We start from the raw sequence: 62,070 nt of genomic DNA, 5'->3' as shown, positions 1-62,070 counted from the left end.
ATGAAAGAGTCCACCACCTATTGTAAAATTTATTATACATGCCCTAAAAAAAATTTATAGATAAAAAAACTAAATTCCAATATAGCAGAAAAAAATTAGTTTTAAATTACAAATATAGTTGCAAAAAAATGCTTCTAAATTTTTTTCTTATTTTTTTCTCTTTTTTTCAGTCACACTTTTTCTATTTCTCTTATATTTACACCATAGAATAAAAAAATAAAAATTAGAAACTCAAATAATAATAATCAAAAAAGTCAAAAATTAATTCATGCGTGAAAAGGGTATATATACCCCTAAACTTAGCTAAGAAAAAATTCACATGTATGGGTATATATTTTTTTATTATTTTTTTACTTTCTCAAAAAAAAATATACCCCATACATGATTTTTTTTAAAAATTAAAAATATAAAAAGTTAAATTTTTCACTTCCTTAAGATGAAAAGGGTATATGCGAGCTATTTTTGTATGGCAGAGGGCATATGTGAGCAACTTTTGTAACTGTGAGAGTATATGTGAGTCATTTGTGTAACGGTAGGGGTATGTGTATATAAGCCACTTTCATAACGGGGATATATCAGCTCTAAATGACAAAATTGAAGAGTATATCAGGCCATTTTTCCTATATTAAATATTAAAAAAATCTCCTTCTCTTTCTAGTTAAAAAGTCATGTCACATTAAAACTCTATTTTTTTCAATAATAAACTTATTTAACTCATAAAATAAGATTTATTATTGAAAAAAAAATAGAGCTCTAGAGTCTGTTTGGATTGGCTTTTCAATTTTGACTTATAAATCATAAGTTAGAAAATTTAACTTATGGTTTTTGACTAATTTTTGTCATTTTAACTTAAAACTATGAATTTATATTCATTTTTTAAATTTATCTCAACACTACAAAACTGTTTAAAAGTTATTTTAGCGTAAAAACACTTAAATTTTAGTCAATTCAAACAGGCTAGCATGGCATATCAACTAGGAGAGGAGGGTTTTGTGGTGTTTAGTATATTATAAGTAAAAATAGTGATAGTTGAGTGATATTTAGCTATTATAAAAAGAAACAAAAATAATTTTAATAGGCAATTGTCGAAACTTGAATAACCATTCAAGGAATTAACTCGAGCAAAACCTGTTTTTAAAATTTTCCATGTTTCTTTAGTCAAAAAATTTAGAAAACATTTTCTCAAGTTGCTTAATAGAGTTGATTGGCTGCCCCAAGAATGAAAATATAACTTGTATATTGTTAGTAGGGGTTAACGTTTGATTTTTTAGTTTGATTTTATCAAATTTTTATTCGATTTTCAATTTTCAATTTTGAAAAATTATGCGTCGAACACTGAATCAAACTAATTCGGTTCGGTTCAATTTTTCCAACTTCAATTCGATATTTTTAAAACGATTTTTTTGTTGCAAATGAGAAACAAAAGGAGCACCAAATTAACAAAGTATAAGATCAAATTCTTATACTTTTAGACCAAACTATTTATCTTTCAACAACAAGAAAGAAGAAGAACAACAACATATTCAGTAAAATACCACTAAGTGGAGTTTGAGGAGAGTATAGTATACGCAGGTCTTATTACTATCTTGTGGAGATAAAAAGGAAATTTCTGAAAAATCCTCAGCTCAAGTGCATCAAATCCAAAACTATTTATTTTTAAAAAAAAATTAAAAAAAATCATGAAAACATTAATTTTCTAGCCTACCAAACACACCCTCATGTCTAATATTTTAGTATAATACATGATCACGTAAATCTGTACATGACATCCACAGTGTAAATGATAGATTTTATTGTACACTTGTGAGATGGAAAAAAATAAAAAGAGAAAAATAGAGAATTGTTGAAATTATGAGTAAAAATTTTACCCGAGAGAAAGGTGTTAGATCCAATTTTGATTCTTTGTTTGAAAATGATGAATTAATATATGACTAAAGAGTAAAGAGCGCAACAAAAATGGGCCAAAAGAATTTGGGCCAAAGTTTAATATAAATAAAAAAATTAAGAATCACATAGTTCAAGGAGCTAATTACTATTTATTTTTATCTTTTTTAATATGAAAACATTATCAGGGAAAATACGTTTTAATAGATAATCACTGACTTTAGCGATACTTTTTATTTATTACCATCTATAGCAATATGATATATTTTTCATGTATTAAAAGTAAATTATGCATGCAATATAAATGTATTATAAATGTTTTAAAATATATTATACTTGTTTAGTAAGAAATTGACACAATGTATTATAAGTGTATTAAAGTGTGATAAATATATTATCCATGAATAAAACTTGTATTATTTTATAAATTATTTTCGCTAATATGTATTAAAACTGTATAATAAGTGTTTAGTGAAAAAAATATTATTTCTATAAATGATAAATGTATTTTTAATATAATATATTTATGTAAGTTTTCCTTTTAATATTACATGAATTCCTTCAAAAATAGTCCATCCGGATACATCCTATGATATCCGAATACATTAATTCGGATACATTAATTAACAAATCAATTGAGCTAAAAAAGGAATTATGTATCCGGATACATCCTGTGGCATCTGGATACATTGATTCAAATACATCAATTAACAAATCAGCTGAGCCAAAAAAGGAAAAGAGAGTAGCAATTATCCAGATACATTAATTTAGAAAAATAGTCCATCTGGATATATCATGTGGTATTCGGATACATTAATTCAGATACATTAATTAACAAATCAGTTAAGCTAAACAACGAAAAGAGAGTAGCAATTATGTATACGAAAAAATGAGTTTTGGATGTAAAAAAAGGGATTTTTGAAATATTTTGAAATAGTAGGGAATATTTGAAGATATGGTAAATAAAATAGTATATATAGGTAAGTTTTCCTTAATATAATTTAGATTTTAAAATATTTCTTAAAAATCTAGCTTAGGGGAGCAGGTTGCTGATGGTCAGAGTTGGTAAAAGAATGAAACCTTTAAGAGACCATGCATAGTTAACAAACCTCTCATTCTTATTATTTTTTCAATATGAAAACGAAAAAAAAAATAGGCTATGCAACAAGCCCCAGCAATATCGATCCTCCCTAGTTCAATCAGAATCGAGGACTGTGGAGAGGTTCTAATCGGCCTAGCCTAACCAACCGCAAGCAGGAAATAGATGCAGTGGAGACTCAAGTAGTACAACTTCCCCAGCAAGAGACCATGCATGGTTAACAAGCCCTAGCAATATCGATCCTCCCTAGTTCAATCAGAATCGAGGACTGTGGAGAGGTTTTAATCGGCCTAGCCTAACCAACCGCAAGTAGGAAATAGATGCAGCGGAGACTCAAGTAGTACGACTTCCTCAGAAGCACAGTATCTTCGGAGATGCCGCTCCACTATTGAGCACATTTTTCTTTTCCCTCCTTTTTTCTTCAAACCATTGTGATCAGGGGTGGGCCGTCCCTTTCGATTTGCGCACCAGGAATAGGCTCCACACCAGAACTCTCTGATGGAGGAGTCGGGGTTGGCGGTTGACTGAAACACCCCTTATCCGACAGAGATGAATAAAATTGATTCATAGCACGAGTGAGATCATCATCCATGAAAAGATACCCAAGTTCTGAGGCTATTTTTGAAAAAAATAAAAGGAATCATGACAATATTTCTGATATGAAAGACAAGGATTTGTACTCTTTTGGATATCTTCTTTGGGGGCTATGGTTAAAAAAATTAATTGTTCGGTGCATCGACGAATCATGATCCTTAAATCGAAAAACTAAAATTTTGAAAGAAAAAAAACAAATCAAAGAATCGAATTAATTTAATTTGATCCAATTTTTTAATATTTATGTCCATTGCAAATTGTTAGTTAGAAGGAGAAAAAACTAAAAGAGAAAGAAGAAAATTCAAAAAAAATAAAAGTAATTAGAAAAGATTTCCTTATTAACAAGGTGTGAAAGAACAGAGCGGGTGCTTAAAAATAAGGGGAGATATAAGGGGAAGCATTAAAGAAAGTTGAAGTTGGGAATGCACAAGGAAAAGAGCTTAAAATTCTTGAAGTAGTTTTCTTAAAGTACATAGGGAGAGTAGCCATTATTTGACCAAAAATTTCCTACTTGTTCCTTAGCCGGTATTATAATCCATAAAGTCCTTTTGATCCTAAGATTTTAATGTTTTTGTTAATAGAATATGACACGAAGGAAAACATATGAATATCTAGTATACATGAAAATTTATTTTTGAGAGTGAGTGGTATTGTTCTACATACACGTCTTGAAAATTGCCATATATTTGTAAATGTGTGAAGGGGCATCTCTCTTGAAAAGCGAGCGCACGTAGGTAGTTAAGAAGACTTTGTGATCTTTCCAACTTCTCTACTTAATAGTTTGACTGTATTTATCATATACATTGTGTTGGTGAGTCAATTTTAGAAATTGTGTCGCCTTAAAAAATATCTTGTTTGTAAAGTTAAGAGCACTTTTGTATTGAGATTTGCTTTGATATTTAAAAGTCTTTTGTGAGCTAGATAGGAGCAGAACTATCTTGTTTGCATAAGGTGGAGTGGGTGATATATGTGAGTGTCGTGTAAAAGTATGAGGTGGTGATGTAAGGTGAATTTACACTTGTGTGTTCTCCTACATTTATATTGTTACGAGGATGATCTGATTACTTTCACTCATTTATATGATTTAGAGCTTATGGAATGTGTTTTGTGTCTTGTAGGTAAAAAGACCATAAAATCAATCAAGTATAGAGGAAAAAATAGTCGAAGCTTGCAAAGACAAGCTCAAGATGAACTAGAGGTTCACGAGGCAAAGTAGAAAGTAATCCATCCCTCTTTGATGTTTAGCTCATATTGAGAACAAGGGCAATGCGAGCAAAAATGCCTCGTGATGCACACAGTTTTCCTCGCGCGGCAAGGTAGGCCAGACCTGGGAGATTTTCTACTTTGTCCTAGTTCGACATGGTGGACCCTTCTAGGTGTTTTGAGAATTATAAATATCCATACTTAGTCTTTTTATGGGAGGACAAACACATTGGGAGAACAAAGAACGAATCTTCTAAGATTAAATCTTTAACTCTCGTCTAAATGTAATTTCTTATTGTTTTATGAATTCTATCTTGTGTAATCAAATCATGAGTGACTAAAGGTTCTCTCTCTGGGTTTATGGCCATTGTATGAACATTTTATTCTTAATTATTGATTGGTTAGAAGAATCCACCATTCATGTGTCATTCTCTTAATTTTATGTTAATTACTCTATTGATTGGCACCAATAAATGTTAATGAATAATTTCTAGTGGAACTCAAGAAAAGAAAATCAGAAATGGAATGTGTGTTCAGGGGAGTAAGATTTTTCTGCAGATGGATTAATGGCTAAGACCGAGACTAACCTAGTTTTCCCTGCTTGACTCAAGTACAGAAAGAAGTATAAATACATACGGATTGATTTATCATATATCTGCTCAAAGTACGTATGAGGCTAATCTAGATAGAAGGTAAAAGACTCGAGAGATTGTGACCATATTATCAATCCTGTGACTCAGCAATTCAGTAGGTATCTTAAATATGCTTAATAACGGTAATTCGACAAACACAAAAGTCATAGCCACATGATCTAATCTCTTTGTGAACAACTCCTGAAATTGACATCATCTTGTCTTTACTTTACTTATTTAGTCAAAGTGTTAATATAAATAACAACCGAACAAAATCTCTCGAAACAAAGTTAACATTTTGTACATATAACACATTAATTTAGTACGCTATACAAGACTTACTTAACGACTCCCATTAAAATTTGTTACATAAGTTATTGTTTTTTTCCAGAAAAGTTACATAACCCACAAAATATGTGTGCTATATGTAGAAAATATTAACTTTGTTTTGACACTTTATTTTTATCAACTTTATTTTATTTTTCTTCATTATTTAGGTTCCAAACTCATTATTCTTTTACTTTCTTAATCTCATGTATTGATTCTGAGTTGATTATAATTGCCTGTGATGGAAACTGAATCATGTGCTGAAATATTATATTAACATGGACATTGTGGAGGTGAAGGATAAATTACAATAGGGGGGTCACTCATGATATTTTTAAAATAAAATTATCTGGTACAAGATATTACATTCGGGACATTCTATTATAATATCGCTCAATACATAATGTGTATATATACTTCACAAATTCCTTTGGATCCCCAAAACCTGATGATATTAGTCAAGAACATCTAATTGATATAATTTAGAGAAACTTACTTAAATAACTATATTTTTAGGGTTATTGAATTTGAATAGCTATGAGTTATCTATTTATTAAAATAACTGCATTTTGTATCATTAAATCGATGTGTTCTTGTATAATTTTTTAATTTTTTTAATTTATACATTAATACAAACTTAATTAAAAAGGCAGTAAATAAAGAAAAGTAGTTATTGTAACTAATAGGCCCTAATTTCATTTTCTTAAACAGAAAGTATTCGTATATATATATATTTTTTAAAATTTATATATTAATACAAAAGTAATTTGAATGTAGTAAAATAAGGCAAAGCTGTTACACATACCTTAAATTCGTGCCCTTAAACCTGTCAACTTCCCATTATTAATCAACAACTACTATTTACCATAAATTATAGGAATGAAAAGAGATTAACGACAAAAAATTCTTGTATTAATACTTAGATACTTATATATTTTAATTTCATACATTTATATATTTACATTTGAATACTTTTATAACAAATTAATGAATAGAATTGTACAATGTTTTCTGCATAGAGGGATAACTAAACTGTTAGTTAAATCAGCATAAAAGCACCCTATTGGTTATATGATGAGGAAGATATCATAAAGCTCTCAGAGAGCATCAAGCCACAGAGATAATCAGTCCCATGATCCCAACGTACTAAGGTGTATTACTCCTTTGAGGTGGGGAAACTATACAACTTTGTTATAATTGTGAGAGTTTCTATTGTTTATCATAATGATGCACGAGCTTTTCTTTATCGGAGAATTATCTAGCACGGTATTACTTTATTCATTCAATTTTGATATTGCAAAAATGGTTCAAACAGCAGTAAATACTTGGAAGTATTTGTGTATGCTTGATAATTAACCAGTTCACGAGCTTTAAATTGAGAGCAGAACTATTGGGACTTCGTATTCAATTTTTTTAATAAGTAAAGTAAATTACCTGCTCAGAGTTATAAAGAGACTGAAAAAACTTAGGTAAGGCATTAATGTTCGAAAATAATTCAGAACCACAAACCAAAAAGACAATGTATTATCCACACCAAAAAAATTGGTGAACAAAAAACATGAGAGTCTACTAGTTGATCATGACAATTGCACTATTGCCAGTTCAGGTGCATTGCTTCCTGTCGATTTTTTATGGAGCCTCGATTTCACTAACGGCTCCGTCTTCGATCAGTGTTAGGTTCGATTGTGTCGAATGAAAAATCATCTGCGTCACCGATGCAATTTACACCGGTGATGATGGAAAACTTCTTAAGACTGAATCAAAGTGTGGTATGATTTATACGAATCAACAGTGCATCTAGGAAATTATTTTCCAATTCACATACTATGAAACACCTAAATATTTTTGCTTGAATCCAACACTCGTGCATACGAGTATATAGACCAAAACATGTATCCTTGAATCTATTAAGTTGCATCAGACTAAGCTTAGCTTCCCCTTCAAATCATTCACTATATTATAATTTGCATATGCTTGCATATGTGGTGCTTCAACCGAACGCTTTAACACGTAAAATTTGATTTCCTGCATGTAGTAAATGTATAGAGTGAATGTATTATGTTTACATTTAGCATATGGATACAAACTATTGCATATAATAAACTAAATTATAAACATACATTGAATACAAATGGATTGAATAATTTGATACTAGACTATACTCTATTGATGTATAAAACTCAGTCACTCTAAAGTATTAATGTATCAACAATTTAATAGAAGTGAGCAACCCAAACAATATGACGAAAATACAAGTAAAGTTGTATAAGTATTCTAATGTATATTTATATAAGTATTTCATTGTAGTTTCTATTATATAATCTATACTATATTAAAAGCACCAAGGTCCTTAATAGTGTTGTTTGAGTTTTTTGCCCTTCATTAAAAAAATTTAGTTTTAGACAAAATCGTCTTTTTACCTTTTGACAAAATCATCTTTTCACCCTTTTTCTCAAATTACTATTTAATTATTTTTATAATATTAATTCCTAAAATATTTTTGGAGTCCTTTTTAGTTTATGTATCAAATATGTCCTAACAAATTTGTGGAAAAAAAGGAAGACTCACGTTGGAGTTTTTTTTTTAATCACATAAAAGTATTTTAAGAGTTGTCGGTGTCCTTTTAGGTGAAGAAGTTCAATTTTTTCCTTTATAGCAGGAACTCTATATTACATAGGACTTTAAATATATTAATAATATTTTCTTGGTTTCTTCTTATTATTATATGTGTTGGAATTTAGTCGTGCTTTCAATGCTTTATTTGATTGTTGACATTCTTATTATGTACCTACAACAATTCATTATTAGTTTATATATTTATTATCAATTAACGTTAAATACACATGCAAAGTACGTATACTTAACTAGTTCTTATATAAATACAAGTATAAAGTTGTAAAAGTATTCTAATAAAAACACAAGAATAAAGTTGCAGAAGTATTCTAATGTATAGATATAGATGTATAATTATTCTACTGTAGTTTCTATTGTACTTTTTCTTAATAAGTGAAACTTACAAAAATGAATTGTTGTTCATTAATATTCTACATATGAATTGTTACAAGTATTCTACTGTATAAAACGGTGAAAAGCATACAAACTCAGCAACAAGCTAAAGACATGACACATTGTGATTTTCTAAAAAAACGTATTCAAATTATATTCATATGACACTACAAAAATTAAAGTAAAGCATAACCTCAATCTCTTCATCCTCCTATGATTTTCCATTACTATCTGACTTAACATCGTTGATTTTTCTTCTTTTTTCAAGATTGTTTTTCATGATTAAAGGCTTTGAACCTTTTTTCCTTTTCGTGGGTGTTGCCGATTTAGTTCCATTAACTAGATTCAGAGTTATAGACTGTTAAATCACCATTTAAGGTGCTCAAACACACTCTTCCAGAGATGAAGAGTGAGCTGAGATGAAGAGAGAACGAAGAGATAGAAAACGTAGAGAGAGAGAGAGAAAGAGATAGAGAGAAATAGAAGAGTAAAGTAAGAGAGAGGAATTAGAAAATATCAGTATGTGTTATTTGCTTATACTGTACATCCATACATTTATACTTGTACATTGAAGAGTATTGAATACAACTACTTACTAACTTCCTCTAACTGCTTCTTAACAGATTACTAACTACTTTTAGTTAGTCTAACTAACTCCCAACAACCATTAGCTTGTCAATTAATCATTTAGTCAACACTCCCCCTCAAGCTTATGGTTTAAACAAATTCATGACTCCTAAGCCACTTAGGAGTGTTTGATGTTGTACTTTGCCCAAGCTCTTTGTGAGCAGATCAGCCAGTTGATCTTCAGTGTGAGTGAACTCAGTTTTCAGAACTCCTTGACAAATCTCTTCTCTTACGAAGTGACAGTCTATGTCTATGTGTTTGGTCCTTTCATGGAAAATTGGGTTTGCTGCAATTTGTATTGCAGATTTGCTGTCACACATCATTCTAATAGGAAGATCAACTTGGATACCAAGTTCTCTGAACAAGCCAATCAGCCAGGTTACCTCAGCTGCACAATTTGCCATACTCCTGAACTCAGCCTAGCTGAGCTTCTGGAGACTGTCTCTTGTTTCTTGGATTTTCAGGAGATAAGAGCCTCACCAAATTTAATTAAGTAACCTGTGACAGATCTCCTAGTCTCTAGACATGCACCCCAATCTGAGTCACAATAAGCAAGAAGTTGATTTGAAGAGACTGCTGGCATGAAGAGTCCAAGGCCTGGGGCATCTTTGATGTATCTTACCACTCTGAGTACTGCAGCCATGTGTGATTCCTTGGGGTAATGCATATATTGACTCAACTTCTGTACTGAGAATGCTAGGTCAGTTCTGGTCATTGTAAGGTAGAGAAGTCTTCCAACTAGCCTTTGGTATCTGCCAAGATCCTTCAACACAGGATCTGTGTGTTCTTCTTTGGGAGGAATACATTCATCAAACTTTACAGATGTAAGTTTCAGATTTTGTTCAAGTGGTGTACCTGCAGGTTTAGCTCCCCCTAGACCAGCTTCAGCTATTAATTCCAAGGCATACTTTCTTTGAGATAAGTGTATACCTTGACTGGATCTGGCAACTTCAATTCCTAGGAAGAACTTGAGTTCTCCTAGATCCTTCATCTTGAATTGTTTCTGCAGGTCTTTCCTTGTGCTGTCTATAAGGTTTGTCTGCTCCCAGTGATCAGAAAATCATCTACATACACTAATATAATAGCTATGTCACCTTCATCCTGCTTAGTGAACAAGGAGTAGTCATAGTGACTCTGAGTAAATCCCAGCTGCACTAGTGCTTCTGTTAACTTTAGGTTCCATTGTCTGGGAGCTTATTTGAGGCCATAGAGTGACTTGTGGAGTTTGCAGACTTTACCCTTCTCCTCCTGTCTAGCAAACCCAGCAGGAATAGTCATGTAGACCTCCTCTAAGAGATCACCATTGAGGAAAGCATTATGGACATCCATTTGATGAATAGACCAGCTTTTAGCAGCAGCTAGAGCAATAACTGACCTGACAATGACCATATTTGCAACAGGGCTAAAATTTTCACTGTAATCCAAACCTTCTTGTTGGCTGTACCCTTTTGCAACTAGTCTGGCCTTAAATCTTTCAACCTCACCTGAAGCCTTGTACTTGACCTTGTATACCCACTTGCAGCCAATAGGTTTCTTGCTAGAAGGCAGGTCCACCACAGACCAGGTATGATTATCCTGCAAGGCAGAAATTTCAAGCTGCATAGCCTGAATCCACTTGGGATCTAGAGAAGCTTCAGAGTAGGATGAGGGTTCAGAAATGGCAGAGTAAGCAGCAAGAGTGTGGACATAGGCTGGAGACAGATGAGCATAGGACAAGTGTGCAGAGATGGGGTATGAGGAGGAGGTGCTATAAGTGGCAGTGACAAAGTCCTGAAGCCACAAAGGAGGCTTAGTTTGTCTAGATGACTTCCTAGTGGGAAGAACAGAGATTGGAGGAGAAAGGTCTATAGAGGGTGAAGGCACATCAGGACAGACATTAGAGGGGATTGATGGCAAGTGAGGGGAGAGAGGAGGTGATGTAGAAGGGGGTTCAACAGTGTGTGTGGGAGTAGTGAGAACAGGAAAAAGGGGATTTGAGGAGGTTTGTAAATCTTTGAAAGGAAAGACATCTTCCTTGAACACTACATTTCTATTGACAAACAGTGATTTGGAGTGCAGGTCATATAGAAGGTAGCCCTTTTGGGACATAGAGTACCCCATCATGACTGCAGGAATGGCTCTAGGTGCAAATTTGTCTGAAACTTTTGGACAAGCAGCATAGCACAGACATCCAAAGGTTCTGATGTGAGTGAGTGAAGGAGGCTGTGAATGCAGCAATTCAAAGGGAGATTTGTAATGAAATAGTTTGGAGGGAAGTATGTTGAGAAGATAGACAGCAGTTGTAACACACTCACCCCAAAATTTTAAGGGAATGCTGGCTTGAAACCTGAGAGCCCTGGCCATGTCCAAGATAGTTCTGTGTTTCCTTTCAGCAACACCATTTTATTGGGGTGTATATGTACATGTACTCTGATGAAGGATCCCAAGGGTGGACAGTAGAGATTGGAATTCATGACTGAAGAACTCACTGCCATTATCAGATCTAAAGGTCTTAACAGTGGTAGAAAAGAGATTGTGAACCTGTGAGAAAAACTTTCTCAGCACCACTATAGTGTCAGCTTTGGAGGTAATAAGAAACACCGAAGTATATATTGAAAAATCATCTACTATAGTAATAAAATATTTCATTCCAGCATGAGTTGGTACTCTATAGGGACCCCATATATCACAATGAACAAGTTCAAACACAGACTTAGACATATTAGAACTAGTTGGGAATAAGAGTTTAGTTTGTTTAGCTAAAGGACAAACAGTGCAAGATAAATCCACAGTTATTTGTACAAGGTCAAGACCTGGGGACTTCTTTATTATATCTATATGTGCATGACCTAATCTTCTATGCCACAAAGACATGGACTCAATTTGACTTGATTGATGTGCTGAAGGAATAGGAACAGCTGTGACTGAATTGGTGAAATCTTCCTTGAGGATGTAGAAACCTTTCTCTTCTCTACCAATCCCCCTGACCAGTCCATTGGAGAGATCCTGAAAGATACAAAAATCAGGAAAGAATGCAGCCATACAATGAAGTTCCTTAGTAAGTTGTGATACAGATAATAAGTTACACTTGAAGTCTGGAACAAATAGCACATTGCTGATACTTTGGTTTCCAAACACTTTTGTTCTCTCAGTGTGTGAGATGGATGTTACATTTCCAGTAGGAAGTTGTACTTCTCTCTTATCAGAGTTAGGCACAGGTTGAATTGTGTCCAGTGCATCAAGACTAGCAGTCATGTGATTTGTTGCTCCTGTATCAACTATCCATTCCATAGGTACATATTTGGATACTAAGGCAGACAAGATACTACCTGCAGAGGGTGCTTTGACTGAGTGCTCCCCTGCATTTTCAGTTCCTTTTGCTAGCATCTGCATGATTTGCTGGTACTGGCTTTGTGTGAAGAGGCCTGTTGGAGCTGGGAGATTTGAATTGGTAACATCAGGTTGGAAGGCCTCTGCTTGATTTGCATAGGAGTTGTGGGAATAGGAAGTATCACCTTTCTTCTTTGACTTCCAGCCTGCAGGATAACCTTTAACCTTGAAGCATTGTTCTTTGGTGTGTCCCCTGTATCCACACACTTCACACACCACCACAGCTTTTTGAGGCTTCTGTGAATGTGGCTTATATTGAGAGTCATAATGTCCTCTATTTGGTTGAATATCTCCACCTCCTCCTCCTTGTTGATGTCCAAAGTTACCACTCCCTTGAGTATGAGTTTTCTGACTGAATAGGGCTGTGCTTTCAATAGTCCTATGATTGGAAGTGTCCGAACTTGCATGCATCAGATTTCTCTGACTCTCATGATCTAGGATGAGGGAGAAAGCTTTGTTTATGTTAGGAGTGGGAGTCTAAAGTAGAATTTGACCTCTGGCAGCTGAGTAGGATTCATTCAGTCCCATTAGAAACTGAAGTAGTCGTTGATACTCGAAATGTTCTTTGAATTTCCTGGACTCATCACAAGAGCATCCTGGACAAGGCATAATTGAGTCAAACTCATTCCATAGGCTCTTCAATGTAGTATAATAGTCAGTTACTGACAAAACTCCTTGGTTTAGACTATGAATCTCCTTATGAAGGTGAAACACATGCACTCCATTGATCTTGTCAAACCTCTCCTTCAAGTCACACCACACTCTGTGGGCATTATCACTATACACAACACTACTGAGCAGTCCTGGTCTTACAGCGTTCATGATCCATGATAGGACAACCGCGTTGCACTTCTCCCAAATGTCAACATACTCAGGACCAAACTTAGACTTAGGAAATCTACCATCCACAAACCCTAGCTTGCTCTTACCTCGAAGTCCAATACGCATGGATCTACTCCAGATTGCGTAATTTTCTGAACCTGTGAGTTGCAAGGAGATCAAGGAGCTTCCTAGAGTGTCGTTTGGTTGAAGATAGAGTGGATGGTTGTGGTCTATCATCGGAACTCTAAAGTGTTCTGTTTCAGCTGCGAAGTTTGTGTTTGGGTTGTTCGTTTCTGCAGGTCCAGCTTCAACCTCAGTTGTGACAGCCATATTTTCACACCTTGAGCTTTGATTTTCTTCTTAGTTGCGAATTGTAGATTCCACTGCTGTTAGGCTTTGAATTTTAAGTAATTTAGTGTCGTAACACACCGTAGGCTACAGTATGGCTCTGATACCATGTTAAATCACCATTGAAGGTGCTCAAACACACTCTTCCAGAGATGAAGAGTGAGCTGAGATGAAGAGAGAACGAAGAGATAGAAAACGTAGAGAGAGAGAGAAAGAGATAGAGAGAAATAGAAGAGTAAAGTAAGAGAGAGGAATTAGAAAATATCAGTATGTGTTATTTGCTTATACTGTACATCCATACATTTATACTTGTACATTGAAGAGTATTGAATACAACTACTTACTAACTTCCTCTAACTGCTTCTTAACAGATTACTAACTACTTTTAGTTAGTCTAACTAACTCCCAACAACCATTAGCTTGTCAATTAATCATTTAGTCAACATAGACTCATTAACTTTCTTCGTCCTTCTTTCCTTCTCCATTGCAACAAGAGAGTCTGAAATTTTGTCTCACTCTTGAGTAATACACAAATCAAAGGAAGGAATTTTATCCAATAATTCATCGAATAATTATATACCTCTTGTAACCTTCTTAGAAGAATTGATTTCTTCCATTGTAATGAATACAACAACTCTTTAATAAAAAAACGGAATCCCTATGAAAAAAGAATGAAACATATATATGTATACAAAGATAATCTTCATAAATTCAAAAAACAAATACAATTGAGAAATATCTGTTGAAGATTAATCACTCCTGTAATCGTGCAATGAAATTGTGTTTGGGATGGAGAAGGGGAAAAATCGATGATTTCTATAGTGATATTGAAATAGAAAGCGGCCGAAATTTTGATTAACTTAAAAAAAATATTGAAAGAGAGCATTAAATAGGATAAAACAAACGGAACACGCGCCACAAATATGGTCTGACACCATTATTATGGATGTAAAATTATTTTGCTTTTAATACTTGATTATCCATATATAAAATTAAAAAAGAATTGATTATTATTGTATCATATTTAACTTTACTATTAAATATATAATTCTATCCATATAATGTAAAAAAGATAAACTATAGTTATTTATAAAAAATATATATTAATGTTTGTTATATTCCGTAATTTTTCCTCTGTTAAGTTGTTACTTTCATGGCTCAATACAGACTTTCCTCAACTTGTTTGGGTTGGTACAAGGACAACACAATTGAGTTGTCTACTCGTTTAAGCTTTTACCCACGACGTGTTGACTAGTACAACAAACAAAAATATGAAATTAGAATGATATTGCCATTTTCTTCACCTAAACAATTTAATACCTTTTAGACCACCCCTTTATATTTCCATTTGCAACCATTGTGCCTTCATCAATACACAAAAAGTTCACAACTTTAGTCTTTTTTTCCCCTAAACTTATTTCTCGAATTATCTCATATTTGTGATTGAATCAATTTGTTCGCATCTTAATTATTTTATTAGTTGAGATAGTACTAATTCATTCTATGGATCCAACACAATCCAAGACCACATCCGGATCGGGTTATCATTCATCGACCCAAAAGCCCAAAAGCCACCCAAAGCCATCCAAATCTGAGCTGATGTCCAGCGCCAAGCTAGTAGCCAACGCGGCCAAATCAAAACTCCATCATGATCCAAAACAATTTGAAAAATCGGAGCTCGCCGGAGCCGCCGCTGACCTCATTAACGCCGCCTCACAGTACGGTAAACTAGAAGAGACAGGGATCGGGAAATTCACCGGAAAAGCAGAGAGTTATCTCCATAAATACGAAACTTCTCATCATTCCACCACCGCCGGCGCCGCCTATACGACTGGACACACTCAGACATCGGGGCATACAGGTGATGGGAAACATGAAAGTGGATATGGGGAGTATATTAAAATGGCAGAAGGACTTTTGAAGAAACATTCCGATGGGACTCAGTCGTCGGGATCTGGTAATAAAGGAGAGTATCTGAAGATGGCTGGAGATTTCTTGAAGAAGCATTGACACATTATCTGATTCTCTTTTTTTAATTAAAACTTTGAAATTATGTTTTAAATGTTTTTTTTGGGCTTACTTTTTCTGAAAGTTCCATTACGTGGATAGGGTGTGTTAATTAAAAAATGTAAAAATTGAATCGATTAATAAATTAAATTAAAAATTTATTGAATTATTGCTATTGAATTAATGGAGTTTTAATAGTTTTATGAAGAAAACAATTTTGAGTTATTAATTTGATGTTGATTTTGTAAGCGTTAAGTTTATAATGTCTCTCATAAGTGCTAATTTTGATATTTTGCTACCCATAAAGAAAAAATAATCTACATTCATTTAATAAAAAAAAAATTGGATAAAATTCTCCCCTAAATCTAATAAAATAAATAAAGTTTATATTTTGATAACTAAATAGAATTAAAAAAATTATATTTTTTATTTTTTTCTTTTCTCTCTTTCTTTTTCTTTTTCCTTCAACTTTTTCTTTTTATGTTTTTTTTCTTTCATTTTTTCTTACTTATATTGTTTCTTTTCCTTCTTTTTTATTTTATTTTTTCTTTTCCTTCTTTTTTATTGTTGCTTATCTTTATTTTTTCTTTCTTTTCATTTATTTAATTATGGAACTTAAAAAAATAAATGTGTACTTCTTTTAAATAAAAAAAATAGATCATAGATTTAAGTGTTAATGTTCAAGACAATTGTTTTTTCATATTTACTATTTTAAATTATACATGGTTTGAAATTTCATGAGATATTCTATAACTCTTAACTTCAGAGGCAAATACTAAACCAAAAAACTTTCAAAGAATAAGTTACGTTCCATGGGCAAGAGTTGACACAATTTCTTTGTGTCTTGATTTATGAAATGCTTTATAACTCTTGCCCTAAAGGTGAGACTTAGACCAAGACTTGACACTACTGCGTTATGTCTTTATTTATCATATGCTCTATAACTTTTGCCTTTTAGCCCAAAGACTTTCAAACATCAAATTAAGCCCCACGAGCAAGAGTGATTTATGAGATACTCTATAACTATTTCCCTAAAGGTAAGACTTGTTAGTCCAAGGACTACCAACCAATAAGTTAAGCTCCATGGGCAAGACTTGACATACTACATTATGTATTGATTTCTTAGATGCTCTATAACTCTTGCCTTAAAGTCAAGACTTAGACCAAGAACTTCACAAGTTACGCCCCATGGGCAAGCTTGACACTACTATATTGTTTCTTGATTTATCATATGCTCTATAACTCGTCTCTTAGCCCAAGGACTTTCAAACAACAAGTTAAGCTCCATGGGCTATCATGATCCAAACTAAGGCCTAAGCGTGACACGACGATCAAAATCCCAAAGAACTCCAACCAAGCCATCTTACGTATCATACATGAACACATATAAGCCATAATAAAAATCAACTCAAATAGACTAGAAGAAATTGCAGAAATATCATAGTCAAGTCAAAATGACAACACAAGATAATACACAATACGTCCAACAAGCCTCTACATAGACTCTATAGGCGAGGGCTAAGACAAGTCCCTAGTTCTCCCTTAATGAAAGGTATAGTCTTTGACATGAAAGAAACTCATAACCTTGCCCTCAAAAAATGAGGATTCACTAATAGTGGAATATAACAACTCAACTCTAACCACGTGGAGGATGAATGTGATCTTTGACCCCTATATTTTGATACAATGTAGGTAAAATATGTGTTAGTATGTTTGAATGTACTAAGTATGTGAGATAAAAGCATAAGCAATAAAATAAACAGAGCAATATGTACATAGTATGCATGACCAATGTAATGAAGAGCATGCATAAGATCTTAAAGCATTTGAATTCATATTGAAAGCATGTGGTCAATGTATCATAAACTTAATTATAAATCTTACATCATTTCGTTTAACTTGTGTGGGATAAGACCTTTAACCGTCATCTAGGACAATGCGAGCTATAACATGGAATCCGTGATCCCCACATGTAATGACCTAGCCCGTTGTTAATAAAAATATATGCGGTAAATGTATACAAATCTCTTCCGTCTTAATTAGGATCAATTCCTTAGTACGTGAGTGCACTAGTTGTGCATTAAGGTTTTACTATGCTCCTATCTCAAAGTTGAGTTAAAAGTGTCTTTCCAATTTAGTTTAGGACTTGAGTTCAAACTAGGGCCAACACCACTGAATTTACCTCATTTGGAGTTTGGAGCAAAAGGTTATGCCAAATTCACTGAGCACCATCCGTGTTGTCCTATTAGAGTAGGATTTAGGCCGTCAGAGCGGGATCTAACGGGCCAGAAGCTAAATAGGGTATCTTTTTATTATCTCTTTCTTCCCCTAAGTGCCAAAATAGATGAGGGATACCCTAGAAACCCCCCAAGAAGCTGTTCTAGGCTTGGAGAGAAAGGAAGAAAAGAAGAGATTTCTAGCGCAAGGAAGGGTACAACTCATGGATTTCAGGCCCGTCTCCATAAATTGTCCTTCTAAAAGTCAAGGATCTTGCTATAATCCTTCTACAATTGCTTGGAGCCTAGGTAGGCTAGGTTTTCTCAATTGAGTAGTTATAAATTCGTTTCCATTGCTTAATATAATGTAGGTTGATGGGAGATTTCATGCCTAGGCCTTCGGGCACAGAGTATGGATGGTTAAATGATTGTCAATTATTATTTAGTGTGGGAATATATGTTGTGGATCATGATTATTATGTGACTAGTGATAAAGGTCAAATCTTTGAATGTTAATCTTGGTGAAACTGTTTAGAAGGCCAATAATTCTTGTGAGATTAATTGTAGACAATAGCTGGGTTATAATGGAATCCTGATACTTGGGATTATGGGTTATTGATTATATAAAGGGATGTGTTTATACAATAACTATGTGTGTTTATTTTTATTATTTCCTGTGAATTACTTGAGTAATGCGAATCACGAAATAAAGGATGAATGTGAATGACTTAATGTTGATAGTTTCTTGCCATGAACCTATTTGATTACCTATGGTTGTAGGTTATGGTTTAGCCTATATCATAGAGAGACTCTTAATAGTATTTGAGTAATGTTGTGATGTCTACCATGCATTTAATTGTTGTGGTTGAGTGATTGATATATTGTGATTGGTCTATAATTTCAAGACCATAAAATCTATAATCTTGAACTTGCTCGACTAAAAGTGATGCCTTGAATAAAGAAGGCTTGATGAAATATTGTTAATGAAGGTAAAGATAGAGTGAAACCAATGAAATGACTATTTGTGAACAATTGCATGCAATGAGCCTGTTACTTGATTGTGCAAGTATGTGAACTATTCATTATAGATTGTGATTATAGTTGTGATTGTGATATTGGATCGGATTTCACATTTCGATACATATATTAGATCGGGTGTCATGTTTCAACACATATATTGGATCGAGTGTCATATTCTAACACATATATTGGATCAAGTGTCACGTTCTGACATGTATATTAGATCGAGTGTCCAAAACATATATAGTTTGGTTATGGGTTCCACGAGAGAATCATTGTGTAGCTATCGTCCGTGAATTGATCTTGACTATATGAGTGATGATAGAGAAACTGACCCGAATATAATTGAGTATGCCCATCCTGTGTAATAATTGATATAAAAGGACCGAAGGTCCAATTGTTACCATGTTGAATGTTGTATTTGAGATTTACCCTGTGAAACTGTATATTGCTCCTAAAATGGTAAATTGATAATGTTTCTTGTATATGCCTATTCGGATTATGTTATGGGTGCTAGATGCATCAACATCATAGGTTTGAGGTCATGGATAAATAAGTGGTGAGCTGTTGATGTGTTGTTTAGTGAGATTAGTGACTTAGAGTCAGATATTGATGGGGTCCTGTTGGTACATGTATTAAATGGGGGAATTGAAAAGAATTTGTACATTTTGTCTTCGGGGCAAGCCGTCCTTGCGGGCGAAATCCATCTGTGGTGAGGCCGCTAGAGAGGGATAGTGTAACACCCCTTAAAAATGTTGTATATGATGTTCCAAATCTCGATGAAAATAATATCGCTTTTGTATTTTGGGCATAACTTTTAATAGGATGGTCCAAATTAAGTGATTCAAATTTTTGAATAATTCGAACTTCATTACCTACAACTTTTGTGAATAATCCCAATACTATTATTAAATAATAATAAAAGAAATATACCAACACATGATCTTTTAAATCTTGAGATGACCATATTTTAAGTTTTGGAGGTTAAATAGATCAAATAAATTAATTGTTGCAAGACATGATGATGTGATGAAATTGAGTATTTGTAGAAGAAAAATCATATCTCACTGTAGGATGATCCAAATTGGTTGACTCTTGAAAGACATGAAAGTATACTTATAAAGAAACAATTCATATGAGACACCAAATCCTAATGAGGAAGTTATCTTTTTCAAACAAAGCTCCAAAAAAGGGTATTCCATTAAAAGAAGGTTCATCTCACCAATCATGGAAAGATCTAGATCCATTTTACATCACCATGACATCAATAGTCCTCCATTTGACATCACCCATGACATCAATAGTCCTCCATTTGACATCACCCATGACATCACAATCTTTCATTAAACTTTCAGATTTTTTTTTATAATTATTTATTATTAATAGGTCTCTCCTTCACACCTATAAATACCCACCTTATTTCATTATTTTGTTCATCAAACTTTCTCAAGCAACTCTTCTCTCTATACACTCTTTTACTCATTCTAAAAATATAATTTTAGTTCTTAGTAGTGTAGAAATACCATTACGATAATTCATATACTTCGAGTAGTACACAAAATGCTCCGGCGAGGAGAAAATGCTAGAATTTAAGAGTGTTTATTAAGTCCTTCGATTCTGAGTAACGCTTCGCATTTCAGGTATGTAAGGCTTCAATGAAAGTATTTCTTCCACTCTCATGCCTAAAGTATTTTGATTATATGATAAATTATGTTTATTTTCTTTAAACTTTACTCTATGGTATGTGGGTGTTCATCCATGAGTTTTTCCACCCATGTAGTCCAAAACTCTTTCAACTAAATCTCTTGATTTCAAGTAAGATTTTCTTATGGGTAATTCTTATTTTTAATTAATAGCATAAATCATGGTTAAACTAATAATTATTGGTCTATTTTGATACAAAATAATTTCAGATGTATGAATTGATGGTTTGCAAGTATTTTCTCTATTTAGTTCTTTAAAGGTTTTTGAAATTCATGATGGGTTGTTTAAAACATGATTTTTAATTGATGGATTTCAAAGTATTTATGCATAATTCATTTACATTCATGTTTTAAAGTTGAAGTGATTTGAACCCACCTAATTTTACTATATTTTCAATGAGGTTTAATTTGAAAGCTTTGACTCCAAATGAATGTTTATGAAAGCAATGTCTATGATCAAAAGGGAGTTTTATGAAATGAAAGAATGATGAAAGGATAGGAATGATGGATTCTTTATGCAATAAGGACAATTCCTGCATATTTGAATTACCATAGGTTTTAATGAGCTATTCTACCGAATATGATATTTTGAATTCTCAAGCTATATACTATGATTATTTTGAAGTATTAAACTATTTTGTGGGATTGACTTATCACCGAATGGGTCATTGAGGTGAGATTCGGTAAGGGAATCGTAGTAGCAACTCTTTGTCTCATTAATATGTGCCAACATAAGAGCCCTTGTAGGCTTAGACTAATGGATCCACAAATGACCCTTAAAGTTAAAGTTAAATAAAATGAATGAAGTTGACGAAATTCTACCCGGCAAGTAGTCTCTCTAGCCAACGTAGGGGTTGTGTTGTATTTCATGTAATAGTTCACATGGTTTTAAATATCGGTTATGGTCATTTTCCCATAAAATGAATGTTTTAAAGGATATATATTTATAATTGATTATGCATGCATTGCATTTTGTTTCATATTACATAAATGTTTTAATGTTTACTCAATGTTCAAGCATGCTTACATACTTAGTACATTCAAAGTACTAACGATACTCTTTTGCCTACATGATATTACCATGTAAGGACCGATGCTCCTCCTCGTTCTCCTCCACGTGGCTAGTTGAGATTTTTTTTGAAGACTACTTTTGGTGGTTCCCATGTTCCAGAAACAATACTCTTTATCTTTCTAGCTTATCATATATTGAGATCTTTAGACACTTACTATGACATTTCTTTCTATTATGATTGAGGGTGAGCTAGGTACTTGTCTTAGTCCTATTAAATCTGAAAATTAGAGATATTGTTGGGCATATGTAGGTTGAAGTTTAACTATTATAATTTCTGCTTGCTTATTTATTGTCATTACCTATAAAAGGTTAAAAGAATGTTAAGAGGCTTGTTTGAGGTTCTTTCGGGTCCTCATTCGCCATGTCACATCTAGGCCCTAAGCTTGGGTCATGACAAACTTGGTATCAGAGCCTCAGGTTTTGAATGGTCCTAGGAGTCCAATATACCGCGTCAAATAAGATCTTGTTCATGGTTGTGAAGTGCACCTTAATTATGAATATGAGACTATAGGACGTTTATAAAATTTTTTACTTCTTTCAAATTCATGTCGTGCCTTAGAGTGTCCTAAGCTTTCCTTTAACTAACGACCCATTTCGTGTTCTCTAGATAATGACTCATGGAAGAGCACTTCCTAGAGCAAGGGTTGACAATAAGGACCAAGCTCCTCCGGTTTCCAATGCCCCATATCATGAGGAAGGGGTAACCCATGCCGAGGTTCGCATTATCATTATGTTGTTGACTCAAGTCGTATCCAACCAAGGGCATTAAGGTATTCCTCCTCCCCAAATGCAAAATCGGCCTCTAGGATTTGGAATTTCCAAAGGATGAACGAGCCCAAGTTCGATAGTTCTAAACTAGATGAGGACCCTATGAAGTTCATTGATGAGGTGTAATGGATTGTGATTATCATGGGTGTGCCACCGAATGAGAAGGCCGAGCTAGTGGCCTATCAACTCAAAGGTGTGGCTCTATGGTACGAACAATGGGTTGTTAAGAGGGATGAAGAAATGGGGCCGATAGGATGAGAAGAGTTCAAATGTGCCTTCCTAGACCGCTTCTTCCCATTAGAGCTAATGGAGGCCAAAATCCAAGAGTTCATCAACCTCCGTCAAGGGAGTAAGAGCGTGGGAAAGTATGTTCTCAAATTCACTAAGTTGTCAAAGTATGTTCCCTTTATGGTCTCCGACCCAAGAGTTAGGATGAGCAAGTTTATTTCCAATGTCTCAAGCTTGGTTTCCAAGGAGTGAAAAACGACCATGTTGGTCAAGGAGATAGACATCTCTCGATTAATGACTTGAGTAGAACAAATTCAAGAAGAAAAGCTGAGAGAGAGATCAAGGGGATTCAAAAAGGCTAGAGTGGATGATGGAGGGTTTAACCCTCAAAGGTCCGGTTATGGTAATAATGGCAAAGGCCAAGGTGGGTAACGGTTTGTGGGACAAGGTTTCACAAATACTCCTCCTCCAAGGTCCAACAAGGACAAGGTTGCTAAACCAATGGTTCCAAGAGAGAATGTTGGTGCTCAAACTTTCCCCTCTTGCAAGAAGTGTGGAAGGACTCACAAAGGGGTATGCTTAGCCAGCTCCAATGCATGCTTTAAGTGTGAAAAGCTAGTCCACCATGCTAAGGATTGTAGAGATGTGGTGGTAGGCATCAAGGCCTCAAGGCACCCAATGTCATTATCGGTATGTTAAAGGTCTTTGCTTTTGATGTGTATGCACTATTAGATTCGGGTGCAAATTTATCATTTCTTACTCCATTCCTTGCTAATAAGTTTGATGTGTCACCCGAAATGTTATTAGAGCCCTATTTGGTATCTACCTCCGTTGGTGAGTCGGTTATTGCTAGAAAGGTCTATATGGATTGTCTCGTGTCTATCTTGCATAAAGTTATTCCTTGTGATCCTATTAAGCTTGACATGGTAGATTTCAATGTCATTCTTGGGATAGATTGGTTACATGCATCTTATGCTTCTATAGATTGTAGGACTCGTCTAGTCAAGTTCTAATTTCCAAATGAGTCCATTATTGAATGAGAGAGTCGTGATTCGATGGTGAAGGGTAAGTTCATTTCTTATCTTAAGGCCTAGAAAATGATTTCTAAGGGTTGTATTTACCATATTGTGAGGGTTAGGGTTGTCGACTCTAAAATTCCTCCTCTTAAATCAGTTTCCATAGTCAATGAGTTCCCTGATGTCTTTCTCGATGATCTTTTCGGTGTCTCTCCCAAAAGAAAAGTTGATTTTGATATCGATCTCCTCTCCGATACCTAACCTATCTCTATTCCTCCTTATCGGATGGCCCTAGCAGAATTGAAAGAATTGAAGGAATAATTAAAGGACTTATTAGAAAAGGGGTGCATAAGACCAAGTATTTCGCCATGGGGTGCTCCCGTATTATTTGTGAGAAAGAAGAATGGGTCGCTTTGAATGTGCATAGACTATCGGCAATTAAACAAGATGACCATTAAGAACAAGTACCCACCCCTAGAATAGATGACTTGTTTGATCAATTACAAGGGGCAAGTCACTTCTCCAAGATCGACCTTCGGTCCGCTATCACCAACTACGGGTGAGGGAGTGTGACATTTTCAAAACAGCTTTTCGACAAGGTATGGTCACTTTGAGTTTGTGGTGATGAGTTTTGGGTTGACGAATGCACCAATGACATTCATGGACTTGATGAATAGGCTGTTCAAACCTTACCTTAATACTTTTGTGGTGGTCTTCATTGATGATATTTTGATTTACTTTCGGGGTGAGGAAGAACATAAAAATCACTTGAGAGTTGTGCTGCAAATGTTGAGGGATAGGTAATTGTTTGTAAAATTTAGTAAATGTGAATTTTGGTTGAACAATGTGGCATTTCTTGGTCATGTAGTGTCCGGTGATGGGATCAAGGTTGATCCTATAAAAATGGAGGCAGTCAAAAATTGGCCTAGATCGTTGTCTCCTTTAGACATTAGAAGATTCTTGGGTCTAGCCAGGTACTATAGAAGGTTCGTCGAAGGGATTTCTTCCATCTCATCTCTTATGATGAAATTGACCCAAGAAAAAGCCAAATTCATATGGACGGAGTGTGAGAAGAGTTTCCAGACCATGAAAGATTGACTTACCTCCGCTCCTATTTTGACTCTACCAGAAGGATTAGAAGGGTTTGTAGTTTATTTTCATGCTTCAAAGATTGGTTTAGGTTGTGTTTTAATGCAAAACAGCAAGGTCATAGCCTATGCTTCTAGACAATTAAAGATGCATGAGCGTAACTACCCTATCCATGACCTTGAATTGGCTGTCGTTGTTTTTGCTCTGAATATTTGGAGGCATTACCTCTATGGGGTGCATGTGGATATGTATACCGATAATAAAAGTCTTCAATATGTGTTCACCCAAAATGACCTTAATCTAAGGCAAATGAGGTGGCTAGAACTCCTTAAAGACTATGACATGAGTGTGCACTATCATCTGGATAAAGTCAATGTGGTTGCCGATGCACTTAGTAGAGTATTTATTAGGAGTGTGGCCCATGTGGATGAAGGGAAGAGGGAGTTGGTGAAAGATATTCACCGGTAGGCTAGATTAGTGGTGAAGTTGTGTGGTACTGATGATGGTGGTATGGTTGTTCAAAATAGATCTGAATCCTCTTTGGTAGTAGATGTTAAATCAAAGCAAGATCTTGACCCGACATTTATCGAGTTAAAGAAGTTGGTGAAGGAAAAAAAGATAGAGGTCTTTTCCCAAGGGTGAGATGGGGTGCTATACTACCAAGGTCGGCTATGTATTCCAGATGTTGATGGCCTAAGGAGTTTGATCTTGATGCAGACTCATAATTCTACATACTCCATTCATCCTAGTTTGATGAAAATATACTGAGACTTAAAATAGTTCTAGTGGTGGGGTGACATGAAGAAGGACATAGAAAGGTTCGTGTCCGAATTGCCAACAAGTGAAGGTTGAACATCAAAGGTCGGGTGACCTAGCCAAAGACATTAAAATCCCTACTTGGAAGTGGGAAGATGTGAATATGGATTTTGTAGTGGGTTTGCCTCATACTCGGAAGTGTCATTATTTGATTTGGGTAATTATTGATAAAATGACTAAATTGGCTCACTTTCTACTGGTTAAGACTTTCTATAGTCCCAAAGACTATGCCAAGTTGTATATTCGGGAGTTGGTGAGGTTGCATGATGTGCCGTTATCTATTATTTTGGATCGTGGTTCCTAATTCACTTTTCACTTTTGGAGATCGTTTTAAGAGGGCCTCGGTACTAAGGTAAAATTGAGCACCGCATTCCATCCTCAAACAGATGGGCAAGTCAAAAGGATGATTCAAACACTAGAGGATATGTTAAGGGCTTGTTTGTTGGAGTTTAAAGGAAATTAGGATGATCATCTACCGCTCATCGAGTTTGCCTATAATAATAGTTACCACTCAAGTATTGAGATGGCGCCATTTGAGGTTTTGTATGGGAGATAATGTAGATCCCCGGTTGGTTGGTTCGAAGTAGGTGAGATGACCTTGTTGGGCCTTGATTTGGTATTTGATGCTTTAGAGGAGGTAAAGATCATTAGAGAAAAATTAAAGATGGCTCAAAGTCGTCAAAAGTCCTATTCTTACACTAGAAGAAGGGATCTTGAGTATAATGTGGATGATTGGGTGTATCTGAAGGTTTCACCCATGAAGGATGTGGTTCGGTTTGGTAAGAAAAGGAAATTGAGCCCTAGGTATGTAGGGCCTTATAGAATCGTGAGACGTGTTAGTAAGGTTGCATATGAGTTAGAGTTGCCATTGGAAATGACCATGGTTCATCCGGTGTTCCATTTGTCTATGTTGAGAAAATGTGTGGGTGATCCTAGTTCCATTGTTCCTTTGAGAGTAGTGAATGTTGAAGAAAACTTGACCTATGAAGAAATTTTGTTTGAAATTTTGGACCAGCAAGTTAAGAGATTAAGGAACAAAGAAGTTGCATCTGTTAAAGTCCTTTAGAGGAATCAACAAATCGAAAGTGCTACATGGGAAGAGGAAGCGGATATGATTAAGCGATACCCTCATATTTTTCCCTCTACCTTTCCTAAGATATTAAGTTGTCCTTTCTCAATTTCTTGAAATCCTTGCATTTCAACTTTTCTTGCCATATGCTTGCAAAATTATGAAATATATTTCGAACGATGTTTTAAATTGCACTATTACATTAATGATGGGTTGTTGGTTTACACTCTACTCTACTCAAGCTAAGTATTTCCTCATTCGAGGACGAATGTTACTAATGGGGAGATAATGTAACACCCCTAAAAACGTTGTATATGATGTTCCAATTCTCGATAAAAATAATATCGCTTTTATATTTTGGGCATAACTTTTAATAGGATGGTCCAAATTAAGTGATTTAAATTTTTGAATTACCCGAACATCATTACCTACAACTTTTGTGAGGACCATATTTTAAGTTTTGGAGGTTAAGTAGGTCAAATAAATTAATTATTGCAAGACATGGTGTTGTGATGAAATGAAGTATTTGTAGAAGAAATATCATATCTCACTGTAGGATGCTCCAAATTGGTTGATTTTTGAACGACATGAAATTATACTTCTAGAGCAACAATTTATATGCATATGAATTGTAGCTCTAGAAGTTTCCTTTCATATAGTTCAAGAGTCAACCGAATTGGATCATCCTACAGTGAGATATGATATTTCTTCTACAACCACTCCATTTCATCACAGCATCAGGACTTGCAAAAATTAATTTATTTGACCTACATAGTCTTCGAATCTTAAGCTACCACGAAAGTTGTAGGTAATGATGTTGGAGTTCTTCAGTAACTTGAATAACTTAACGTGGACCACCCTATGAAGAGTTATGCCAAAAATACAGAAGCAGTATCATTTTCGTCGAGAATTGGAATATCACATACAACGTTTTAGGGGGTATTACAACCCAATGATTATATCTTTCTTTTTACCTCAAATTAGTGATTTTGATTCCTAGAAAATGGAGAGTTTTCAAGAACTTGAAGTTTTTCCACAATGGTGACTTCGAGTTGAATTTAACTCCGTTTTTAAAATGGTTTTCACCAATTGATTCGAAATGTCTTGAGGAACATTTTTATACAAAAAATTTCAGATTTGAGCCTCGTTTTTTAAATCCAGTTTTTGAGTCGTTTTTCCCTTTTGTCTGAATTTCGTGATTTTGAAGTCGTTAGTTTCGGAATTCAATTGTGAAACATTAGTTGATTATATTGTGGTGATTTGAATACTATTTGGAAGGGAAAATCTCAAGTGTGTGTTTATTGAGTATTGATTAAGGCAAGTGAACTTCTAAAACTCTATGAAACTTGTAGATTCTCTAATTTCCTTTGTGATTATGTTGGGGAATAATGAGAACGTGGCTATGCGTATATTCTCGTATGAGTTAACCTTAATTGATAGATGAGGTGATAAAAAGTCAATGTGTTGCTAATTCTTGACTTGAAAGTGTGATATGATTTGACTTGATATTGGTGCGTATTTGATGAAATATTTTGATAGCTTCATTGTGATTGTGACTTTGTTGAACGCATTATTTCCTTATTATTGTGTGAACATGTCAATTTGCATCTTTGTTCTTGAACACTCTGATGAGATGAACTTGTATGATTATACCGAAGGAAAATGGTTCCGGCATTGTCTCATGCTTATGTCGAAGGAAAATGGTTCTGGCATTGTCGAATGAAAATGGTTTCGGGGAGTGGTTGATTATAATTCCAAAGAAAAATGGTTCCAGCGATTGACTGATTATGGTGCCGGAGGGAAATGGTTTCGACATTCTCGAAGGATACTTGATTATTTGACGGTGTATTCTTATCCTTGCATATTTTGTGTGATGACCTTGATACTTGTGACTGGGCTGTGTAATTACTTGTGAATTATGACATTTGAACCTTGAATTGTAAGACCTATTTGTACTGTGTATTGTAAAATATAGTTTGGGCTGATTTCTGTGCAAGTTGTAGTTATGGAGGTTCGATTGGGATGAAATGAGTTTGTGTATTCTATTAGTTTTACTTGATTTTGCTAGTTTACATGCTGAGTACCGTGCTGTTTGGTACTCACTTCTTATTTCTACATTTGTGTAGGTTTCAAGCCCGGACTATGAGTTTGAGTTCCCCTCCTTTTTCATCCGAATCTTAAGGTGATTTGAGAGGTAGCTAATTGTAGCCCGACAATCTCCCTTATCCCTTTTTGTTAAAGTTTTGTTCCATTTGATAAACAAAGATATTGAGACTTGTATTTGTCTTTCAGTTCCGTTTTATTAGGAGCTTGTACATGTGACAACCATGTTTTGAGGGTTATTTGAGACTATGAAAGACTCACTTCTATATATTTCTTTTATTTCTTTATTCCGTATTATTTCTGTTTTTGTTGGGTTTTCGGCTTACTTATCTTGGTGGGATAGAACAAATGTCATCACGCATTGGATCGTGACATTTTCAATTTGGTTTGACCTAGGGCTCTCCTTATACCCTAAATCACTTTCAATACATTACTACATTTATTATCATGTCCAAGTGACATGATATTAGTCTGTAGCCTCTATTAGCACGTAAACTATTATTTCTAATCATTGTTTGCACACTTTAAAGTCTTAAAACCTTATGAAATTTGCAGGGCTTTCCATGTAACATATCCGTATTCTATTGGTACTTTCATTCATCCTTGTCCCACTGAAATATTTTAATTACAACGATTTTTTTTTAATGATAACTGGTAGTCTAGAGATTGCATTCTACATTCCTATTTGGCTTGAATGGGTAGATCTAGGGTGATTCACAAAATGATACAATGATACATACTTTTCAAGTTTGAAATTTTGTACTAATATTCCCTCCATCTAATGCTATATATATATATATATATATATATATATCAATTATATGCAACAATTGGAAACTATATATAGTTTGTATTAGACGAGACTGTAATCACACCCTTCAACAATTGGAAACTATATATAGTTTGTTTTTACTTTCATTTACAATAAACGTCCTTTATTCCCTATGTACATCTTTTGCCTGCATAGAAGTTTGAAAGATCATCCAAATATTGGTGTTATTTGTACATCATTTACGACTTTCGTGTAATCGATCTTAGCTTAAAAGCACAAACATCTTGTTGGCATTTTCCCAGTTGATCTGATTTTATTTGCTTTATCTTTCACCTTATGCTCTTCTTTTTCTTGATTTTGCTCTGCTTTTGCTTTGGCTCCTCCTGCTATGTTTTCAATCCTTTCAATATCACTGTAGAAACTTTGCCTCGTCTTCGCCCTTCGCTTGTCTATTTGTGCCTGTAATTACATTTAGTATGTAATCAGCTAATGAATAAGATTCCGAAGCTCATAAAAAAACAAATTACAAAAACAACAACAATAACAAACTCAGTGAAATCTCACAAAGTAGAGAGACTGTTTTCGAATCAAATTAAAAGAGATAAATTAGAATCAACCTCAATTTGCTCCAAGTGTCGCTTCACCTTTTTCTTCTTCTTAGTCTCCCAATCAAGTGTCACGTTATTCAGCTTTTCATACCTGAAAATCTCTTTCGAGTTAGACGACAACAATTTGTTCTTTTCAATTTCAATCATATAAAATTAAGTATAACTTCGTACCGTTCTTTGATCTTCTTCATCTCTTCTTTCTCCCAAATATCTGCTTTAGAATTTCCAACTACATGATTTGTCATAGTTGTTCCTTTTATCATCTCTTTTTGAGACGTCATTTGTCTAATTCGCGTTTTGGAAGATGCAGTGTCATTTGCAAATGTGGAGTTCTTTCTGGTATCTGCAAAGGTTGCACTCTGCTTAAGGGATTGCATGGAGTTGACTGGTTCTTGATTCACCGTAGCTGTTCGTATTACAGCATTTTTATCTTGAACTTTTGAACTTGATTTTGAAGTCTTGACAGCTGATTATAATACGGAGGAATGAATAAAACATATTATTACTATATAGTGTATGTTTTTGGCTGCTATATCGAATAATATAACATAATATGAAAAATCGATTCTAAAGAAAATTTGGCCACTATAATGAAATATTATTATAGAGGATGACGGTCACAAAGAAGTCTGACGTGTGAATTTTTCAGGTCTACCAATTGTATCATTTGCTTTATTTTTAATACTGTTACTCTTGTTGTCTTCAGTTGATTTTACAACAAATGCAGCTACAGCTACTGCAGTTGGGTAATCAACAGCATTACTGGAATCATAATCTCGACTGGCTTTCGTCGTAAACTGTCTTTCTAACCAGCTAACGGTTCTTCTCGTCTCTGCCAGTGGACAAAAAAAAGAATACAAAAAGGATTCACATAACTTTCATATGTTTTTTTTCCTTCAAGATTCACGAAAATATAAACAAATAGACACATATGTACTACATGACATCCTACTTGACAATTTTGTGTTCTATGTGGTATTCTACGTATATTATACTACGTAGGACACGTGTGTCTATTTGTTCAATTTTATACAAATTTCAGCGTCTATTTGTGCACACCCAAAGTTGAAGAACATAAATATTAGCTAAATCCAAGTTAATAAGCATATTTATATATTATGCCTATAAAAAAGGATTCTGAAGAGCTTATATACCACCTTTAGACATTTGTATTTTTTGGGGTGGTTTTCCTCTGTCTCTATCGTTTGTTGTCTTTCCCCGCACCACAGAAACTCACACTAAAAGAAATTGTAAATTTAGGGGAATAAAAATAGAGGAACACATAGTATATTATTGAATACTATATAACAATAACTACATGCCCAATGAATAGTGATGGATTTAGGACTTTCATTAGGGGGTTGGAAAAATAAAAAATAAATTGCCTAGGATTTGAATTTGGAGCCCTAATGTAAATTTTGAACCCCTTAAATTCCACTGCAAACATTATCCAAAGGTTACTTCAAGTTGTCTAAGTACTACCATATACTTGAGCACACACAACCAAAATTACTTCGAGTTGGACAAACAAGGAATGGCAAGCGTTAGAAGAACAAATATGAAAAAGACCAAACAAGACTCATTGTGCTTTGGACTTATGTCTTTAAAGTTACAATGGTCATCTTGCAGATGTTCCTTTTCTATATGTTATTTTAGCTTTCCTTTTCTATATTTGCATAGACTTTTTCCTTATATCTATGTAAAGGGAGAGTCTTCCTTAGTTACGCTTTCTTAGAATTATTATATTGAGAGGAGTCCTCTCATAGGTGCATAGTCTAAGTTCGCTCCATCTTGTAAATGAGAATAAGTTGAATGACCTTAGTAGGTTAATCGACTTATGAACCACCTTAATCTCAGAGATAAGGTTTTATGCCCCCTTCATGTATTTTTCTATTTTTATTTATAATAAGGCATGGCGGTATGCGGCTCAATCCTTGACCGCCACGAGGGGTGAGATCCTTGGGTAAGGTCTGTTCTCTAAAAAAAAAAATAACTTAAATCATTGAGTTCAAATATATATAATAATTGTTTTATATGTATAATGTAAATTTTTTGCCCAAGGGGTTTAGATGAACACTCTCTCGATTCCCTAGATCCATCTCTGCCAGTTTAACCCCACAAAACCCTTATCTCAGAGGTAAGAAAATTATTTTTGATAGATCCTCAAGTCTAGAAAGAAACAGTTCAAAGCAGTCCGAAAACAGTTGACTAAATATCCGCCGTGGTTGAATCACAAAAGGAAATAGTGGGAGTACAAGAAACAACCACCAAATAGTATTATGATAAGCAAAGTACAAAAAATAACTAATAGTAACAAAAATTGAAGAATTAAAAACTATAAGAAGAATACTACGACTACAAATATAAACGTACATCAAAACAATGCACTCCTACCTACCATATTCTTGAAGACTATAGTAGTTCAACAGGAAGAAAATAAAAGGAGAAGAAAGAAAACAGAGTTGTTTATTTTTCCCCCCTTACCTCATATGGTTAATTTGAAACTATATCAACAGTGAATATCTGATTGATGCCTATATAAATAAACATTTGTTTTGTTAGGGAAAGGTAATTGAAGGAGCAAAGTTAAGATATCTTTGCATGAAAGGTAAGTATTCTTTTCTTCGTATAGATGGTTGCTTTTTTTCATGAATAGGTAGTGAATACTTTTCAGGTTTCCTTTTTTACTTTATACAGATTTTTGGTTTCAGACAAACTGAGATTTGTCTCAAGTGTGACCAAGAAACAAATATAGAAAAGTAATATTGGACTTCATATGTGCCCCCTTTCCCTTTTCAGTGCATTTACTATTTTTGGATTAATCTTTGTTTTAAGATTTGTGTATGGTTTTTGTTAGTTTTAGTATTTTAATATCAATACTGAGTGATATTAATTTGTATAAGTGGCATATGTTATAATTCTCTCTTTAGTGCATAAAAATATCTTTCATTATCATCTTTAGTTTGTGCAATATTAGTCATTCCATTATATATTTTAAACCTAATTATCACTAATAAGTGGTACACTAAATGATAATGATGGCATTCCATTATTTGTTCATCTTTAAATGATTTCCTCTCCTATAAATAGAGAGGTCTTCTTTGTTTTAAAAAAAAGATAAGATAAGATTAAGTGTATTAAGTTTGTTTAAAAAAAGAAAAAAAAAGAGTTGTTATAAGTTGAAGGGAGGTGTTCTTATTTGTGGAGCTTTAAACTCAACTCTTGTCTAGAGTTTGTTGAGTTACATTTTGTGATAAGACTGTTGTATCCTGAAGGGGACAAGTCAAGAGGACTATTACTGAACCGGTGAAAAGATTTGCTGCAGTGGATTTGAATCTCCTTAAAGAAAGCGAGATATTCGCGCCTCAGCCAAGAAGTGAAATTATTTTCTTCATTTTATTTTTTTAATTGTAATTTGTAATCTTGTAATATCAACAACATTTTACTTCTTCTTAACTCAAAATCATCAATTTCTTTATTTTTTAAAATAGAAGAAGAAGAATTAGGTAGTAATAAAATATTTTGTTCAATCCTTTGACCCCCACTATTTTTAGAATCAAAAGAAAATTTATTTTCATGAAAAATAGCATCACCTGATTTTATAGGCTGTACTATTTGAAGTATAACCAAGAAAAGCATAACTTTCTTACCCAATTTTGTAATATTTGGATCCATTAGCCTCACAAAGGCTAGACAATCTCAAGCTCTTAGATATTCCAAACTTAGCTTATGGTCTTTCCACAACTCAAAAGGTGTTAGTTTAGTCTTTTTATGAGGTACTCAATTAAACACATAACACGCAGTCAATATAGTTTCATCACAAAAATTTAAAGGTGCATTTGACTCAATAAGTATGACATTAGTCAATTCAACCAAAATTCTATTTTTCCTTTCCGCTACACCGTTAGATGAAGGAGAATAAGGAGGAGGAGTTTCATGAATTATTCCTAATGATCTAACAAAAGAATTAAACTCATTTGACTCATATTCACCGCCTCTATCACTTCTAATTCTTTTTAATTTCTTTCCAAACTGATTTGCAACCTCATGGAGAGAAAAATTAAAATTTTCAAAAACACCACTTTTATTTTTCATCAAGTAAACATATATAAACTTAGAAAAATCATCAATGAAGTGATTAAATATCTATTTCCTCCACGAGTTAAAATTCCTCCAAGTTCACAAATATCAGTGTGAACTAATTTTAATAAATCAGTTTTTCTTTTAACTTGAAAATGAGGTCTTTTAGTGATTTTGGCTTTACTACAAGTTTCACAATTTTCAATATTCTTTTTAATCACCGGAATTAATCTTAAACTACTCATTATTCCAACATAACGATCATTAATATGACACAAACAAGCATGTCAAAAATTAGTGAAAGAAAACATGTAAACAGAAATAGAAACTTTATTCATTTCAACATTTAATTTAAGCATCCCATTACAAGCATATTCCTTTTCCATAAAAATACCATTTTTCACAATTAAATATTGATCAGATTCAATAATCTATTTAAAACCTTTTTTGTTTTTGAAGAAAACTAGACATCAAGTTACTCTTTTTAGTAAAGCTTTTCTACATTGGCTTGGGTTTTGCTGCTTCTACTTGTTGGATATATCTTTCTATCTTCTTTTTTTTCCAACTGAATTTAGACCAAATTTTAGTTGTATTTTACCATGCATCTCTCTTCACTTCATCAAGCGGAAAATAGTAAGCATACAATTATTTTCCCGACAAAGAAGCAGTAAGCTAAAGACTGACAATTGACGCTTGCAACAGCAACAGCATAATTAATTAGTGTAATCCCATCATAAGTAGAGTCTAGGAAGATTAGTGTGTGTTTCTCTCACACGCACATTACTATTACTAATTTGAGTGAGTATTTTCTCCACAAAGTTGTAATGACCCTTTTGGGCATTTTGAGTTTTCTGTGTGTTTTTCGTGTTTTGACCCTCTCCGTAGCTTCTACATGTCACTTGTGACTTGTAGGGCTGGGTGATGCAATTTTCGAAGTGATCAGATGAGTTTTAGATAAGATTTTCAGTATTGAAGTATAAGAAGTTTCATTAAAGACAACAATCTACGTTAGCGAGGGAAAATTTGACTTTCGACAGCTCCTTTAGGTCCAGAGGGATATTTATGACTTAATTGGACGTTTTGCATGAATTCCGAGCCATTCAGAGTGATTTGAGTCAATTTACATATTTGGTTTGTTTTCGAGAGTATCCGAACGATTTCTAGGATCCTTTCGGAATTTTGATCGAAGAAGTTCACGGCTGAACTGTTGTCTTCTGGTGCCAATGCACTCTTCTTTGTGTTTGCAAAGAAGGAAGTCAGTTGGTCTTTGCGTTCGCGAAGTCTTTGTCGCATTCGTGAAGAGGAGTGGGATCGGGCATGGCGTTCGCGGGTGGGGTTTCATGTTCCAGATGGGTTCAAGTCCGGGCGGGGTCGCATTCGCGAGGGTCAATTACGTTCGCAATGAACAAATGACATATGAGCAGATTTGAACTCCTTTTTCGAACTTAGACTTCATAAGTCGATTTTGAGAGATTGGGAGCTTGGTTTTGAGAGATTTCAACGTGGTTTTATTCAACTACTTATTTGAGTAAGATTCTAACCCTCTTATTACGAATTCTCCACTATTCCATGGTTTAATTAGTGATTTAATAGGTATTTGAGATTGAGAATTCGGTGTTTTATTGCCCTAAAGTTGTAGCAAGAATAATGTAATCCCACTGTACTTGTGCAGGAGGCTGCAACAAACATATAGTGATTACGGAAAATTCGGGTGCTCATCAAGCTTTGATTACTAATTCTTTCTAGTAGTGATATTGAGATATATCCTAAAAGTTCTTTTTCCACAAGTATAATCATAACATAGAACAAATCATCTCAACATAACAATTAAATTATGTATTTTTTCAATAAAATCAGTTACACCAATAAAAAATCACACTACCTCTCAAATATATCAAATCATATCAGTACCACAATCATCTCAACTCAACGCCAAATCAATAAGAAATAAAATGAAATGCACTAACCAAAATCCATCATACACCCACTTCCTCTATCGGATAGTCGGGATCCAGGAGTCAAGACTCATTGATAATGGATATTAATTTTGTCTCAAACAAATGTATACAAATTAGTTAATGAATACAACTAATACCTAACAATAATGCAAGTAAATGTATATCTATTTATTAGATGAATACGTGTACCAATGTATACCTATATAATATTAAAAAGATATTAATACAAATAAATATATAACAATTTATTAATGAATACAGACCAATGTATCAAATACAAATAAAATCTGACCTACTAGGCCTTTTAATTTTAAAAATTAATTATTTCTATATATATATATATATATATATATATATATATATATATATATATATATATATATATATATATATATATATATAAATATAAAGTATGCCATTTTTTAGTTATTTAAACTAAATATATACATATCAAACACTTTTCTTTTATCACACACATTAATGGCTCATAGTCAAATTCAATAACTCTATCAAAGCACATAACTATTTATCAATTTTTTTTTCTCAGTGTTACTTTTGTGAAAGATAAATATTTTTTTGTGCAACAAAACAAAGAACATAACTTTTGGGCAAGGAACACAAAGCTGGATGAACAAATTTACTCAACAAAACCCAACCCTTCCCTTCTTTCGAAATGAAAATTTAGCAAAGAGTAATGTCAATATGCACAAGAAGATGCCTTTTCCTACTAGAGAGATGCAAGAATATGAAGCAACTCAAGCAAGCACATGGACAAGTAATCACATGTGGACTTGGGGAAAATAGTTTTGCCTTAAGCAGGCTGTTGGCTTTCTGTTCACATCCTAATCTTGGTAGCCCAATTTATGGCTTTAAAATCTTTGAACAAATTCAAGAACCCACAATTTGCATATTCAATACAATCATCAAATGCTTCTTACTCAAAGGTGAATTCAACAGAATCACAGAGATATACAAAAACATGTTGAAAATTGGTATGTACCCTGATAATTACACACTCCCTTATGTGTTAAAAGCTTGTGGAAGAATGAAAAGTCGTCATCTTGGTGAGTTGATTCATGGGCAAATCTTGAAATTGGGGTTCTTGATTGATATTTTTGTGGGTAATACTTTAATTGGTTTTTACACTGGTTTTGACAATGTGGAAGCTGCAAAATCTGTTTTTTATGAGATTCCTTGTAATTGTGTTGTTTCTTGGACTGTTTTGATTTCTGGGTATGCAAAAAGAGGGGATGTTTATGAAGCAAGATTGATATTTGATGAATGTTTAGTGAAGGATAGAGGAGTTTGGGGGTCTATGATATCTTGTTATGTACAAAATAATTGTTTTAAAGAAGGGTTAAAATTGTTTAGGCAAATGCAAATGAGTGGAATTGAACCAGATGAGGCCATTCTTGTTAGTGTACTTTCTGCTTGTGCTCATTTGGGTTCTCTTGATATTGGGATTTGGATTCATAGATATGTGGAGAAGTTGAGAATGTCCATAAAAAGTGTTAAATTAGGGACTGCTTTTGTTGATATGTATGCAAAATGTGGTTGTTTGGATATAGCAGAGAAGGTGTTCGATAAAATGCTGCAAAGAGACCTTATTTGTTGGAATGCTATGATATCAGGATTTGCTGTGAATGGAAATGGTTTAAAGGCGTTAAAGTTATTCAATGAGATGCAAAGTTCCAGAATTAGGCCGGATGAGGTTACATTCATTTCGATGTTTACTGCTTGTAGTTATGCAGGAATCACTAACGAAGGTCTAAATTTGTTGAATCTAATGTGTAACGTGTATCATATTGAGCCTAAAGGTGAACACTATGGATGCATAATCGACGTTCTCAGTAGAGCCGGGCTGGTTGAGGAAGCCAGAAAGATAGTTCAAAACATGCCTAATTCGAGTGTTCCTTCCGAAGAGGCAATAGCTTGGAGAGCATTACTAAGTGCCTCGGGGAATCACGGACTTGTTGATTTAGCTGAGGCTGCTGCTGAGAGAATTGTGAAACTAGAAAGGCATAGCGGAGCATACGTTCTACTCTCGAATATTTATGTTGCAGCAGGTAAACATGACAATGCTAGAAGGATAAGGAAGAAGATGAAAAGCCAATATATAGACAAGGTACCAGGTTGCAGCTCCCTTGAGATGAATGGTGTTGTTCATGAATTTATTGCAGGAGAGAAAACTCACCCTCAATTAGTTCAAATCCATGAACTTTTGGAGACTATTAACAATCAGTTAGATAATAGTACACACATCTTACATGACTCTGATCATTGATACATTTATTGGTTTTCTGAGTTATGTTTTTGGTTTCTCAATTCATTTTATACAATTTGAATTGCTAAGAGTGCCTTAAAACCGAAAAATCGAACCAAATCAATCTAGTCTTTTTCAAGTCTCAACTTCAACCATAAATGGTACTCATATTGTTGAATTATCATGTTAAGCGTAAACGCAGACTCAACCGCAGATGTAATATGTGGTCATGTGATCACCAATGACACTAGATAGGAAGAAATTAAGAGCTAATTACTGCAATGTGCAGTCAATTTATAACAGTTTTGCATTAAATCACTAAATTAAAATTTATCACTTAAAAATATGACACCTGAATAAAGTAATACAATAACACTGATTACAATTTGCTAGTCCCAAAAGACGATTATTCTTTTAAAAGAACAACACTTTTTTATTTTTTACAACTCACTACAATATTACTATCACACTATTTTCTCACGGACTAAGAAATAACATGTGGATAACTCTCACTGCTTTCTATTGCTCTATTTGTTTGGTGTGTTTTGAATGAGGAGCTAAAGAAATTTTATTTTATAAATGAGCTATGTTCCTAATGATATCATCAGTGACATCAATGAATACAAGAAAATCGAACTTGCAACTAATTTTTTGGACTTCCCCTTCCCAAATAATTTATATTTGACAAATGGTGGGATTTATATTGCAATATGCAGCTAGTAAAGACCTCATTCCCTTACTTATAGGGTTGGACCCATAAATCTCTCCCTTAATTTCGATTTTTTTTAATACTAAGACTTGATCTCAGTCTCTGAAAGTTTTCAAATTTGAGAGGCTTAATAAAAATATTTGCACCTTGATCATGAGATTTCACATATCTGAGTTCGACATCTTTTTTAGCAATGCATTCTCTGATAAAGTGATATTTTATGTCTATGCGTTTGCTTCGGTCATGCTACACCGATTTTTTATCAAATGCTTGCGCAGACTTGTTGTCGACACAAATCATTGTGGATTTAATCTGTGGCAAATTAAGCTCCTTTAGAAATCTTCTCAACCAAATAGCATGACACGTACATGATGTCGCTGCCATATATTCAATTTCACAAGTCAAGAGAGTAACAATGGATTATTTTTTTAAACTCCAAGAAATAAGACAATTATCCAAGAAAACACAAAATCAGATGTGTTTTTTCTATCATCAACATCTTCCGTATGATTACTATCACAATATTCAACAAGGTTAAAATCATTAGAAAAAGAATAAAATAGTCCAAGGTTGGTCATACCTTTTAAATAGAGAACAATTCTTCTAGCGACCATCAAGTGAGCGGAGGTAGGAGCTTCCATGAAGCGACTTACTACTCCAATTGCAAAGAGTATATCTAGTCATGTACATGTCAAGTACCTCAGACTTTTCATGAGACTTTTGAAAAAAAGTGGAGTCTATCTTTTCACCATTATTAAATTTTGATAATTTTGTTTCATTTTTCATTCGGGTGTTCACAAGGTTGCAATCGAACATGTTAAACTTCTTCAAAATTTTCTTTGTATAGATTTTTTGAGATATGAATATGCCTTCCTCTATTTGTTTTATTTTAGTCCTAAGTAATATGACATGAGTCGTATGTCCGTCAGCTCAAACTCAAGGGACATGGCTTTCTTGAAAGCTTCAAATAAAATTGGATTGTTCCCCATTAGAATAAGTTCATCAACATAAAGACTAACAAGCAAAATATCTTTGTTAGTAGGAAATTTAATGTAAAGAGCATATTTATTGAGGCGACGAGTAAATTCATTGTCTTGAAAGTACTTGTCAATGTGACTATTTCAAGCCCGTGAAGCTTGCTTCAATCCATATAAAGGCCTTTTCAGCCTCAACACCTTATCTTCATGATTTTTGACGACCAAGTCCAATTGTTGCTCAACATAGACTTCCTCTTCAGGATATTCATTTAAGAATGTTGACTTGACATCTAGTTGATGGATTTTCCACTTTATTTACGCTGCCAAAGAGATCAACAGACGGATCATCTCCATGCGAGCAATAAGTTCAAAGACTTCCTCATAATTAATGCCATGTCTTTGTTTATAGCCTTTATCCACAAGTCTTGTCTTGTATCTCTGTGTAACAACCCCTAAAATATTGTATGTCGGTATTTCAATTCTCGACGAAAATAATACAGCCTCTGTAGTTTGGGCATAACTTTTCATAGGTTGGTCCAAATTAGGTGATTCAAATTTCTGGGTAACCAAAACATCCATACCTACAACTTTCATGAAGAACATATCTTACGATTCGGAGTATAAGTAGGTCAAATAAATTAATTTTTGCAAGCTATAGTACTGTGATGGAATTGAGTATTTATAGAAGAAAATTCATATCTCACTGTAGGTTGCTCCAAATTGGTTGATTCTTGAACGATATGAAACTAGATTTCCATATCTACAATTCTTATGAAGAAACCAAATTCTAATAAGGAGTTTATCTTATTCAAACGCAGCTTCGAAAAAGAGTATTTTGTTAAAAAGAATTCATCTTACCTACCATGGAAACATCTAGATACATTTGACATCATGCATGACATATTTTGTCCTCCATTTAACATCATCCATGAGATCAATATATTCCATTAAATTTTCAGATTTTTCTTTATAATTATTTTATTTATTGTTAGGTCCCTCTTTCCCACCTATAAATACCCACCTTATTTTCTCATTTTATTCATCAAGCTTTCTTAAGCATTTCTTCTCTCTATATACTTCTTCTCAAATATATTTTTAGTTTTAGTAGTATAAAAATACTACTCCGGTGATTCTTATACTCCGGGTAGTACACAAAACGCTCCGGCGAGAAGAAAAGGCTAGGGGTCCAAGAGTGTTCCAATTCGGAGTAAACCTTCGGATTTAAGGTATGTAAGGCTTTCATAGCATTGGATTGAGTTCGTCCATGCGCCTAATATTTAAATTTATTTTAATTGAGTTATAGTTGAGTTTTATCCAAATCTTGAATTCTAAATGAAATAATTCTTCTTCTATTGCGTTGGATATATTTATGCATTAATATTATTATTATTCTTATCTCTCATATTATTGGAATTATTGTTCATGGCTACTTTTCCATGAATCCAAATTGATTTGATGTTCATGAATATTTTTACACATGTTTTGAGTAAAGATGTTAGCTTTTTATTATTTTTATTGATAAAAAGAAAGTTATATGAATTAATACTATATATATATTTTATTGAGTTTTGAAAGAGCAAAAGAGTTGAATTTGAATGAATTTGAGAAAAATGATATTTTGAGCAAGATGTTTTGATGAGATGTAAATGATATTTTTGGAAGTATAATGATTGATGAACATGAAATGAGATGAATTTGATGATTTAAATTAAAGTCCAATGAGACTAGATGATGAGTTTAATATGAGCACATATTTTGGGAGTAGTATTGAGCACCGAGTTGGGTAAGAGTTTAATTGACTCAAACCCCAGAACTACGTAGCCAGCGTAGGATGGAGGCTATGCCTCTTAAGTCCCCAAAAGAGGACTTTGATGAGTGGATCCAAGATGGTGATGTCCTTTACCCTGGCAAGGTATTGGATGGATGTGGCAACGACATCGCTTCGTTGTATCATCGCTAGCTCATAAGTGATGGTTGTCGGTTAGAGAAACTCCCAACTGAGTAAGCATTGCTTATTACTATTATTTTTATTATTTTATTTTAAACTTGCATTACATATTCATGTTGAGATGATGTTGAGTTCTGAGCTGAGTTTTATTGAGAGGAGTTTCTTGATATCTGTCCTTACCTTCCTGCCATTTTACATACTCGTACATTCCACGTACTGACGTCATTCGACCTGCATCATTTTATGATGCAGATACAGGTATTAGAGATCCTCAACAGGCGCATCATTGAAGATCATTTCTTTTCGACTATTTGGTGAGTCCTTCTTGTATTCGAAGGAACTCCTTATCCTTTTATTATTGTTGAGTGTGATGTTTCTTTTGAGGTAGCCATGTACATGTCATTGACACCTTCTAAGAGTATTAGAGGCTTCATAGACAGAGTCTGATGATGTAATCGGAGTAGTTCTCCTTAGAAACTACTTCTTATAAGAATTATCTATTTTTCCTTTGATTATGACAAGCCCACATTAGTATTCTTAAGTCTTCCGCTGATGAATAAATAAGAAATGAGACCAAGTGGTTCTCTCGAAAGCCAGAAATGGTTTCTGAGTGCCGGTCACGCCTAGGGTACCCTCTCGGGGCGTGACACTCTGCACCTCTCCACTAGCATTTTTCTTCGTCTTGTATATCTATTTGACATCAATTGCTCAATGATTCTCGGAAAGAATTGTCAACTTCCAAGTGTTGTTCTTCTCTATTGATTGTATTTCCTCCTCCATGGCTTGTCTCCACCTTTTATTTGTAACATCTTCATCAAAATTCATTGGTTCACTATCAGTAAACAAATAACACAAAAAAATCAAAATTAGTAACTCATTCTTTGTTATCATAAAGTTCTGGATTGCTCATCTTATATGGTCTTTCACTTGATTTTCCTGAAGTAGACATATATACAATATTTGCTTGTGAAGGAGGTGAGGTTGCATCTTGGTCTTATTCATCTCCAAAGTATGGAAAAAAATAATATATTCTTTTTTCCTGAGCCTCCCAATTCTTTGTTGCTTCTTCATCAAATTCAACATCATGACTCACAACCACTTTGTTATTGCGTGGGTTGTATAACTTATAGCCTTTTGAACTTTTTTCATAGCCAACAAACACATCTTAACACTTCGATCATCAAATTTAGCGCTCCCTTGATGTAGAACAAGAGCATAGGCTATGCTCCCAAAGATTCTCAATTACTTGGGACTTGACTTTCTTTCGCTCCATGCTTCTTGAGGTGTTTGATCCCTTACATTTTTTATTGGAGACATGTTGCTCAAATAAACTGCACAAGAAATAACCGCGGCCCAAAAAAAATTTTGGTAGATTTTTAGCTTTCAACATACATATAGCCATATTAATAATTGTTCTATTTTTTCTTTATGCAACTCCATTTTGTTGGGGCAACTAAGGTATCGTTAGAGGGCGATGAATTTCCATGAGATTGACAAACGTCATTAAATATTTTTGAAGTGAATTCGCCTCTTCTATCAGACCTTAATGCTTTTATTTCATAGTCGCTTTCTTTTTCTACAAGTTCCTTGAAATTATTAAACGCATTAAAAGCTTCAGATTTTTACTTCAAAAAAAATACCTAAGTCTTTCTACTGAAATCATCCATAAAAAGCAAGAAGTATTTACTTTTACCTAAAGAAGGTGGATTGATTGGGCTACACACATCAGTATGAACAAGCTGGAGTGGCTTAGTTGTTCTTGATGTGGTCTCCTACAGAAAACTCCTCCTTACATGTTTTTCAATAAGATAAGCTTAAAAAACTGATTGGGATGGTCGATTGACGAAAACTATCAATCATGTTCTTTTCTCCCATTGATTTGAATGTTTTAAAATTCAAGTGTTCAAATCGCATATGCGAACACTATGAGTCATCTTGTACATTAGCTTTCAAACACTGTGCATATATGGTCTTAAGATTTAAAGGGAATAACCTATTCTTTGTCATATGCACTTTAGCAATTAAGTTACCAAAAATGCATATTTTCCATATAAATATCATATCTTTTTTCAAGAAATTGACTCAAACTTAAAATATTACTTTATAATTTTGACACACAGTAAACCTCGTTAATCAATTTATGGTCACGATCTTTACAAGATATAGGAATCATACCAATCCTTCAATTTGAATCCTTGAGGCATGGGCGGAGCTACATGCAGCCTAGGGGGTTCATCCGAACACCCTTCGTCGAAAAATTACATTGTATATACAGAATCAGTTTGTTGGTTTATGCGTATATATTCTATGATGAACCCCCTAAGGACAAGCCAAAGACTTGATCTAGTGGTAAAGAGGTTCATGAATTTGCAAATTCAGGCGCCAACTGTCACGCCCCGAGAGGGTACCCTAGGCGTGGCCGGCATTCAGAAACCATTTCTGGCTTTCGAGAGAACCACTTGGTCTCATTTCTTATTTATTCATCAGCGGAAGACTTAAGAATACTAATGTGGGCTTGTCATAATCAAAGGAAAAATAGATAATTCTTATAAGAAGTAGTTTCTAAGGAGAACTACTCCGATTACATCATCAGACTCTATCTATGAAGCCTCTAATACTCTTAGATGGTGACAATGACATATCCATGGCTACCTCAAAAGAAACATCACACTCAACAATAATAAAAGGATAAGGAGTTCCTTCGAATACAAGAAGGACTCACCAAATAGCTGAAAAGAAATGATCTTCAACGATGCGCCTGTTGAGGATCTCTAACACCTGTATCTGCATCATAAAACGATGCAGGTCGAATGACGTCAGTACGTGGAATGTACGAGTATGTAAAATGGCAGGAAGGTAAGAACAGATATCAAGAAACTCCTCTCAAGAAAACTCAGCTCAGAACTCAACATCATTTCAACATGAATATGTAATGCAAGTTTAAAATAAAATAATAAAAATAATAGTAATAAGCAATGCTTACTCAGTTGGGAGTTTCTCTAACCAACAACCATCACTTATGAACTAGCAATGATACAACGAAGCGATGTCGTTGCCACATCCATCCAATACCTTGCCAGGGTAAAGGACATCACCATCTTGGATCCATTCATCAAAGTCCTCTTTTTGGGACTTAAGAGACATAGCCTCCATCCTACGCTGGCTACGTAGTTCTGGGGTTTGAGTCAATTAAACTCTTATCCAACTCGGTGCTCAATACTACTCCCAAAATATGTGCTCATATTAAACTCATCATCTAGTCTCATTGGACTTTAATTTAAATCATCAAACTCATCTCATTTCATGTTCATCAATCATTATACTTCCAAAAACATCATTTATATCTCATCAAAACATCTTGCTCAAAATATCATTTTTCTCAAATTCATTCAAATTTAACTCTTTTGCTCTTTCAAAACTCAATAAAATACATATATAGTATTAATTCATATAACTCTTTTTTTATCAATAAAAATAATAAAAAGCCAACATCTTTACTCAAAACATGTGTAAAAATATTCATGAACATTAAATCAATTAGGATTAATGGGAAAGTAGCCATGAATAATAATTCCAATAATATGAGAGATAAGAATAATAATAATATTAATGCATAAATATATCCAACGCAATAGAAGAAGAATTATTTTATTTAGAATTCAAGATTTGGATAAAACTAAACTATAACTCAATTATAATGAATTTAAATATTAGGCGCATGGACGAACTCAATTCAATGCTATGAAAGCCTTACATACCTTAAATCCGAAGGTTTACTCCGAATTGGAACACTCTTGGACCCCTAGCCTTTTCTTCTCGCCGGAGCGTTTTGTGTACTATTCGGAGTATAAGAATCACCGGAGTAGTATTTTTATACTACTAAAACTAAAACTATATTTGAGAAGAAGTATATAGAGAGAAGAAATGCTTAAGAAAGTTTGATGAATAAAATGAGGAAATAAGATGGGTATTTATAGGTGGAAAAGAGGGACCTAACAATAAATAAAATAATTATAAAGAAAAATCTGAAAATTTAATGGAATATATTGATGTCATAGATGATGTTAAATGGAGGACAATTTATGTCATGCATGATGTCAAATGCATCTAGATGTTTCCATGGTAGGTAAGATGAGTTCTTTTTAACAGAATACTCGTTTTCGAAGCTGCGTTTGAATAAGATAAATTCCTTATTAGAATTTGGTGTCTTCATAAGAATTGTAGATATGGAAGTCTAGTTTCATATCATTCAAGAATCAACCAATTCGGAGCAAACTACAGTGAGATATGAATTTTCTTCTATCAACACTCAATTCCGTCACAGCACTATATCTTGCAAAGATTAATTTATTTGACCTACTTATACTCCGAATTTGTAGTTATGTTCTTCATGAAAGTTGTAGGTAAGGATGTTGTGATTACCCAGAAATTTGAATCACCTAATTTGTACCAACCTATGAAAAGTTATGCCCAAAATACAGAGGCTATATTATTTTCGTTGAGAATTGAAATACCGACATACAACATTTTAGGGGTTGTTACAATATCTCCCCCCTGGGATCATTCGTCCTCGAATGAAGATGAAAATAGGAGACATAAAGAATGAATATCATCAATACATCAACTCCGATACTCAAATGGTCAGTGACTCAAACTCAAGAATAAACATCGACTCAAAGGTAGAAGTAAGGAATATTACCTTGAATATCGTCATCAGAAGGCATAAATAGATGAGGATAGTTAGCCTTCATATCTTCTTCAGCTTCCCATGTAGCCTCTTCAACAAATTGATTTCGCCATAGGACTTTGACAGATGCCACTTCCTTAGTTCTTAATTTGCGAACCTGACGATCAAGAATTTGAACTGGAATCTCTTCATAACTCAAACTCTCTTTCACCCCAATGCTCTCAGCTGGGACAACAAGTGAAGGATCTCCCAAACACTTCTTAAGCATAGAGATGTGAAACACGGGATGAATAGCAGCTAATTCTGGAGGCAACTCCAATTCATAGGCTACGTTACCTACCCTCCTCATAATCTGATAAGGACCAATGTAGCGGGGAATAAGCTTCCCTTTTTTTCCAAATCTCATCACACCCTTCATGGGTGAAACTTTCAAATATACCCAATCGTACACTTTGAACTCCAAATCTCTTCTTCTAACATCAGTGTAGGATTTTTGGCGACTTTGAGCAGTCCTCAACCTCTCTTGTATGGTTTTCACCTTCTCCATAGCTTGATGAACCAAGTCTGGCCCAATCAACTCAGCTTCACCAACTTCAAACCAACCAATTGGTGATCTACATCTCCTCCCATACAGAGCTTCATAAGGAGCCATTTGAATACTCGAATGGAAACTATTATTGTATGCAAACTCAATAAGAGGTAAATGATCATCCCAATTACCTTTGAAGTCAATGACACAGGCTCTTAACATATCCTCCAAAGTCTGTATCGTACGCTCTGCCTGGCCATCTGTTTGCGGATGAAAAGAAGTACTAAGGGTCACTCTTGAACCCAAGCCCTTCTGAAATGACTTCCAAAACTGAGCAGTAAATTGAGCTCCCCTATCAGAGATGATAGGCAAAGGAACTCCATGCAGTCTAACAATCTCTCTAAGATACAGTTTGGCATAATCCTCTGCAGTGTTCGTAGTCTTAACCGACAAGAAATGGGCCGATTTGGTCATCCTATCCACAATCACCCAAATAGAGTCATGTTGTTTGCGGGTTCGTGGTAAAACGGTAATGAAGTCCATATTGATCATTTCCCACTTCCATTCCGATATCTCTATATTCTGAGCCACTCCACAAGGCCTTTGGTGCTCAACTTTAACTTGTTGGCAATTTGGGCACTTGGACACAAACTCTGCTATATCTCTCTTCATTCCACTCCACCAGTATACTTCTCTTAAGTCATGATACATCTTTGTTGAACCTGGATGGATGGAATACTTAGAATTATGGGCTTCTTTCATGATTCTCTCCCTAATACCATCAACACTTGGAACACATAATCTTTCTTGATATCTCAACACTCTATCTCCCCCTTTGGTAAAAGCCATTACCTTCTGCTTGTGAACCTCATCCTTCAGTTGAAGAAGAATGGGGTCCTGATCTTGCTTTTCTTTCACCTCTGCAACTAGAGATGATTCGGCTCCATTTCATACTATTGTACCACCCTCACTAGAGTCAATAAGTTGAACTCCCAAACGCGCAAGTCTATGCACTTCCTTTGCCAACTCCTTCTTTTCCTCTTCCACATGAGTTGTACTCCCCATAGATAACCTGCTAAGAGCATCAGCAACTACATTTGCTTTACCTGGGTGGTAGAGAATGCTCATGTCATAATCCTTGAGCAACTCTAGCCATCTCCTTTGCCTCAAATTCAGCTCCTTCTGGCTGAATACATACTGTAAGCTCTTATGGTCTGTGAACACATCTACATGTACACCATAAAGATAGTGACGCCAAATCTTAAGAGCAAATACCACAGCTGCCAACTCAAGGTAATGAGTGGGGTAGTTCCTCTCATGAGTCTTAAGCTGCCTGGAGGCATAGGCAATGACCTTACCTTTCTGCATTAATACACATCCCAACCCAACTCTTGAAGCATCACAATAGATTACAAAACCATCTATTCCTTCGGGTAGGGATAGTACTGGAGCAATAGTCAATCTAGCTTTCAACTCTTGAAAACTTTTCTCACAAGCATTAGACCATTGAAACTTAGCCTTCTTCTGAGTCAGCTTAGTCAATGGTGAGGATATGGATGAAAATCCCTCAACAAACCTCCTGTAGTAACCAGCCAAACCTAAGAAACTCCTTATGTCGGTTGGAGAGGTGGGTCGAGGACAGTTTTTAACTGCCTCAATCTTTTGAGTATCAACTTGGATTCCATCCCCAGATATAATATGACTTAGGAATGCTACAGAATCAAGCCAAAACTCACACTTTGAAAACTTAGCATACAACTCCTTCTTCTTAAGAGTTTGAAGGACAATCCCAAGGTGATTAGCATGCTCACTCTTACTTCTAGAGTAGACCAAAATATCATCGATGAAGACAATTACAAATGTATCTAGGTATGGCTTGAATACTCGGTTCATGAGGTCCATAAAAGCTGCTGGAGCATTTGTCAATCCAAAGGACATAACAAGAAACTCAAAATGACCATAGCGGGTTCGAAAAGCCGTCTTTGGGATGTCACATTCTCTCACTTTCAACTGGTGATAGCCTGATCTGAGGTCTATCTTAGAGAAACATGTGGCACCCTGAAGTTGGTCAAATAAATCATCTATTCTGGGGAGAGGGTACTTGTTTTTAATGGTGATCTTGTTTAGTTGTCGGTAATCAATGCACATTCTAAGGGACCCATCTTTCTTTCGCACGAATAGGACAGGAGCGCCCCAAGGTGAGACACTTGGCCTAATAAACCCCTTATCTAGGAGGTCTTTCAGTTGTTCTTTCAACTCTTTTAACTCAGCAGGAGCCATCCTATAAGGAGGAATGGAGATAGGTTGTGTATCAGGAAGGACATCAATACCAAAGTTTATCTTTCTATCAGGAGGGATTCCGGGTAGATCCTCAGGAAAGACTTCAGGAAACTCATTCACAATGGGAAATGACTCAAGAGATGGAGTCTGATCATTAATATTTTTGACTTGAACTATATGATATATACATCCCTTAGAGATTAATTTTCTGGCCTTAAGGTAGGAAATAAATTTACCCCTAGGCACTACAGAATTCCCCTTCCACTCTAAGATAGGCTCGTTTGGAAATTGAAACTTGACAATTCGGGTCCTACAATCAACCGAAGCATAACAAGAATAAAGCCAGTCCATACCAAGAATCACATCAAAATCAACCATGTCTAACTCAACTAAGTCAGCCATGGTATCCCTATGATAGATTGACACAGTAGAATTTCTATAGACCCTCTCAACTAAGATAAAATCACCAACAGGAGTAGACACACTGAAAGGCTCAAGAAAATACTTTGGAAGGATCTCAAATTTACTAGCCAAGTAAGGAGTCACAAAAGATAATGTAGCGCCCGGATCAAGTAATGCATACACATCAAAAGAAAGGACTCGGAGCATACCGGTAACAACATCGGGTGTATTCTCTTGGTCTTGGCGACTACCCATAGCATACAGACGGTTGGTTCCCCTATCTGCACTTGAAGCTGCACCTCTTTGATTACCTCTATTCTGTGGAGCTGCAGAAGAAAACTGAGCTCTACTACTTCCATCTCCCTGCCTTTTTGAAGGATACTCATTCTGGAAGTGACCTATCTTTCCACATCCGTAGCAAGCATTGGTGCCCACACGACACTCTCCCAAATGGAGCCTCCCACATCTAGCACATGGTGGTTTTCCTCTAGAACCTTGAGTCATACTTAATTGGGACTGAGAACCTTGAGATCGAAAGTTTTGGTGACTTAGCGATCTCTGATCATACCTGGTATTAGGTGTAAAAGCATTTGTTGGGGAAGGTGCATAGTTGGAAGACCTTTTCTGAAAGAAAGACTTGTTACCCTTCCCTTGCTTCTGCTCATTCTCATTCCCAGCAGACTTAGCCTTCTTGCTTAGGTGTTCTTCTCGGTCCTTTTTCTTGTCATCCTCAACCTGCTGAGCATACACCATCAATCTAGAAAAATCCATGTCAGAAATCATTAGCATTGCCTTACATTCTTTCTTTACATGTTTGCCTAGGCCAGAGACAAACTTCCTCATCTTAGACCTCATATGAGAAATCATTTCTGGGGCATATTTAGACAATTGAATAAACTTCAAACTATACTCTTTCACAGTCATACTCTCTTGCTTGAGGTTCACAAACTCCTCAATTTTTGCTTCACGTAGCTCTTGGGGAAAGAAGTTATCAAGAAATGCTCTTTCAAACTCATCCCAAAGAGCAGGCTCTGCATCCTTACCTCTACTTTCTTCCCACTGGTTATACCAGACATTTGCCACATCCTTGAGTTGATAAGACACCAACTCAACCCCTTCGATCTCTGTAGCATGCATCGCTTTTAGTATCTTCCACATCTCATCAATGAAATTTTGGGGGTCTTTATCAACATTGGAACCCGTGAAGATCGGCGGATTCATTCTCAGAAAATCTCTGATCCTCGTGGAAGCAGACGGCTCTTGATAACTAGAGCTAGGAGTTGGTGAACTCTGGCTACTATTTCGAGCAGCCACCAACTGGGTGAGCATAGCAATCGCTCCTCGAAAATCTTCCTCAGAAGTAGGAGTGGTCTGAACAGTAGGTACTTGGGGTACCTCAGTAGACCTTGCAGGTCGGCCCCTAGTTCTCCGTGGAGGCATCACTGACTGTGGAACCTCAGTGCTGACAGCGTTCCTCTGACTAGCTGAACGTTTAGGAGGCATGTCTGAAACGTGTAAATGCACGAATTAGAAAGAAAGATTTTATAGAGTTAAACTCTATCGCACGAACTCAGATTATGAAAGAAGTAAAATAATTCCTAATGTCCTATAGCTTCCTAATTATAAGTGTGGTGCACGACACACCCATAAACAAGACTCTACTAGACACGGCTTCATAGACACCCTAGAACTCTTGAACTCTAGGCTCTGATACCAAGTTTGTCACGCCCCGAGAGGGTACCCTAGGCGTGGCCGGCACTCAGAAACCATTTCTGGCTTCCGAGAGAACCACTTGGTCTCATTTCTTATTTATTCATCAGCGGAAGACTTAAGAATACTAATGTGGGCTTGTCATAATCAAAGGAAAAATAGATAATTCTTATAAGAAGTAGTTTCTAAGGAGAACTACTCCGATTACATCATCAGACTCTATCTATGAAGCCTCTAATACTCTTAGATGGTGACAATGACATGTACATGGCTACCTCAAAAGAAACATCACACTCAACAATAATAAAAGGATAAGGAGTTCCTTCGAATACAAGAAGGACTCACCAAATAGCCGAAAAGAAATGATCTTCAACGATGCGCCTGTTGAGGATCTCTAACACCTGTATCTGCATCATAAAACGATGCAGGTCGAATGACGTCAGTACGTGGAATGTACGAGTATGTAAAATGGCAGGAAGGTAAGAACAGATATCAAGAAACTCCTCTCAAGAAAACTCAGCTCAGAACTCAACATCATCTCAACATGAATATGTAATGCAAGTTTAAAATAAAATAATAAAAATAATAGTAATAAGCAATGCTTACTCAGTTGGGAGTTTCTCTAACCGACAACCATCACTTATGAGCTAGCGATGATACAACGAAGCGATGTCGTTGCCACATCCATCCAATACCTTGCCAGGGTAAAGGACATCACCATCTTGGATCCACTCATCAAAGTCCTCTTTTGGGGACTTAAGAGGCATAGCCTCCATCCTACGCTGGCTACGTAGTTCTGGGGTTTGAGTCAATTAAACTCTTATCCAACTCGGTGCTCAATACTACTCCCAAAATATGTGCTCATATTAAACTCATCATCTAGTCTCATTGGACTTTAATTTAAATCATCAAACTCATCTCATTTCATGTTCATCAATCATTATACTTCCAAAAACATCATTTATATCTCATCAAAACATCTTGCTCAAAATATCATTTTCTCAAATTCATTCAAATTCAACTCTTTTGCTCTTTCAAAACTCAATAAAATACATATATAGTATTAATTCATATAACTCTTTTTTTATCAATAAAAATAATAAAAAGCCAACATCTTTACTCAAAACATGTGTAAAAATATTCATGAACATTAAATCAATTAGGATTCATGGGAAAGTAGCCATGAACAATAATTCCAATAATATGAGAGATAAGAATAATAATAATATTAATGCATAATATATCAAACTCAATAGAAGAAGAATTATTTTATTTAGAATTCAAGATTTGGATAAAACTAAACTATAACTCAATTATAATGAATTTAAATATTGGGCGCATGGACGAACTCAATTCAATGCTATGAAAGCCTTACATACCTTAAATCCGAAGGTTTACTCCGAATTGGAACACTCTTGGACCCCTAGCCTTTTCTTCTCGCCGGAGCGTTTTGTGTACTACCCGGAGTATAAGAATCACCGGAGTAGTATTTTTATACTATTAAAACTAAAACTATATTTGAGAAGAAGTATATAGAGAGAAGAAATGCTTAAGAAAGCTTGATGAATAAAATAAGGAAATAAGATGGGTATTTATAGGTGGAAAAGAGGGACCTAACAATAAATAAAATAATTATAAAGAAAAATCTGAAAATTTAATGGAATATATTGATGTCATAGATGATGTTAAATGGAGGACAATTTATATCATGCATGATGTCAAATGCATCTAGATATTTCCATGGTAGGTAAGATGAGTTCTTTTTAACAGAATACTCGTTTTCGAAGCTGCGTTTGAATAAGATAAATTCCTTATTAGGATTTGGTGTCTTCATAAGAATTGTAGATATGGAAGTCTAGTTTCATATCATTCAAGAATCAACCAATTTGGAGCAAACTACAGTGAGATATGAATTTTCTTCTATCAACACTCAATTCCGTCACAGCACTATATCTTGCAAAGATTAATTTATTTGACCTACTTATACTCCGAATTTGTAGTTATGTTCTCATGAAAGTTGTAGGTAAGGATGTTGTGATTACCCAGAAATTTGAATCACCTAATTTGTACCAACCTATGAAAAGTTATGCCCAAAATACAGAGGCTGTATTATTTTCGTCGAGAATTGAAATACCGACATACAACATTTTAGGGGTTGTTACACCAACTTTGTGGGTTCAAGCCTAGGTAACAACATTTATTTTTCATATTTTAGTTTCAGCCGATTTTCATTTTTATTTGCTTAATAAATGAAACGTCCAACCCCAATATTGTAATATTAAACTGTATTATATGTGTTTAATTATTTTACACAAATAGTTTAGAGCACAACATAAAATGAATTACACTTTATAAATGTTTTTTTTCTATTTTTATAAAATTAAGTAAAATTTATAACTTTTTTTTGAGTTTTCATACTTAAAATTAAAAAAATATCTCTCATACTCATTTTAAGTCAAACATTTAATTTTTATTTGATTAAAGAATAATATGATTATAAGTAAGATTAAATAACTAAGATTGGATTTTGAAATTATTCTCATATCCTTCTACTACAGATTAGTGATCATAACTTAAGAAAAAATGTGCTTTTAACGTACAAATCAAGAATTAAGAAAATCCTCGTTATTAAACTTTCATTTAATTATTTATCTTATTTTAATAGATTTTTTTGGATAGTATAATCTTTTGTGTTCCTTATTTAGTTTTAAAAATTGAATAATGTATATATACAAAAATGACGGCGACAGAACCCATAATTAAAATTTTAAAAATATATTTTCTCATATTGATTTTAGTATTATGTCAAACACGTACTTTCTCTATTTTATTGTTAGTGTTGAGGTAGAGTTGAATTTTATCTAGTTGCTTATATTTGATCCGATCCGTTCATATATGACCCAATCCGACCCGCTTATTTGTAGATACTATTAGCGTGCTTAGTTATTTTTTTAAACCCCTCGATGAAAATTCTGTTTTCGCCACTGCCTTGAGGTATCTCCAAAAGACACATTACCTTTCACTGCTTTCTTGATCTTCATAAACTTGTCTTTGTATCCTAACATATGATTGCTTGCTCCATTGTCAAGATACCATGAATTGCAATCATCTGTATTTTCTTCTTTGAGTGTCATTAACAATATTGACTCATTTTCTTCTTTGTTATTATCAACAAAGTTGACTTTTTCTTCAACATTACTATGACATTCTCAAGAGTAATGTCCAAATTTATGACAATTATAGCACTAAATTTTAGATTTGTTATACCTCATTTCGTTGGTACCTTGATGAGATTCATGTTATTCCATTAGATAAACTTAGATTTGTCATACCTCATTTTAGATTTACTTCATGTGATTCCATGCAATTTTTTCATATAATCTATTTTTTTTTCTTATTCTATGTTTATTTTTTCATTAGTATATATATTTAGTTGTATTCTAATTTTTAAATTAAAGTAGAATTCATTGTTGAATAAGATTATAGACTTACATTTCCTTTTTCTTTTAAAATTATATTTACTTTTCTTTTTTCTTTTAAAATCATATTTATGTAATGTTGAAATTTGACATAAGAGTATTGTCGCACCCCATTTTCGAACGGGTCAAAACTGGTTCACAACATAAAAATGGCTATGCCTCTGATTTTGAAAATGTTTAGAGTCGCCACCTAATTTTAAGGAAAATATTAGGAAAACCAATTTTTTTTTGTAAATGTAAACTCTATTTTGATTTGCGAAACCTGTGAGATTCTAAGTAAGGGTTTTAGTTACTCGAGGGGAAGGTATTAGGCATCCCTCAGAGCCTATCCGAAGATAGTCCTTAAACTTAGTTTTAGAAAAAATGATTAGGGATATTTATTCATTTGTTTGTTTTAGAAATATTAAGAAAAAGGGTTTTTATTAAATTTGAGAAAAAGGTGAAAATATAAGGTATGTCATATATATACGTCTTATATATGAATGAACCAAATTTAATAATAATATATTTATTGTATAGTAAAATAAATAATAAATAATATATTTAAATATATAAAAATACAAATGTATATTTTAAAATTATTTGAATAAATAACTTACTAAATTTATGGTAAATTAAATGTCTAGTATTAGCAATGGTTACTTTATTTGTAGCCACAATAAAAAAAAGAAAATGAATAAGATAATAGACAAGGGTAGATATATGAATATGTAATATGTTGTAAATCTAATTTGGGTGAAATCTCTAATAAGATTGAGGATGCCTAAAAATCATTGAATTTTAAAATATTAAACTATCCCAAATATATATATATATACAAACAAAATATTTAAAAGTCGACAGGAAATAAAATTATCTACATTCTTATTTTTCTTCGGATCAGCGCCGGCTCATTAATCGGAAGACAAAATATATAAAGTTTTTGTCATTTTTCTGCTCGGGTCAACTTCCATCATTTCCGAAGGGCCTAATTACCCCTACCCCTCTTAAGTTTATTTATTATTATGACCCTAAAGCGATCTAAAAGAAAATAATAAAAACTAACGTCTTAAAAGGTGTCTAAACGTCCCAACTTAATATCCAAGAGGCATTGGACGCACTATTTAGAGTAGGTTTTAGACCAAAGGAAATATAGGCATCCTAATTAGACACATCGTCAAACAAAACAGATAGGACAAGCAGTTAGCACATAAAATCTCAAATAAGCCTCTAAATTAATTAATTAACATGCTTGAAAACACATATAAATTGTGAAGGTCATAATGATTATGTGTGTGCGTACAATCAGACACAGGTATTATAAACATAAAAACTTGAATAATATGACGGACAAATTTAATTACTTAGGTGATTATAATAAAAAGAAGTATGCTTGATAATTTTAGTTATTAACTAACAATATTTTATAGAATACTATTCATATGACTTTAGTTAAGAGCATGCTAAAAATTTTATTAAACGCTATGGGTATGGTTTTCTAAATGTTGATATACTAAAGATGTATTAAATTATAGACATGATTTCAAATATAGAATAATATGATAAATATTTATTAGAACCCTAGGGGACATGAATTCTACTCATAATTGTTATGAAAAAATATTTATGAAGGCCTAATATCCATTTAATTGACATGTTAGAATTATAATACCTATAAACATAATTGTTATATGATAAAATATGCGAGAAATATTGTTAGATCTCATGGATCCAATAGGCTCAAAATATTCTTACCGACGTAGTTTTCTATACGCTTGAAATAATATTAAACCCTATAAACGATACCTAGATGATTAGTATGTTGAAATTTATTTTAAATATTATTTATAGACATGGTGTCTAAATGAAATGATATGTTGAAAATTGATTAAAATTGTAAGCATGGTTTTTAAAATAAAATAACATGACAAATATTTATCAAATCCTATAGACATGGTCTCTATATATAAACTATGATAAACATTTGTTACAATTCTAGAGGCTTGGTTTTAATAAAAGGTGCTAAAATATTTATTAAAAATCTAGAGGTATGATTTTTTTTGTTAATAATATTATACTAAAAATATTTTATAACGGCCTATAGACATGAATTCTACATAACAGATAAACTATTTATTAACTTAAACGCATGATTTATATATATTGACCACATTCTACATTAAACATGATTTCTATATGGTTAAAAATCTTATGGCCATAGTTTCCAAATAAAGTATGTATTGGAACATTAATTAAATTCTATAGATGTAGTTTCTATATGAGTCAATATGATAAAAATATTTGTAATCTTATAAGCGTAAATTAACTCTTAAAAATACTAAAAATATTCATTAAGTACTAAAGACGTGATTTATGTATATTTCTTACGGTGAAAATATTGGTTTTATATGCTTGCAATATTATTCAATTTTATAAACATAGTTCTATATGACATAATATTATAAACATATTTATTAGCAAATATATAGGTATTGTATCTATTAAAGTAGCCTATTAAACTTATTAAATCTTAAACATGATTTCTATAAAATTTAACATGCTAAAGTCGTGTAGGTATAGTTTCAATTAATATGCTGAAAATATTAAGCTTAAACCGTGACATATGATTTAATTAACATGCTGGAAACTATCTATCGAAAGCGTATGTACATGATATGTAATAATAGAATGATTGATAGTTTGAATAAAATATACAAGAGTTGGGCATGTTGTTTAATATATATAAATATATGAAAATATTAAAATTGATAAACTAATTAAAGTATAGGGTTTATCAATATTTATTTGTGTGGTAAACGTATTTCATCTAAAATTAAAATCTGAAAGTCAACAAAAATAATTAAAATAACTAATTTCTTTCGGTATATTTGTTTAGCGCACGCAACCACATAAAATTTGTGTCAAAGTAAAAAAATTGCAAGTAGCACGTAGATTTCCTCTCCCCTTAGACTATCCCCAATTTCATTATTATTATTATGAAGAGTAGAGTTTACAAGATTATTACAAAATTAAAACAAAAGGTAAATGAATAAATAATACAAAATGTAAACGAAATAATGATATTTTAAACTTTCGCACTCCTCGTGTCTTGAACTTTGAAGTTCAAGCCCTGCTAAATCATAAAGAAAACACAACCAATATACAAATATATATAGAGGTATATCATGATTATATAATTTTGCTACAACAAAGCAAGCTAATAGAACGAGAACACATTTTAAAATAATAAACCAATATATCAAAGAAAATGGGAACTAACCTGGATCCTTCATGTATTTATTTTGACAAGATATAATATGTAAGAACCTAAAGTAAAGACAGTACAATAAAATAGGAAAAGAAAGTACTAACCGGTTAATATGAGTTTTATGTCAATGAAAAGCGGTAGCAATATCCGAGATCCAAGCAAGTTGAAGTAGCAAAGAGGCAAAAGAAAAGACTTGAAAGTAATTAAGTAATTTGTTAAAAAAAGAGGTTTCTCTCAATTCTAGTGTTCTTTTCTTTTCTTTTGTTTTGTATTCTTGTCTTTTTTTTTCTTTGTGTTTTTCTTCTCCTGTTTTTTTTTTCTCTTCTTTCGTGTGTGTCTTTGTGTCTACTTATATTGATCAATCTATGGGTAAGAATACCATCAATTCAACAAAGACAAAATAGCCAAAAATTTTAATTCAAAAAATTTCAAATAAGTGGACAATCAATCAAATTAATAATAACTTTCCAAGATTTACTCCTAAAATCACTCAAAAGATGTTTTATTTCAAAATAGTGGAGCATTAACCTTAAATTGGTGGGACATTAAAATATTTAAAGTTGATACTAACTTTATTTCAAACTTTTATAAAGGGACAAAATTAATTATGACAAATACAATATGATTATATCATATTAGCAATTACTATTATTATTTTTAACACTAAAAACTTCAATCAACAAAAATTGTCATATTAAGTAAAACAAACTTAATCTTCTTCCTAAATTCAAATGGAAAAACAAGATGTCATTTATCAATTAACTAATCCGATAGACATCCGGATTAAAAGATATGTATTTTATACAATGGTGAATAATAACAATCTTATTGTAAAAAATTCTCAACTATACTTGTATATAATTAAATACAAGAATGTAAACATGAACAGAAAAACAAACAATACAAACATATATAATAATCTTAATCGATTAATAAGCAAGTAAACATCTAAAAATGAACTATATTTTTGTGCATAATTAAAATGTAAGAACATGAATATGAACACTAAAATGAACATGAACATGAACATGAACAAAAAATAGATATATGCTTTGTAATACTAATCGATTAGGAACTAAACAAACAACTTTGAATCTCAAATTTAACAAATCATTTGAAGTAGACAACCAACCCAACACATTTTTTTTTTTGAAAAACAAAATCTATAAACGGAGTCTAATATAAGAAGATCTAAATTTTCCAAGCAAAGAACTTATTATACACATTTCATTAAAAAATAAAAAAAAGAATTTTACACCGTATAATATATAATCATCAATATACAACTCAATCAAAATCTTTGGCAACTATAATCTTATGAATCGTATTTACTATACACATATTATTCTCATATAAATATTAACTATAACATCAATCATAATAATAATCACACATTCATCAATATTAAACAATTCAACAATAACATAAATTTACATATCATATATACAATAATCATAAAAGGACTATACAATTTTAGATCTATTCATGAAACACAATATACGTATTTATATATATAATATAAATAAGATTAAATGAAAATATACCAATATCTTGTTATCGTCGGAGTTGTCGGTGTCGCGAAAAAGCTGTTGGCGGCGTTGGTGGAGCTGCTGCGTTTCGCCGTCGTTGGTGGCGGAGAAGAGAGTGACGGGGAGAGAGAGGGAGAGGCGGCGACGGAGAGAGAAAGGGAGAGGCGGCGATGGAGAGAAAGAGGGAGAGCCGTCGGTGGCGGCTATATGGTGGAGAAGACAACTCTTGTTGTTGTCTTCTTCTCCTTTTGAGAAGATGATGAATAGAAAGAGAGAGTTAGGTGAAGAGGTAGAGAGAGAATTAGGTGAAAGAGGTAGAGAGAGAATAAGATAGTTTTAGGGTTTTGGGGTGTGAAAAAGGAAAAGAACGAATGAGAGCCGTCCGATCAAAATGAAATCTATGGTTGAGATTATAATTTGATATAAAAATAAACTACATTAAATTTAATTAGGATATAATTATAAGTAGTCATACAAATAAAATGTCATATAATTAGTTGTCAAATACATGTTGAATAAGTAAAATCATAAATCTATAAAATTATAATATTATATATGTAAAGTAAATATGCATGTTCATACAATATAAATATTTGTGTATATATACACATAAATGCCACTTATATATATTACATACTAAAAATAGATGTTTAATAGGTATGTTAACATAAACAAATTAAATATATAATAAACTTAAATAATAACCCTTTTATATACATATGTACATAAGACCTATTAAAATACGTATATATTAATATGAAAAAGTAAATTACAAAAAATAAACTTAGTAAATAACATATTTTATAAAGAAATACTTATGTATATACTAAAAATAGATATGACATATATATTAACTAAAATTCACAATAAACTTAATTAAGTAATAACCTTATATGCATATGCATATAAGTCGTATTAAAATAGGTATGCAATATGCACAAATTAATATGAATAAATAAATTGGTAAAATATACTTAATTAAGTAATATTTTATACAAAGAAAACACACACACACGTATAATATATACTAAATAATGCGAAAAATATTTGAATGTACAAAGCTTGTTATTTTCATAAACGATAAAAAAAATGTTAATAATATTAACAAATAATAATAAAAAATAATAATAAAATAAAAAAATAAAAATTATGAGCTATGAACGTCAAAATATATGATTTTATTATTATTATTATTATTATTATTATTATTATTATTATTATTTGTAAAAACTAAAAATATAAATTTATATATATATAATATAAGAAAGTAATTTTTAAAAAGCTTATCTATTAAGATAGTGATTCGAAAAAAATAATTATAGGTCGGTCAAAATTGGGTGTTAACAAGTATTATGTTAAATTTTTTTGTTTTGAATTTAGAACTTATGTTATATTTTTAGTTCATTTGTTTTAATAGTATTGACTTGATATTTCTCATTGCAAGACATTTATTTTTTAATTAGACTTGATACTTGATAGGTTATCATTTTGTCAAATATTTTAATAATTTTATGACATTATATTTATAATATTAATCTTTTGATCAAACATGCATTTCATATGATGTTCATAGAAACCTTGTACTTTTAGCTTTTATGATTGATTTTATTAAAATATACTAATTTGAAAAATATAATTTTTTTATAATATTAGTTAAGAATATATGTTTATTACTATATTTTAAAAGATTATATATATCTTAAATATTTGATTTAATATCTTATAAAGGTCTTTATCTAATATAAATTTTTAATTTTAGAGAATTAATTTTTATTTTTAAAATTTAATATAATCTTATGATTGTACTTGTGCAAACCAAACAATACACTTGTAATTGCATTGTGATAAACAAACAAGTTATCTTAATTACTAGG

General features: G+C 33.4%; 3 protein-coding genes across 3 annotated transcripts; 2 read left to right on the top strand and 1 right to left on the bottom strand.

Annotated features, from left to right (window-relative positions):
- The first annotated feature begins 15,258 nt into the window (after positions 1-15,258).
- Positions 15,259-16,152, top strand: LOC129870485 (nodulin-related protein 1-like). Its single transcript, XM_055945290.1, has one exon. It carries the CDS (start codon positions 15,415-15,417, stop codon positions 15,919-15,921), a length of 507 nt encoding a protein of 168 aa, XP_055801265.1. The 5' UTR covers positions 15,259-15,414; the 3' UTR covers positions 15,922-16,152.
- A 13,696-nt stretch (positions 16,153-29,848) lies between these two features.
- On the bottom strand, positions 29,849-35,771 carry LOC129869832 (uncharacterized). Its single transcript, XM_055944430.1, has 5 exons — positions 35,634-35,771; positions 31,033-31,273; positions 30,570-30,864; positions 30,408-30,489; positions 29,849-30,249 (listed from the first exon to the last, which is right to left on the bottom strand). Exons 1-5 carry the CDS (start codon positions 35,769-35,771, stop codon positions 30,058-30,060), a joined length of 948 nt encoding a protein of 315 aa, XP_055800405.1. The 3' UTR covers positions 29,849-30,057.
- Positions 35,772-36,911: 1,140 nt separating this feature from the next.
- On the top strand, positions 36,912-38,876 carry LOC129870644 (pentatricopeptide repeat-containing protein At2g20540-like). The gene has a single exon (XM_055945470.1). It carries the CDS (start codon positions 37,131-37,133, stop codon positions 38,718-38,720), a length of 1,590 nt encoding a protein of 529 aa, XP_055801445.1. The 5' UTR covers positions 36,912-37,130; the 3' UTR covers positions 38,721-38,876.
- The last annotated feature ends 23,194 nt before the right edge of the window (positions 38,877-62,070 follow it).

Source organism: Solanum dulcamara, chromosome 10 (genome assembly GCF_947179165.1).
Source record: "Solanum dulcamara chromosome 10, daSolDulc1.2, whole genome shotgun sequence".
Lineage (NCBI taxonomy): Eukaryota > Viridiplantae > Streptophyta > Magnoliopsida > Solanales > Solanaceae > Solanum > Solanum dulcamara.
The sequence above is the reverse complement of the archived record's forward strand: the minus strand, read 5'-3'. Positions and strand labels throughout refer to the sequence as shown.

What these genes read in the sequence shown, in the direction of transcription:
- LOC129870485 (XM_055945290.1), top strand. Translation starts at nt 15,415, where the DNA reads ATGGATCCAACACAATCCAAGACCACATCCGGATCGGGTTATCATTCA.
- LOC129869832 (XM_055944430.1), bottom strand. Translation starts at nt 35,771, where the DNA reads ATGCGACAAAGACTTCGCGAACGCAAAGACCAACTGACTTCCTTCTTT. An exon ending in CCGAAAGGATCCTAGAAATC is followed by an intron (nt 31,274 to 35,633) that starts GTTCGGATACTC and finishes AACATATGAAAG; the next exon opens with TTATGTGAATCCTTTTTGTA. An exon ending in GACACTTGGAGCAAATTGAG is followed by an intron (nt 30,250 to 30,407) that starts GTTGATTCTAAT and finishes ATGTAATTACAG; the next exon opens with GCACAAATAGACAAGCGAAG.
- LOC129870644 (XM_055945470.1), top strand. Translation starts at nt 37,131, where the DNA reads ATGTCAATATGCACAAGAAGATGCCTTTTCCTACTAGAGAGATGCAAG.